The sequence below is a fragment of the Apodemus sylvaticus genome, chromosome 7 (assembly GCF_947179515.1).
Source record: "Apodemus sylvaticus chromosome 7, mApoSyl1.1, whole genome shotgun sequence".
NCBI classification, from domain to species: Eukaryota; Metazoa; Chordata; class Mammalia; order Rodentia; family Muridae; genus Apodemus; species Apodemus sylvaticus.
The window spans coordinates 97591499-97659483 of record NC_067478.1 but is presented as its reverse complement, the minus strand read 5'-3'; the positions used below and the strand labels follow the sequence as shown (position 1 = coordinate 97659483).

Sequence of the window (67985 nt, the reverse complement as noted above, 5' to 3'; positions counted from 1 at the left end):
CCCCATTCCTCAGAGGGTCCTCCTCCTTTCTTTTTATCGAGGTCTCCCGAGGTAGCCTGGACTGAATTAAAGCACGTGATCCTCCTGTCTCAGTATCCTGAGTGTTGGGATTACAAGTGTACGCCACCATACTCAATTTACTCAAACGTGTGTGTGTGTGTGTGTGTGTGTGTGTGTGTGTGTGCGTGCTGCTCCATGCATGTACATGTGTGCTAGTGTGTGCTCCTAGAAACTGAAGCTGACCTCATGCATGGCAGGCTCTACCACTGAGCTAATTTCTTTCTACCTTTCCCCTTCCCTTTGGGTCAAGGTCTACCTGCCTGGGTTGGCATTGAGCTTGTGCTCCTCCTGCCTCGAGCTCTTTAGTAGTTAGGATTATAGCTCCTCATGAATCGGTCCAGCACACCAGTTTTTAAAATCATGCTCTTGAAAGGCGTTGAGGCATCACTGGTCAGCTGGCTTAGCTGTTGCTTCTGTATTCAGGGTTTGTTGTTGTTGTTTTGGTGCTGGTGGGACAGCTTGTCGCATGTCAACCTCTGGGCTGATCATAGCCTTTTTTATTTTTTTGAGACAGGGTCTATGTCTGGCTATGAACTCACTGTGTAATCACTTTGACCTTGAATGTTAGAGAGCCTCCTGCCTCCTGAGTGCTGGAATTAAAGGCTAAAGGCTAATGCCACTATACCCAGCGGTGGTCATAGTCTCAATGCTTCATGTATATATGCTTTAATATAATTGTATAGGCTTTAAATACAGTTGTGACGAGTACAGTAGCCCCTTCTTCCTTTTGCAGTCTTACCTAGGCAAACATCATTCTGGAATTGTGTGGTCTCAGGATCATCAAGATCCTTGTTTTCACACCAAAGTCAGTGCTGCAAAATGCACTAGCCCACACTAACCTCTTCTGGACACAGAGGCTACCTGCTTTTCCCTTTTCCATTCCCTTCCCGTGTCTGGAGAACACATGTTGGGTACCCCGCACTGGTTAGAGTATTGGTCTCAAAGAGAAGGAAATACAGTAGACAAGGCTCTGTTGTCTGTAGACTGAGGGGCGAGCAGAGGCTGAAGCTGCTGGCTCAGTGGCATCACAGATGTCAAGGATTGCAGAGCTGGACAGGACCTGGAAGAAAGGCCACAGTAAAGGGCCTTCCTCCATCCAGCTGAGAGCTTGCTGTTGGAGCCCTAGCCAAGCATAACCCTCTAGGATGGGATCTGGTGCCCTCTACTGGCCTGCAGGCATACCTGTGGACAAAATGCTTTATACATAATAAATCTTAAAAAAACAAACAAAAAAGCTGATACACACACACACACACACACACACACACACACACCAAATTCATAGATCCCCAGAATCTTATGAGTTCAGGATATAGAAACCTATTATGAAAAAAGGAGATAGCCAAAGAAAATGCAAAACAGATTTCTTTTTGTTGTTGTTGGTTCCCCCAACCCTGCCCCAGACAGGGTTTCTCCGTGTAGCCCTGGCTGTCCTGGAACTCACTCTGTAGACCAGGCTAGCCTTGAACTCAGAAATCCTACCTGCCTCTGCCTCCCAAGTGTTGGGATTAAAGGCATGTGCCACCACTGCTGGGGTTAGAAGTATTAGAACTAAATCCTAACCCACCCCACCCTGCCCCGGTGTGCTGCAGGATATTGACTCGAGAGCAAGTTCTCTACTACGGAGCTACATCTGCAGCCTCATAGCTAACTGTATTTTAAGAGGAAACAGTAGAATCAGTTTGATATGCCTCCCACTGCAGTGTTTCAGATGGGCTGAAGTAAAGTCAAGGCACCGGCTGCCAGGCTGATAACCTTAGTTCAGTGCCTGGACCCCATATGGTTGAAGGAGAGAGCTGCATTCTGGAGATGTCCTCTGACCTCCACCCCATACCGTGTCATGAGAACACACAAACACTGAGTTAAATAAATGTAATAGTAAAATCACAAAATAACCTAGCATAAAGTTAAAATGTTTCTAGAGTAGTGTTAACATTTTAGAACAGACTAAGAAAAAAATCACAAGATTATGAGCATATTATAAGAATAAATAATTAAAATATTTTAAGTGTGTTTGTGAGGAGAGAGATAGAGAGAGAGAGAGAGAGAGAGAGAGAGAGAGAGAGAGAGAGAGAGAGAGAGAACTTGCATGAAAGTGCCAAGGTGGATCAGAGGAATTGAGACCCCCAGGAACTGAAATTATAGGTAGTTATAAGCTACCTGATGTGTGTGCTGAGAATCGAACCCAGGTCCTCTGCAAGAGCAGTGTTTTGTTCTTAACCTCTGGGCAATATCATTTTACATGGGACTGTAATCTAAAATTGAAAAGGCAGGCGTATAGAAAAACTATATACTCAATAAAAAGGTTAATATCTTTATTGTATCTGGGGGAAAAAAACCACACATGTTTTTCACAAAACTTGATAAGGATAACATTATGATCTTACAAGACAAATGATACTACAGATGGTTTTCAAATGACGAATCACATACAAAGAAATAATCTTGTTTGCATGGGAAAAATGTGACTCAAAACAAGTGAGCGTGCAGCCTGTGATGAAAATATCAGCTGACGGTAAGGACAGACAGACAGACGGCGATGGGATTGAGACAGACTGATGGAATAGTTTTGGTCTCAGGAAGAAGTTTGCTACTATCTACTGACAGTCATAGAAATGCTCCAGTTGTTGGATTCGGCACTCAAACTCAACATCTTTAATCCTAAGAAATAATTCAAAATATTGTGCAGCATTATTTATACTGTTGGAAAGCTTATACTGCATGACCATGGACGAAGATTTAGCGCATATTTACTGATGGGATAATCTAGTCAGTTAGTACTATTAGATGATAACCCCAAAGACTGAGAACAACAGGCAAAACACACTTGGCTATCCGCTATCAGACATGCACTATGATAAACTCTGTTCCTGTCAAGATGAAGAGGGTATATCAAGACAGTAGCTGCTGCGGCTGAGGAGAGCTTTCGATGACATCTTTGTCACTAGCACTTGCTGTTTTATTGCTTTTGTAATAGAAATACTAAACTAAAATAACCTATATTCTGCATAAGCTGATGGAGCAAGGTGTAAAGACGCGGTCGTGCAGGGACGAAGCCAGTGGGTCTGGAAGGGGGGCAGTGCGATTAGAAGCTAATCCCCCACCGTTCCTCTAACTTGTGAGCAGCAGTCTATATAAAGCCTCCGGGGCTTATATTTTTCATGTCTACTGCTTCTTTGTGGCATCCTGGAAACACGGTGTTTTAGAAGGCAGAGCCTCAGAGATCAGTTTATGCCAAATTTTCACTCATTCTACAACCCGGTACAAGCAACCATTGTTCTTTGACTATTCATTTTAGCTTAGGAAGTTAAGTTCAAAATAGGAAACCATCCCTATGCCTTGAAGATGTATTTCAAAACTGAAATAAATGCACAGTTATTCTGAGCAAGAACAACTGTATAGACCTTGGGTTGCCATTACGAGAGGCTGGCCAGAGCTCATTTTCCTTATAGTATTCTAGCTTTCTGCTTGTTTCTAACTCCCTGGAAGTGGAAGGCTGAACGCTGGTCCATGTTGGCTGTTGCAGAGCTGAGCCCTGAGGCCTCCTGTGGGGCGGCTAGACAGTTATTCCCACCAAGCTCCAGGACACTTCGGGTGCACTTCCTGTTAGTTTACTAGAAGTGTGTTAAATTCAGTCTGAAGCAGAAACTGTACATTAAAAATGGAGAATGGGCACATGCCTTAATCTAACTCAAGAGGCAGAGGCAGATGGATCTTTGTGTGTTTGGGGCTAGCCTTCTCTAAATAGCAAGTTCCAGACTGGCTAGGACTGTACAGTGAGAGCCAGGAAACATGGAGGGGGTGTGGTTATGATGAGGGGCCATTGAGGTGGCTCATTAACAAAGTCTCATGCCACCATGCCTGACAGCCTGAGTTCCATGTCAGAACCAACATGGTGGAAGGAGAGGACCAACAACTAAAGCTGCCCTCTGGCCTCCGCATGTACGCTGTGGCATGCACAGGGCCCATCCCACATCAGTGTGGAAAATGTAGCTGAAATTATAATGATGCTTCAGTCTCACTTACATCACAAACAATCATTTGCGAAGCAACAGGAGAAATTGGAACAGTGCCTAGCGATAACGGGCCAGGCAATACTATATGAATGGGCCAGAGCATGGCTCGACTGACCAGGGATGCCCACAGCAAATAAGGCAGAATCTGGATGAAAACATTATCCCAGGAAGTGAGGGGTAGGAGGAGAGGGGAAGCAGCCAGCAGATGGGCACGAGGGGGCGGAGCAAGATGTCATTCTCCCAGTGAGGATTTTAAAGGTTGGCATTCCACCAAGCATATAGGCAGGCTATATTTCACAGGTTGTGGAGCAAAATGACACAGGTCTTAGCTATTCCTGATTATTCCCTGGAAGTGACTGAGCGCTGGAGGGTTGGTCAGGATGGAAGAGAATAGAACCTTCTGTAGCTCCCTTGAAAGACTAATAGACTGGGTGCAGTGCTAGCTCTGTGAGGCCCACTGAGATTAGTATGAATGACTGACTGTTTAATGGTGCCAGGCAGAAGAAGGTCCAGGCCCCGCCTGAGAGGCCCTAGGTCGGGACTTGTATTTCTGTTTCCAGCCCAACAGCTTGGGTTCTTTTTCTACTCTAGGTACCTGCATGGACTAAGAAGCCCAAGAACCAAATGCAGGTTTGGTACAACCAGCACTTTCCCGGTGTCTTGTAAGGAACGGCTCACTTCCCCACTCCCAACCCACTCCCACAATCCTCTAAGACTTTGCATCATTGCACGTATGTGCAGGCTGCCAGTGGCTTTCACGGTGACCGAGCTCTACCGAGGAGGACCAACACTTTCTCTAACTACAATAACGTCCCCCGAGCTGTCAGACATCCTACCAGACCATGGGCAACTCTTTTTGCCTTTCCAATTATTAATAGCTGCCTTAGATCCTGCACCTAACATCACAGCAGCAGGCCTCAGGCTTGGTGATCACTCACGGCTCCGCTGCAAATCACGATCCTGCCACGAGTCATCACCGAGTTCTCTAGGCTAACAACAGTATTGAGCTGGCCAATATAAACCTCCTGGATTTGGGTTAGTCTCTGGTGCCAAGGAGTACACAGCTGATTAAGCCAGCTCACAGACGCTCTGAAACCATCTGGCTCTTTTTCGTGTCTCCGTTTATTCCTTTCTTCCAGCTAACACTCAGATGACCGTGGCCATGCCGGTGTGGAGATATGAAAACGGCTTACAGTTCTGAGCAAGGAGCTGCTCCTGCAAAAGTCTCTGGATTGTTGACTCACCAAAGCACGACAGCAGTTTAATACAGCTGTGCCCTTGTTACCTCCTAGGTGGTGAGACAAAGGGATGGGAGGAGAGGGACAGAGGGCAAGACACAAGACTGTCTAGTGTTTGCAGACCCTGTGGGGAGTGCTGCCAGGTGGAGCTTACCGAAGCTCTTGTGGTTATGGGAACCTGCTCAGGCCTTACCAGAGATCTACACTGGAAATAGTAATGCATGTGGGGTTTATACAGGAAACACCGAGGCTGAGCTGTGTAGGATGGAGAACTCCTTTCTCAAACCGTGAGACTAAAATACCTTGTTATGTCTCTCATGCTTCTCATATGTCTTACTACTGGGGTCCAAACTAGGAAAAATGCTACTGAATGAGAAGACAGTAAAAGAAGAAAAATATTTCCTTATTAGCAGAGTAAATCCTCATGCATTTGCTATCATGGGTACCGTCTTGCATGAAGTACTAAGTACACAGGAATGACAGTTTCTAATCCTAGAGAGGAAAGCTGACTCAGTGTAAACAGTGGAGCAGAGATTCCCCAATGACGGCTCCACTGGCAAACTGACTCCAACTCTGACTCCACATCTTGTTAGACAGAGGTCTTTCTACATGTCACTCTGCCAGCACTTTCTGCTCTCTACCTAAGAACTTCTGGATCCTATCCTCAGCATCTGGCTTTGTTTACTCAGGACAAGGGACTGGTAGGTTTTCCTAGGCTCTCTCCGTAATTCCCAGGAAGAGCTGGTCTAGAACATTGCCTACGGGGACCCATAGCAGGAGACCGCCATGTTGCTAAGTATGTCCCACCCCTCAATAGGAGGCCTGGTCTAGCCTATGGACAGCTGGCCTAGAGGCCATCAGTGTGATGTCAGATTCATGATCTTCCCACTCAACTTCTCTGATGCTTACACTGGTTCTCAGCCGTTACATTCCCCTTTCCATGCTGGTTAGCACAAGGGTGTATGACACATACCTAGTGCTGCGTGAGGAACCTGCAACGTAGGGATTAACTTGGGCACAGTGATATCCGAGCGGACCATCCCAGCAGGGTGGCAGTGACACTCGCTGGAGGTACCACTGGCAGCTCGGGGTACGGCAGAGCTGTAGGTTTCTGGCACGGGTGAACTAGCTTTGTGAGAATCTAGCCATTCAGCCCATGTTTTCAAGCACATGATTTCATTTCTAAGTAGCAAATGTAGAAACTAAGAACTTTTTTTTTCCTCATAGAAATATGTCCATGGAAGATCAAAAATCTTCCTTGAAACAAACTTTTTAAAAACATTTTGGGGACAGGTCTTGCTTTGCTGACCATGCTGGTCTCAAACTTGTGGAGCTCTGCCTGACTGGGCTAACTGAATGCTGGGATTACAGGTGTGCATCACCATGCCCTGCTACCGGGAGATTTTTATAAACAAACTTTTGACTCCCTGACATGTTACTTCTGGGCTTATTTTGGTTGTGCTTACTATTTTGGTGGATTTGTGTGATGCATGCATGTGTCTGGGTGTACATGTATGTGTGCCTGTGCATGCCTGCGAGTGGGTGATACATGCGTGTGCAGCTGTGCGGATGCTGTGGGAATGTGGAGGGCAGAGGCTGATGCCACCGCTCGATACCTTGTTTGCTGGGACAGTGTGTCCCACTGAACCTGGGCTGCCCTATGGGACACACTGACTTGGCCATGAGCCCCTGGATCTGTGTCTCTGGCTCCCAGATCCCTGCAGTCCTGTTTTCCACTAGGCCTGACCCTTCCATGCGTGCTGGGGATGTGACCTCAGACACATGCTCACAATATCTAGAATAAAGCCACATTTTTAAAGTCTAGAAGATAACATGACAGAATAGATCTTTGCTAATCTGAAGACAGTAACAGGTAGAAGAGGAAATTATTTAGAAGTTCTGGATGTCACCTGAAATATTAAAAAAAAAAAAATGTTCTCTCTCACTCCAGAAGTTTTGAGGCATGCTTTCATCTGACAGCATGGGGGTGGGAATGGGAAATGAATAAGCAGATAGGGCAGTCTGTGAGTGAGGCCTGGAAATGGATGGCTTTCTAGTCCGCCAGCTTAAGTTGGCGACATTCTACTGCCCCCTCGTGGCCAGGTTCATAAACAGGCAAGATCTACACAGTGTACAGACTTAAAACAGAAGAACCAGGGAACCTATAAACAGGTTAGAAGGAATCTTGCACTCTCATTTAAAAGGATCTCATGCTTCAAATCAATTTAGTTTCAAAGCCCTCAGGTCTCGGGTGAGGAGAGCCATGGCGTTTATTTGTTATCTGTGACAGTTTCACCTTGACAGAGCCTCAACATAGAAAATTATCTTCAAACTCTGCTGAAACATTCTCGTGTAAACTAGGACAGCCCACAAACAACAAAGGCCTCTCTCTCCTCAATATTCGATCTTCTCTATCTCATCCATGTCTTCTGGGTCGAGCTGCTTGATGTTGCTATCTGAAAGAACGAAAGAGAAAGAAACCAGTGTCATCCGAGGTCCTAAGCGGACGTTCATTCCGGCCAGTAATAAGTTTCTGAAGAGAGTGACACCTCTGAAGATACACATTCTTAAGCATGGTGCAGTGGTACATGTCTTTAATCCCAGCACTGAGGAGGCAGAGGCAGGTGGATCTCTGTGAGTTTAATCTCTGGTCTACACAGAGGGAGTTCCAGGACAGCCTGGGCTACACAGAGAAACCCCATCTAAGAAAAAAAAGGGGGGGGGCTCCTGTGAATTTTGTATAGAAAGCCCAAGATAAGTGAGAGACATTCACCAAATCATGCAGTCACATAAACAAAACCAGCATCAAGTGGACTGGGCCCAGCATTACGGATCTAGACACCTTGTACAAAGAGGCTCAGTGAAGTAACTGTCGCTACTTCCCAAAAGCTCAGCACAGCAGTAGTGGCTTCCATGGGTGCTTTTCACCTCGCTACCCAGGTAGCTTAAGATGGGGTGCCTAGGCAACTCTTTGAAGGGTCAGTGGGATACGCAGCAGTCAGCCTGAAAACCCTTACATATTCTGATCTAAATGTTCTGTGAGTCCACTTCCTGGGGAGCGTGTCCGCTGCTTCCTAGAGTTCCATTCGAGAAGATGGGACCTAATGCCTCTTTGCCATGGTCCCCGCCTACATCTGTGCTCCCTGGGGCTTGGGCTAATTTTTTTGTTTGTTTTCTTTCAATGCAGAATCTCACTTTGTAGCTCTGCCTGTCTTTGAACTCACAGCAATCCTCCTGCCTCTGCCTCTCGAGTGCTCTCACTTACAGCATGTGCCACTTAAACTTGGCTTTTGAAAGCACGCACAAGGGAGGAGGCAGAGCTATCGGGTGGTGAAAACCTTGAGGCTCCCATGTGTGCAGTCTGCCAGTTCGGGACCCCAGCAGGTTAACTGAGCCTGCTTGTTTAGGTGTGGGGCTGGAATAGGGTTGCAGAGCTCAGAAGTCAGGCCTGTCCTGTGTGAGAGAGTGAGACAAGAGGAGGCAAACTATAAACCAAAGAGGAGGTCGGGACCCAATCAATCCTACTTTGCGGTACTACTCACTCTATAGGAATAAAATCCTACAGACCGCACAATGAGCACTCATGTAAATAATTCTACTTGACACGTACCTGTACCTTCTATTTAACAAGCATAAAGGACTTACGTAATCACCTGGCCTGCGCTACAACTCTGATCCTAAGAATTAGAAGCTTTTCCCTAACGGCTTCTGCTTCACGCAACCCCTCCCTGTCCGCATGGCCTCTGAGCTCCTCCTATTGGCTACTTACTGAAGTGGTCTTGTATTTTCATGAGCAGGGGCAGCTTATCCACTTCAATCATGTTGAAGGCGAGACCTTTTTTCCCAAAGCGTCCCGTCCGCCCTATACGGTGGAGGTAGGTCTCATAGTCTGGCTCTTCTGACTGGTTTACGGGGAGGTCAAAGTTCACAACGATGGTGACCTGCTTCACATCAATTCCTGGAGAAGAAAGACACTGTAACGGCTTGCAATATTTTCTTCAGGACAAATCCACCAAGAACTGTATTTGCCAAAGGAATTCTTGCTTGTGGAAAAATATCGGAAATCAAAATTGGTTTTATTTAAACTGTCATAAAATGTCAGTTTGCTTACACACCGTGATGTCTATGGTCCTGGTGAGACTGGTAATGAAGGCTAAGCGTGTACAAGTACAGGTGAGTGGGGCGGGGAGAGGGGAACCTCACCAAGCCTACGGGGCCAAGCTCCTCCCTGCTTCTGTGGGGCGCAGCCATAGGTCCAGGGTCTTCTCACCCATTACAGGGTGCGGCTCCACTCTGTTCCATGGCTATCTTGTTATCAGGTCTTTTATTTACATTTTAAATCTGTTGCCTCAGCGGTCACAACTTCCAGAATGTTTGCCCTTCTCCCAGTCCTCTAAACGTCTCACAGGATGGTCGCCACAGCTAAGGCCAGGCCACTTGTGCTCAGAGTCTCGGTTACAGAGTTCCTCAAGCCCTCAGACTACTTCCGGGCTCACTTCTTCATGTTCAGTTCCAGTTACAAGAGCTGCCATGTTCCTACCAACGGAACTTTTCTCCTGGCTAGTCAAGTGGCTCAGTGGTCATGTGCCCACCTAGCAAGCACAAGGCCCTGGGTTCGATCCCCAGCATAAAACCAAACCAAACCAACCAAACAACAAAAACAATAAAATCCAACAAAACAACAATAACAAAACCCAAACAAAGAGACAAACAAACAAAAAACCCTAACTGTTTTCCTCCCTTTAATCCCTATCCACCTGGTGCTGCCTAGGAGACTTGTTTGCTCTCTGGGCCTTCCATCCCCGCGCTGACGGGCTGCCCACACAATGTTCTTGCCCTCTCTACTCTGAGCTTTCAGGTCCTTTTCCCCTAGGGCCTGAGATTGTTCTGTCCAGAAAGGAAACCGTAAAACTTTATACAGCCATTCACATTTAAATTAGCCAAATAAAAAGAATCCAGTTCCTCTGTCATACTACGGTTGCTGATACAGTTAATAGCCACCATCTGGACAGCACAAAGTCTCTTTAGAGAGCCCAGGCAAGAAGTCCAGAGGCAGGCTATGCTTCCAACAATCAAAGGCTGGACCTACTGTGAATACAGCAGCCCTTAGTTCTGCTTGCTAGACCCCCAATGACCTAGAGAACCTGGTTTGAGTACAGGGTCCAAGCAAGGATGTAGGAAGGATGAAGAAACAGCCAGCCCCCTTTCTTAACACTCCCCGTCCCCCAGGTGTTGATTTAAAACTTGAAACTTCGAGATACACCTGAGACACTCATCATGTTGATGTTATCAGTGAACTGCAAATTAAAGCCATGTGGAGATACTACAACATGTCTATTGAATGAATGACACGCTTAGGTAATGACAGGGACATGGGACAACTGCTATGGGAGAGCACAGCGGCTGGGACACAGTCAAGAGCTGTGTAGTTTCTTAGAAGGCCACCCCAGTGCTGGGTATTCACCCAAGAGAAAAGAAAGCGTGTGGACACAGGACCTGCACGTGAGTTTCTATTACACATGCATTCAGAGTTAGCGCCTAGCTGCAAGCAACTTCAAAAGCCAACTGGTAAATGACTGAACTATCAATGGAATACTGTTCTCAAGGAAAAGGAACACACGACTGTTCCATGTAGCAAACAAAGCTGGAGAAATTCAGCAGCATCACATTAGGTGAAGAAGTCAGATACAAAGGCTATACACCCTCTAGCCTTTGTACACCATCTGGTTCGACTTAGGTGCAGCTGGGAAGAGACACATGTACACCTGGAATCTCACCAGCAGTTGCCGGGGGGCTCTGCAGTGGGAGGAGGCTGACTGCAGAGAAAGGTAAGGCACGTTGGAGAGGCTACGGGGTGCTGATTGCAGCGGTGGTCACACGACTGTGCACGCCAGTCAACTCTTAGGGGCATCGTGCACACATTTCACAGCCAGCGACACCCAACTTTGACGTACCTCGAGCACAGACATTGGTTGTTATAAGAACCTTCTCTTTGCCATCTCGGAATCTCTGAATGATGGAAGCTCGCTGCTCCACTGTGAGTTCCCCACTTAGCAGGGACACCTGGTGGCCATCCTGCATCATCTCCACAGTCAGCCACTTGGCATTTCGCCGCGTCTATAAGAAGAGCAGTGATCAAAACCGACTGGCTGTCCCTGTTATGCTTATGGGTGCAGGGTGAAAGGAAGAATTTTACTTCCTTCCTCCCTCAGCCTTCTAAGAAGTCTTAGAACATGGCATGGGATTCTCTGACTGCGTTTCTAAGAGTCGCAGTCTCTTTGGCCTTCTCTTCCACAAGCTGATGACAAAACCGAGCCAGCAAACAGTGCAAAAGTTCTTTGCAGGAGCCATCTGACTGACATCTTTACATACATAATGAAACAGCTACTCAATTTCCTCCTCCTCCTCCTTCTTCTCCTCCTCCTCCTCCTCCTCATTTTTGTTAAATGGACAAAAAGAAAACAATTCTAAGCTAAGGATCTTGCCCAGTTTACATGGCTATCCTGGAGCAGAGTTGATCTTGCTTTTATTCTACATTCTGTGCACATGCCAGCAGATGACAGTCTAGTGACAGTCTAGTCTCAAGATCCCGCTCATTGTACTTAGCATGTTCACGTGGTAGGGACAAAAAAAAAAAAACCCACATCAGTATGAAACATGTTAGCATGAAACATGTCAGCAAAAAGCAAAGAACAGTGTGCTCCTCAAGCCCACATAAAATAAATATGGTGGGTGTCAGTATTTAGGAACAGCCAGGAGGCCTCATGATTGAAGCATGGGCTCTAAGAGGACCCTTACTCAACATCAACTTTAGGTCCTAGTCCACCCTCTCATTCCTAAGTTTTACCCCTAGGCTGGATTTCTATTCAGAGCTATCTGAGGATTAAAGCGCACACAGCACCTGGCTAGAAGGCCAGGATAGTCTCCCACCCCCACTTGCATGCACCTCCGTCTGTGGCAAGGACACAGGCAGCAGGCTCACCTGGCAGAAGATGATGGCTTGGCCAATGGTGATGCCACCGTAGATGTTACAGAGGGCTTGGTATTTGTCTTTCCTGTTCTCACACAATACGTAATACTGCCGGATGTTGTTCAGGGTCAGTTCCTCTTTTCGCAACTTGATAACGTTGGGGTCGGGAATGATTCGTTCAGCAAACTGCCACACAGAGTCCTCGAAGGTTGCTGAAAAGAGGAGCATCTGGCATTCAGAGGGTAAAGCTCTGAAAGAGAGAAAGGAAGATGGGTGTCACCCAGCTACCAGACAGTCGCTCTTTAGGCACTGCCACAAGCTGCTCTGTGCACACTGTGGGTCCGCAGGGCTGTCTGCTGCCATCAGCTCCACATTCATGCAAAACGCCAGACATCCAGCCAACCACCCTGAATGCGAACCTCAGAGCGTAGCTTAGGTAAACGTTCTGGAAGGTCAGCAGTCATTCATGTCAATCTCCTCCTACTATAAGATTCAGCAATCTCACACTGGATATACATCTAAACAGGATGAAATGAACCACTTATTTGTTCTAACCAAAAGAAAGGAAAATGGGATGGGGGGTATTGAGCAACTAACATAAATACTCTACTTATTATACACTATCCTCGTGGGTAGAACGTAAAAGAGACCTATTTATTCAGAAGTCCCCCTTGACGCTTAAAGCCTTTCACTCTAAGTCGGACCTCACTAACTTATTGGTTAGAAGACAGCAAGAGGGGAGCCCCCCCCTTGTCTGGCCATAAGGAAGTTGGATCCCTTACACCAGGCAGCTAAGCACACACTACCAGGAGACTAGTGCAGAAGTTCCAGAGTTGGTGCTCTGAGCCTTAAAGGTAGGTGGAGATAAATCATGCGGCTGAAGGGAAAACATGCCTACTTCCTGGCAGCCTCTTGTCACCCCAGACTGTCAGCAGCCAAGCTCTACCCCCTGGAAGGAAATCAGACATCACACAGTTCTACTGTTCCTTATGACAACCATCCCGGAGCAGAGCTTCCAAGTTAGGCATACACTGAGCAATCTACTGGAATTTTAGTCCCTCAGATTAGGAAAGAGTAGGCAAGTACTGCCTGATAGAGGAAAGGAACAACAGATGCAGCAAACAAACAACATAGGGAGCTGGCCAGTTCAGAGATGGTGTTGAAAATGGGGTCTGGGGGTTGGGTAGGCCAGATCAAAACAGCAACAACACTATGCTGCAAAATACTGAAATTAGTACCCTCAGAAGGAGAAGGTGGGTGTTGTATCTGTAACACAAGAAAGGGAAATAATGGGAAGAAACAACCAGAAAACACCCCCAAGCAGGATCCAGACAGGCTAAAGACTGCCATTTAACTCCAGACAGAAGGAAATGCACAACAGAACAGAGATTAACACAGGCCCTGGATGAAGAGTTCAGGACCAGGCACTCCAGACAGGGATGTAAGAGGCCAATGTAGAGACAGACTTTTAAGTTTAGGGAAAGAGAGGCAGTGCTTTCGGATTTTTAAATTGGGCTTCCTCAAGAGCCCAGTGCTGGGAAGAGTCGTCTCTCAGCACAGCACCCAAATGAGCATGCGCTGCTGTGCTGTCCCTGGGATCTACCTCCATGACATGGAGCAGCTAACTCAGGGTTTACAATACAGCTTCGTGAACTGTGGGCGGTGACCCCATCTGGGTGTGTGTGACTGAATGTGGGGGTTGTGACATAGTCGGCCATTTAGTAAAAGGTCTGAGTGATCAATGACCAACAATCAATTCAAAATCAAACATGTAATGAATGGAAGGTGTTTCTAGGGGAGCCCACCTGTGTTGAGTCGTGTGACCTCACTGTCCCACCTTGGTTCAAACTCTACATGGGATAGCTCCATCTTCTCAGAGATCAGGGAGCATTACAAAAGAGGATGCAGAAAGAGTATAAAGCCAAAGGGGATGGAGGACACCAGGAGAACAAGGCCCTCTTGAGCAAGGCTCACAAGAACTCGCAGAGACTGAAGCAGCAAGCCAGGGCTGGCAAGGGTCTGCGCGTGCTCTGCGCATATATTACAGCTTTGAGCTTAGCATTTTTATGGGAGTCCCGAGTATGAGAAGAAGTGTGTCTCTGCATCTTTTGCCTGCACTTGGGACTCTTCCCTCTGTTGGGTTGCCTCTTCTAGCCTTGGTGTGATGGGTTTTACTTTATCATATTACATTTTATTTTGCCCTGTTTGGTAGTTATCTCTTTTCTAATGAGACAGAAAGGGTGTAGACTGGGAGGGGAGGGGAGGGGAGGGGAGGGGAAGGGAAGGGAAGAGGAGCTGGGAGGAATCAGGATAGATTGCATGAGAAAAGAATCTATTTTTAATAAAAAGAAAAAAAAGAGACATGTCTTATCTAAGTAAAAAATCCTAGAAGTAAATAAATGCATAAGTGTTGGTAACAGATGACACAGGTCTTTCAGTGTGAAAGCAGACTCTTTCAAATTTATATTGATCAATTTAGACCACGCTTCAGACATGCATACTTCATGCATATTCCAGCAATAAACACATGCCCAGGTCAAGCATGTTGGTTCATGCCTGTAATCTTAGCCTTTAGGAGGCTGAGGTAGAACTGCCATGGGTCTGAGGACAAGCTGGACTATATAGTTAGTCCTGATCAGTCTGGGCTACAGAAAGAGTCTTTCTCAACACACACACACACACACACACACACACACACACACACACGAGAGAGAGAGAGAGAGAGAGAGAGAGAGAGAGAGATAGAGAGAGAGAGAGAGAGAGAGAGAGATAGATAGAGAGAGAGAGAGAGAGAGAGAGAGAATGTTCAACTTTAAAAATGGAGATGATATCTATGAAATTCTCATTTAAAGCAAAATAAAAAATTGATCTGCTTATATCTTATCCAAATATAAACTAACAGTAGAGTATAAATATAAAGTCTGGCCAATTCTATTTATCCCATAAACTACTTATCAAAACAAAACAAAAATGGTGCCAACAGCTACATGTCTTTCATACTTTGCAACTGACCTCTTACAAAGCAGATAATACTTTACCCACAGTACTGAGCCTTTCATTATTAAAGTCATTATTATTATTTGGCTACTGCTTAGTTTCAAGTTTGCTCTTTAAAAGATGTTTAGCTATGAAGACATGCACATGTATGGTGAGTATCATTGTTGGCGGCTCCGGAAAGATGTACAGTGAAGGAAAATGCATGTCCTCATCAAAACTGGAAACGCGGAGAGGGGGAGCCGTGAGTGGAGTGCCAGGAAACAGAATTGGCACCCTGCGTTCGTAACATGTGTATAATTATTTCCATTTTAAATACTTGTTTGTGATGACTATGCCCCACAGTTAGCTTTCTCAGCAGTTGGTCATTTTAGGAAAAGAGACAACTCAAAGAACTTCCAATACTTGCAGGCTCAAGTTTTGAAAATAAAAGGGTCGACAAACGCTAGTGAGAAATCACAGGACATGGAGGAAGCAGGGGACTCCAACAGTGGGCTAAAAAACTCAAATCTGGGAGAGCAGGGTGACATGAAACCTCTCAGTCACAGAAGTGGAAGCTAACAGTATTGCCTGCATATAAAGTAACTGAGGAAAAAGTTTGGTTTTCAACACTGCAGGGAGGAAATGAAAAGGGGCAATAGTGTAATTACATTATAATCTCAAAATAAAAGAAATTAAAAATTATAAACATAATAATCCATGAATCCACTACGTGAAGATACCACTTGATATGGTGAAATGGTTGGGGCAAAGCTAAAGATCCCTACACAGGGGCAATGCATGGGAAAAGGTAAGAGTCAACTCTAGAGGAAAAGTGTGTAATAAAAACAAAATGATAACTCTACACTGCTTGGCCCAGAAGTGAACAGTGTGTGTGTGTGTGTGTGTGTGTGTGTGTGTGTGCGTGCGTGAGAGAGAGAGAGGGGGGGTGAGGTGCGTGCGTATACGTGCGTGTGCACCCAGAATGATATGGCCAATGTCTGGCCAATCAAACTCTTATGATTTAACCACTGAGAGGAGACAGAGGGAATAGGCAAAGGCAGAGTTTAGAAGAACTCAGGCCTACTTTCTATACGGGGAAGTCAGGGGACAGTAATATGGGCATATTATTTGGGGCGTGAAGGTCAGCATCAGAAAAGACAGGCATGTCCTTGGGAATGGACAGGGCAGGGGATTACTGTTCTTTATTATAAGCCTTTCATTACTACTGAATTTAACGTTGAGTAACCACTATTTAGAAAAAAGAGCAACTCAGACTGCTAACTTCCCTCCCTAAATCCCATCAGTGAGTGGGAGGAGGGGCCCAGAAAGGTGTTATCTGAAGCCTTTCAGGTGATTTGAATAGAGAAACCTGGGAAACTGGTAAGATTTACTCACAAATTAGAAGTGGAGTCAGGCCTAGACCTGCCCCAGCAGCACTGTGTTTCTAGTCTGCCCCATTAGCCATCACCACCCCGGGGCAGCTGGGCTGGTTTGCATATGCTTGGCTCAGGGAGTGGCACTAATAGAAAGTGTGGCTCTGTTGGAGTAGGTGTGTCACTGTGAGTGTGGGCTTTGAGCTGCCCGGAAGTCAGTATTCTGCTAACAGCCTTCAGCTCCTCCTGTACCATGCCTGCCTGGATGCTGCCATGTTCCCGCCTTGGAGATAACAGACTGAACCTCTGAACATGTAAGCCAGCCCCAATTAAACGTAAATCCGTAACCAAGACAGCAGCCTTCAGCAGACACCTTCAGGATCCTGCCTAGGAAATAAACCATGATTGGCAAAGCTGGTGCGGGACTCAGGACAGACTTCACCTGGAAGCCTGCACTACAAAAGTGAAGCCAAGAGGCAGGAATCTCAGTAGTGCAAAGGGAATGAAATTAGGAAGAGTGGACACACACAATTTATCATTTGGACTGAACATCCCGGAGGAGAGGATGGATGTAAAGATTACCTTTGGATACGGATGCTCTGATCGGAGAATCCTTGGGTGTCAATCATCACATCTGCTTCATCCAGGACAAACACACGGATCTTTGTCAAATCAATCAGTTTTCGCTTGAAACACCAATCTAGGACAGTCCCAGGGGTACCAATGATAATCTGTTTGGTGACTTCAGTGCCCCTCGGAACTGTGGAGAAAAGGGTTTTAAGTCTCCTGTAGATATAAACAGACCTACTCACTGTAACGAGACACAAGCCAGGGTGACGTGATATATTTCTTGGTGACAAGAACACAGTACAGTATCATTTTTCAAGTGCAAACCCTGAGGGTCACGGGTGTGTTTAGATTCTGCAGAATTTTAGGATAGATCCCAGAATTCTACATTTATGGCAATAATATCCTTATATAAACTGGATATAGTGGCATCCTATGGCCCAGCTATTCACTCATATAAGTTCAAGACCAGACTGGGCAACACAGTGAGACACTGTCTAAACAAACAAACAAACAACCCCAAAACCAAACAAAGAAAGCAAACAAAATCACATCCGGCATTTCTAATGGCCTGCGGAAACAACGGCACAATTGTGGTGAGACTGGTTAGGGGTGGGGGCACAGGCAGGGAATGCTAGCAGAGACTGGCAGGAGGGGTGAAGCTCATGGCTGGTCTGCTACTGCATGAGCTGAGAGACCGGTCTCAGTGACAGGAGTGACGATACACTGAGTGGGATACGTGGGACATGGGAACACTCACCTACCAGGCACGAGGCCCTAGTGTTTGCCTCCCATTCCCCTGGCCTACCCCCCACCCCCAACCTCTGACACACAGAGCACAAAACCTTCCCAACTGCAAAGCTCTTTTAAATGGGAAACAACAGAAGGCACGGTAGCAAGCCAGTGAAGCTCCGCATGGGCAGCGTGGCATGTTTCTAGTTTGTGAGCTCTCGATCACGCATGCGCAGAGAAGCATCTGCGAGAGTTCAAAGAGCAAAGACTGGCCTTCTGTCCTTCTCTGGAAGGCAAAGGTCCCCTGTCCTAGTCTCCTGTCCTTTAAAGATTCACTTTTCCATGATAAGCACTAATACTCTAATAGAAGAAAAAAAAAAAACAGATAAAACTTGTGTGGCACAAAACTGCCAAGTCTCAAAAAGCAGAATATAAAAAAGACATAGTCTTACAAGATGTGGGAAAAATGTACCGTTTGCTGTGTCCTCATTATAACCTGTGCTGCGCCTGCTTAAGTCGGGATTACTTCATTTATTAGTATTTCCCCCATTTTAGAGACAAGGCAGAGGAGTTGCAACAGCCCTGTTAGGCGTGAAGCCAGGACTTAACAGAGAGCCAAGACAGGAGGACTGGTACATACTTCGGTTTCCTCGAATGGCGTACATTACTTCAACATCCACACAGAATTTCCCCATCCTTTCAACCACGCGGCCGGTCTGCAGAGCCAGTTCATAGGTAGGAGCCAGGCAGAGGCACTGAGATAGAAGAGGGGGAGGGGAGGAAGGTTCACGCAAGCGACTGTTCAAACTTGAAATCAATTAAAGGTTGTACAGGAGGAGGCATACAAACGGCGCTGAAGATTTTAGCTGAACGAAACATTTTAATTTGAATATAATTTGGCAGATGGAGAGGTGGGAGGTGCGGAAGGACTGAGAAACAGTTATTGTTTACATAGAAGCACAGGTTACTGCTGTCTTTTAATGGGAGCTGGGATACGAGGAGAGCAAGATAAATCACAGCTGGTACAATACCCATCCCATCTTGCTTGCCCTTAAGAGTCTGCCTGCTTCCAGCACACTCTGCTTAAACCGCATTATGAATATTATGATCCTGCTAGAATGATATCCTCCCCCCCCCAGACCCCCGGCCATCTCCCATAGAAGTAGTGATTGTTGAATGAAGACATTGATGGAAGAAACTTGTGATATTTAACGGGTCATGCGCAGGATCTGTGGTAGAAAAGGCCACTATGAAAGGGCTAAAAATAGTTTCCACACATTGTCAACACATGGGCTCAAGCATGGCTCTCTTGAATAGTTTTGAATGATACCACACTTTAAATATAAATTTCAGTAGCCTTATCTGGAAAGTACACTTTCTGTGCCAGGCCTCTGCCATATGCATCTACACTTTATGGGAGTCACTGGAAGCTGCTTTTTTTTTGTGTGGGGTGGGGTGGGGGTTGGGGGGTAGGGGGGTTGGGGGGGAACCTGTGGGAAATCAGCCTGTGAAAGAACTTGATGAGTGCCCTTTGGAGGAAACAGGGAACAGAACAAGATTGTCTCTGTGAAAAGAAATGAGGCCAGGAGAATGGTGAGCTGGGTGCCTTGACCAGCCACCCTGTGTGACCACTAGAAGACACTTTGCTCCCCAAGAGTGTTTGATAAAGGACTGGGGTGCACTGGACGCCCTTCTTGCCCCAGAACTAAGCAGCCATCATCACCATAATTATCCCAAACACAGTGCTGAACATGTATGTGGCTTCTCTGAGTCCACTTGTTGACCTTAGGAGACGAGCACTCGCTCACTCACTCATTCATCATTGACGCTTAATGAATCATCCCAACGATCCTGGCGCTCTGCTGGGTGTGAGGAGTCAAGTGTGACCAGAGCCATGTTGAGCCATGCCCTTGGAGTGCTGTCTTTACAGAGAGGAAACCAACTCAGGGGTTACTAACTTGCCCCTGACACTCAGCTAGGTGGGCATTGGTGGCAAGGCTGGGATTGGAGGCGGCTGGACCCTGGACAGTGCTGGGCGCCACTGTCCCATATCCCACCCAGTGCTCTAGGATTTTATGAAGAAGGCCTCGTCTACATTTCACTGCAGTAATTCTCTATTTGCACAAGGACCGGACACCGCTTAAACATGGCTGCCATTGCAGTTACAACAATTTCCACCACAGCCCTCCCTTACCTGTGGAAACAATTCCAAGGCATTCACTCTGCTTAGCATCGCTAGGACAAAGGCGGCAGTTTTTCCTGTGCCAGACTGGCTCTGTGCTATGAGGTTCTGGGGACTGTGACAAAAAGAGAAGGACAACTGGGCATAAACTGAACACAAGCTCCTGGGCATAAACAGAAGAAACCAAAACAACCAACGCGGAAGACCACTACCCTGTAAACTCACGGATGCGCGAGCATCATGGGGAGAGCCATCTCTTGGATTTTGGATGGTCGGTTAAATCCCATTGCATAAATTCCTTTTAGTAACTCTTCCTTTCTGTAAAATAGACAAAGAGACTTAATTCTCAGCCTTGCAAAGCCTCTGCTGGTCAGTAGCCTCATTAATATGCGTACAGAAATGCATACTTGAAAGACGCACTTCTGAGGTGCTACTTTGCAACTGAGCATCTTCAATTTCTCTGACAGTTAGGGATTTATTTTAGCTCATGGTTTAAGAATCCGTAAAGTCGCTGGGCAATGGTGGCTCATGCCTTTAATCTCAGCACTGGATTTCGGAGTTCGAGGCCAGTCTAGTCTACAGAGTGAGTTCCAGGATAGCCAGGGCTACACAGAGAAACCCTGTCTTGAAAAAAAACAAAAACCAAACAAACAGAAAAAAAGGGTGGTGGTGGTGGTGGTGGTTGAGAGATGGCTAGCGGTTAGGAGCATGCACTGACTGCTCTTCCAAAGGTCCTGAGTTCAAATCCCAGCAACCATATGGTGGCTCACAGCCATCAGCAATGAGATCTGATGACCTCTTCTGGGGTGTCTGAAGACAGCTACAGTGTACTCACATATAATAAGTAAATATTAAAAAAAAAAGAAAGGGTAAAGTCCATTACTGTGGGGAAAGTGTGTTGGTGAGCGTTCAAAGTTACTGGTCTCATTGTGCCTGTGGTCAGAAAACAGAGATCGACTCTGCGCATGCTCAGATGGCTTTCTCCTTTCCTGTGTTTCACTCAGACAGAGTCCCCAGGCCAGGACAGTGCCAGCCCCACGCAGGATGCTCTTTCCCCCTCCCCTAAACCTCACCACAGACACCTCAGACACACGCCACAGATGTGTGTGACCTGGATCACTCCAAATCCAGTGACGTTGGAAATCAAGATTAGAGCTCTACAAGCACTGAGAGTAATCCTTAGAAATACATTATTTACACATCAACCCTATCCCCAGCTATATACAGTCATGCAGCTAAGGTGGATTACTAAAATAATAAGTTAGGCTAGAAGCCTAGGTCAAGGGAAGGAGTAGTGGCCAGAAGCCAAACGTTCTATTAAGGAGATGGTTGGGGGATGAAAATTCATCTGATAAAAGGAACATATCCATTTACCACAAGTGTTATTTTTCCATAAAACTTGGAAACCCAGTGGCATTTATGGTTTAATTCCTTTTCATGAATGACAGACATTTTCATAAAAGAAAAAGATGATTGGGATGACTCTTTTATAGTTTCTTTTTGACTCCGGATCCTCTAATCCCATATTGCTGATGCAGGAATTTTAAAATGCATCTTTCCTGTACTCCTCTGCAAAACATCCGAATGAGAACAGCCTAAATGGGCTGGAACGTTTATACCTTTCATGAGTCACTTGTACATTTGGGTGTTCTTTTCTCATTATTATTATTTTTCTTTCTTTCAAGACAGGGTTTCTCGGTGTAGCCAGTCTGGCTGTCCTGAAACTGTCTCTGTAGACCAGGCTGGCCTGGAACCCACAAAAATCACCTACTTTTGCCTTTCAAGTGTTGGAATTAAAGGAATGCACCGTCATCTACCTGGCTACACTGGATGTTCTTAATTTGTTATGTTAATTGGAGAATGACTGGCAATCCCAGGCTTCTCTACCACTTAGAAAATGTCTGGGCATTGGGATGTTGGAGACTTTACTTTCTTAAAGTTCACATGTTACTATATCTTTCTTGTGGAAACCAAATATTGGGCATTCCTGATTGAGAACTTGGCAACAAAGGCCAATTGAGAACCTGGCAACAAAGGCCAAACAAGAATCAGAAATCCAGTCCTCCATAATCAATGATGACATCTTCCAGATCCATAAACCGTTTCTTGACTGCAAAGTAGAACTTGTGCTAAGTAATTTTAAGTAACAGTGAGTCGCGTCCAAGCCCTGGGATGGGTGCCCCAGCAGCTGTTCATTTTCACTCACCATCGGGCTCTTCATTCAAGCAATGGCCCCTGAGGCATGGGCAAAAGGCATATCTAGAGCTGCCTTTTGGGTAGTTGGCCTAGCTGCTACCTAACAAGGTATATTCTGCTGATATACTCGGCAGGCAACATCAGCCTGGTTTGATCTCACATATCTGTCGCCTTTTTTTTTTTTTTGTTAGAATATATTTTCTTTATGGCAGTTTTAACCCTAGGGCATGGAAACTCATTTGAGAAAGTCACTTCTTTTAATACCATTTGAAATAAAGTATGGCTAGAAAAGCAAATGCTTATTAACTTTTTAAGAAGTGCTAAGGGGACAGTGCCTGTGCCTGGATTCTGATACAGAGAGTGACAATATGACTATCATCGGCTGTGTATCCCCAACTCTTGCAAAATTAAAATATTTTCTACCAAAGAGTGCTCAGGTTGCTACCCAACTTAGGTATCCAAGGATTCCCTGAGATACGTTTTAATTGCATGTAAAATTATACAATCTATTTTAATATGGCATGCTAGGAAACGAAGGAGATGCTGATGGCTTTTAGTAAACTAGCACAGCAGGTCATTAATGCTTACTAACATAAGCATCCGTATACACTAAGAGTTAAGATACTCACAGCCTTAGTTCTTCAAACGTTTTCACCGAGTAGAGTGGAGAGCTGGGATCCTTCTGTAAGACTTCCACTCGGTGGCTGGATTCTACTAAGGACTGACGGATTAGCTTGTTTAAGAGTGAATTGGCTGCCAAATCCACTAAAAAAGCAAAACCAAAAGGGAGCATCAAACCTCCTGATTGACATCTATTTAACTGTTATCGCCTATTGAGTAGCAGTATATATATAAAACAACAGCAACTTATTCTCATCTTTCTGTCAAAAGTCCTAGAAGGAATGCCATAGCACTGAGAATTCCTTTTTTTTTAAAACAAACAAACAAACAAAACAACAACAACAACAACAAAAAAAAGGATCCAGTTTCTTATGCTCTTTTGTGCAAATCCTTGGCCTTGTGCAAACCAACATCTAATTGCAACATCTTCCTTGCCAAACTGAAAATTCTTATTCTACACCTTGCAGTTTTCATTTCAACGTTGTCTAAAGAAATGTACTCCCTCCTAATTTAATACTTTTTTCTGATAGTATTCATCCAAAAAGAAAACAAAGGTAGTGTTTTCCCAAGGAAATCCTATCAACACCATCAAAGCGATGATAAACCAAGCAAACAGAGATAGTAGGTACAATCGAACTAGTCTCCTACCTACATCGTCTTCATCATCATCTTCTTCCGTGTTAAGAGAGCCATCTAAGAGGGTAAAAGAGAAATAAGAAGCATAAAGAAAAATGTTGAGCAAAAATTTCAATGCATTCTTAGAATGTCCCACAGATTCTACAGTGTATGCAAACAGAGCCATCTCCTGGAAGAGTAAGGAGATGTGACCGAGGAGGTGGAGGATTTTCAATGGAGAGTAAGGAAGCCAATGCTATTTCAGCTGGCAGATACATGGGGAAAGCCAGTCTTGCTTTAGACAAATGACACTCACCTATGTTTGGGACTGTGGTACTCCTAATACCACGAAGGTTCTTCCTGGGGTGGACGAGATTTGAAAACTATTGAAAGGCACAAATTTCAACCAAGGTTAGGAAGCAGAACATCAAGCAGGAAGCATGGTGCTATCCTACAGCAGAGGCAGGGAAGACCATCTCAACCTGCTTCCTTTGCAACGTTAAGGGTTAATGATTTCATTTTAGGAATCCTTGTAATTGTATGAATTCTCATATAGTAGAATGGGAGTGTCCATGGGCTCTCTTTATAAGGGCTCCTAGTCTGAATATGGGCAGTATCTGGGTGATGGGTGGTTTACAACACCTACAAGGGGAAGATGGCTATAAAGATGCTAAATGGTCAATACCAGGATAGGAGAAAATTCCCTACAGCTAGGATTAGCTGCTGCGCGCTCTCTCTGGATTTCCTGGGGTCTCTGCTCTTTCAAATCAAAGGTCGGTCCTTTCTGGGAGTCTCCTTTTCTGTGGCCCTTCCAGCCCAGCCCCCCATCACTTGACACCCCACTCTATACGCCAGCGGGGCGCTCCCCTTCCCAGAGGACTTCCCTCAGGAGTCCCTGTTCTAGCCCCCGCCCCTGGGCCCTCCCCTGATCAGCGGCAGTTACGTGGCTGTTCAGCCGCTCGCTCTCCGCCGCCCCAGCGTCGCCTCCCCAAAGTAACGACGCCATAGCTGCGGTCTCCGCTCTCGCCCCCGGCACGTGCTGCCACCCCCGCGCGGGGCAGCGCCGGCTCGGCTCAGTGGCCAATGGTCAGGCTCCGGGACCGGCGTCCGCCTCGCGACCACCCGCGGCGCGGCGCAGTGCGCAGGCGCGGGCCCGGCGCGGGGCGGGCGGAGGGAGAGAGGTGCGGAGAGCTGCTGTGCGGGACACCCGCGAGCTTTCCGTTTGACCTGCCGGCCATCCTCACAGCAGAGAGAAAGTGGGCACGGAGGCGTACACGCACCTCGCTGCAGGCTCTCTCTCCCGACAGCCCCGCTTGGGCATCACAAGGTGTGAGATTGCACAATGGAGGGACAGATGGGCTTGACCGGAGGTTCGGAAAGAAAACAGAATTCAAGTGCGGACTTGTGGCTCAGCCCTGAATACCTGTGATGTGCCCACATACACGCATATTTTAATTTTTATTCTAAGGCGTGGTCCCCTTTTAAAGCGATCTGGACTACTACCTATGGCATATATTGCACAGCTCTGGGGTAGATACCTTATGCTAAGTTTGGACCAAAGAACCAGGATTTTCAGTTTTCTGACTGAAATTTTAAGAGTTGGGGCAACAACGATTTCTATAATCATCAAAAGCAGAAACTCAAAACTGTAGCCATGACCTCTCCGTGGTGCTGAAGCAGAATTCCTTGGCCCTGTTCAGTCGCAGTCTTTCAGCGTTTTCAGGTCATAGCATTTCCCTTTAACCCTTACATTTACATTCTAATAGTAAATGTTTCGACTCTCAAGGTTAAATTTCTGTTAAACGATGTGCAGAATTGGACAGGATCTTCAATCTCTTAGTTTTCGTATAAGATAGCCAGAATTTGAAAATCTTTTTTCTTTCATTTTAGCCCAGACTGTATTTCTATTTTGTCTTGCGGTAAAGAAGCCGCTTCAGAAAGCTGCGCAGGCGGTGGGCTTCGGCTTACGCTCACCATGCCTTCGGAACTACATTTCCCAGAACCGCAGGCGCACGTTTAGTGAAGCCGCGCATGCTTACTGAAGACGGAAAGCCACAGCTTCCGGCTAGCCGCATGGCCGCCTACTGAGGACCGGAAGGTAAGCGTGAACTCTGAGTTGGGAGTCTTTGAGTTCTAGAGAGGAATGAACAGAATTAGGCTGAACTGCTACCTCCTGTTCTGGTCCTTAAATGTTCAAGGCGGCCTTGGTGTATGAAGTGGGGCTGAGGACAGCTCATGTCGTGTCGTGCCTGGAACTTCTTGGAGCCGAGAAATCCCACAAGCGGGGCTTAGAGTCTGTAACTAGCTTATAGGGCTTCTACTACACCCAAATTGCTCAGATAGAAACAGGAGTCCATTAAAGATGCTATGGGAGGAAGGGGTGGCGGGAAACTGTTTGGATTTTGCTTTATACGATACTTTTCAGACTTAATGGTCGTAGCGCGTCTCGAACCCTTTATTACAAAGGAAAAGTGTACCCTCACTTTTTTTTTTTTTAAACAAAGAAGTTTCGTACATTTGGGGCTTGCTATTTTAAGGTGAAAGCTTAGTGCACACAGGAATTTCTTTTGTGGGTATCTGGTCACCGCCACACAGTATCTGCCAACCTTATGAATTTCACTGATAAACCTAGTGTGCTGGAGCAAACAATACTGGGCTAAGAGTCTTAGGGTCATGACTTAAAAAAAGTGTTTTGAAAAGCTGATATATGCCGGGCAGTGGTGGCACACGCCTTTAATCCCAGCTCTTGGGAGGCAGAGACAGGTGGACTTCTGAGTTCGGAGGCCAGCCTGGTCTACAGAGTGAGTTCCAGGACAGCCAGGGCTCCACACTGAAACCCTGTCTGGGAGGGTAGGAGGAGGGGAAGAAGGAAAAGCTGATATATTTTTAATCCTCCACCTAGAATTAGTCTTAACTTTTCTCTGTGCTCTACTTGAATGATAGATCTGTTTGATTTACAACGTATTTGTATCACTATGTATTCCTAGGCATTTTTGGCATAGTTCTAGCTCTGATATACTACTGAGTTTGCAGTTTTTCTTTCTTGGGAGTGAGTGTACTCAATAAGTAGCAGAGTCCTGATTATTGCTTTTCTTGTCTAGCAGTGGGTGGAACTGGGTAAATGTAGTCGATAGCATTAAATATTATTTAGAAAATGCTTTAGCAGCTAGTAATTGCCAGTGCTAATCATGTTTAGTGTTTTTCCTTCTTCAATAAACACTCTGCTTTCAGGCCTAAATTTAGTGTTTGAAATAGACAACTGATTTTTAGATAATTCTTACTGGACTATCAAGACCTATACTCAGTCTGGTTCATTTTTGTATCTGTCTTCATGTCAGGCTACATACAAAACCTTTTTGAGTATCAGCCTAGATCTAAGGTCCTCTTATATTAGGAAATACTTAAAACAAGGTTCAAACTTGTCATTTCCCACAATTCTTTAATAGATGAGCTTAATCCTAAAATAAAAAAAACCACCACAGTTTCAAGTCTTTCCAAAATGGCACTTAGTTTGACAAAATCCAAATTTTAGTAGTTTCCCAGACCCCCTCACAATTGCTGTATTTGAGAATTAGAAATTCAAGTGGTGTACGATACCTATGTGACATACCAACAATGCTAGGAAGAGCCAGTGAAGCCTTTACTCTGCTGTTCTGCCTGGCGATTATATTTAAAGGAGAGGAGAGATAAAGAACTAGGTTATCCTAAATCTTTTGGAGGGAGAGACAGACAGGTTTTTAAAAAAGACTTAAGAAGGAGAAAGAGGGAAGGGAAGCTTCTTGGGCATGACACCATTTGCAAGGTCACAACGGACACCCCAACGAAGGGCAGATCTTTTCTTCTCAGTTGGCACTAGGTAATTGTTTGGAACATACACATGTTGAGGCTTGGGCTGAGGTTCTGTTCGGGAAAGCATTTGCCCTCGGATACTCCAACGCAACTCCTTCCTGTGATCTTCACCAGGAAACCGCATTGAATCCCAGTCTCTTTTGTACTCAAAATATCTGGCTACTCGGTCTATCTTGCCCCGGTTTCGGCTTAACTGATCCAGTCTGGGGAGAATAAAGGACTTGGGTCTGCTGGCAACAATCAGGTCTTGCTCATACACAGGAGGGCCCATTTCTTCTCTTTGTAGATAGTAAATGAGCTGATCTTCTTGTGAAATTCCTTGGTACTCACATGGTAGGTTAAATTTTTGTGAAGTGTCAACTGGGGATTCTGTGCCTTCTTGGAACTGCAAGTTCATCAACCTGTGTCTCAAGTCCCAGAGATCCAAATCACTTTCTGTTCCAGATTCAGACTCACTGACGACAGACTCATCTGTCACTAGCACTTCCCCATCTGGCTTTCTGCGCAGCACCTTCCTCTTCATCACTGGTTTTCTGCATTTTTGGGAAGTCTCTGAAACTGTTGATGAAGTGACCCGGCTTCCTGTATCTGGGAAGTGCAGGTGCACAGGAAGGGCCGGTCTCTTTCCTGGAGTGACTGAGGCTTTACTGTAGGGGTCATACTGGCCAGCCTGGGCTTCTCGCCTCGAATCTCCTTCACCCTGCCCCGCACAGATATGTGTAAATGCTGTAGCCGCAGCTAACATTCGTTCTTCTGGATCCATTTTGGCCCATTTTTGTCCACCAGGTCCTATCAGTTGCTCCATTGCTTCCTGTACACTATAAGCTTGTCTGTAAGAGATAATATTGGTCAGTGTCTACCTAATTTCTCATTCTTCTCTTGATCTTACAGTTAAATGGGAAATAGCAAATAGCTGTGGCAGAAATATCTATTTCCTATATCCATTTCTTACATTTTCTATTGCCTTATCATATAGTGATTCCTATGATATGGGCTGAGTTCTGCATATGTAAAGCTTGAGACTACATATAATGAAGCATGATGCTTAGGGAACATTATATAACATGCTTAGAGAATGCTTTATATATATGGCCTTACCCTCAGGTGTTTTATTAATCTGTGTAATCCTTAGATTTTAGGCCTAGTTCCTTTTCACAGGAACCTCCAAGAAGTTAACTTTCTGAAAGGTATATAGCTAGTAAATAGAGCTGGAGTTGTAGCTCAGGCAGTCTGAATTCCACTTAATTCTTCCTTTTATTCCTAAGTGATATAACCTGAACATCAAAAGAGTAACATTATGGGGAATATACATGCATACAACAGACATCGAAATGCATATACTCCAAGATAAATCTGTTCTAATGAAAATAACTTAAATATACATTATCTTTTCAACACCCAGTGGTTGATTTCCTGACTAGATTTAAGGTAGGTAATCTATTACCTGCTACTTTGTTTAACTTTTCTCTTGAAATTGAAAAATCATGCATACTTTGAAGCATGGATTTCCCTTCTCTGGTGAAATTCCTCTAGAAAGCAGTTTCTTAGTAGTTTTCTCAAATTTTTCACATTCAGACTAATTTTTACCCCCACTATAAAGCAGCATGGTGTAAAGCCTCTCTGAACTTTTAAGAGTTGTGGTGATTCAGCTCTGTCAGTAGAGGAAAACTTACTTCACTGTTTAACGTTTTGCCAAATTCATCCAGTTCCTTATTGACATAATCTAGACTTGTTGAAAATTAATGTATCTTATAAACTCTTACACACTTGCACAAGCATGTAGCACAGGTTAGATTTCCAGCATGGAATTACCACTAAAGTTTTCTACCCCTTCCCCACAGTGGTAGATCATACTTTCTCATCCTTGTTGACTGTTCCATAGTTAACTGTTCTTATTTTTATAAGCTTTTTCTCCTTTTGCATGAAATAGATAATAGCTGTTCTTTTCTCATTTACCTCTCAGTTTGTTATTTTGTTGATCTTTATATTAAAACTGATGTGCTACATCCCCAAATTTTGTTTGCTGTTAACCTGTTAAAGTCTATTCTTGCTAGTCTAAGTGGTTTTTTTAAAATTTTTTTTAATTAATTAATTTATTTATTTTTAGTTTTTAGGTACTCACTTTTTTTTTCTATAGTTCTTGGGTTTTATTGTGCTTTACGTAGATATTCCGTTCCCCTAGGGACATAGCTTAGTGACAAGAGTGATTGACTGGCTGTAAGTCCAGTTCCTAGTATTGCTCTCCCTATAAGCTTTCTCATATGATTTAATAATATAAGAAAAGGTTGCCTTTAATCCCATTTGGGAGCTAGAGACAGGTGGATCTCTGAATTCAAGGTCAGCATGGTCTACAGATCTAGTTCTAGGCTAGCCAGGGCTACACAGAGAAACCCCTGTCTTGAAAAACCAAAGGGGCATTTTCCTGTTTTCTAGTAATTTTAGTTTGACTTACAAGATTTAAATGTTTAACCTTCTATCATAAAATGGACTTTAAGACATAGCCTTAGAACAGATGTAGAAATAACCACCAAGTAACCACAGTCAATTAGAACCACCTCAGTGTTGAGACTATCATCATTGCCCTTTGGTTACTGAAATGCATCAGAAATTTCCCATTTTAGATCCAGATTGTCAGAATAACTCAACTGTGATAGAAATATTTTATAAACACATGAAATTTGGTTGTAAAAAGTAATTACCTTTTTTCTGCCATTAAAACTGCTTAGAGGAAAATGTCTCCAGGCTCTACTCCCAATGGGAAATATAATCATGGATAGTATTTCTTCAATTAAGATAGCTTCTATTGTGCCACCTTTAGAACAAAACAGAACATTAGATAACAACGTATAGGCCACTTACTTGAAATATAAAACAATAGGAACAGTCATAAGTAGTCCACATAAATAATTCTTACCATTAAAAATACTGGACAAATGTACCAAGAAATCAAGAGGAAATGTTATAGGGAGAAAAGAGTCAACCTGAGTTCTCAGTCATCTTAGCTAGTGACAAAGAAATGAAATTGAGACATTAAATTTAAAAATGGGTGAATGTTTTTCCTTTTCCTTTTAGTAAGTGGCCAGATAGACGGAAAGAACAGTATCTGAGTGATGAATCCATAATAATTAAACTAGTAATTGTGGGCATGCTGGGCAAGCAAAACCATCAAATTAAATCTTAGCTATTCTTTTGATTTCTTGAGGTAGTATCTTATTCTGTAGCCCTGGCTGGCTTCTGGAACTTGTAGTCCTCCTGTTTGTCGCTCAAGTACTAGAACTCTAATTTTGCACTACCATGCTCAGTCTAGATATTTAATCATGTGACACTGATATTATCCCTAATGGAACCAGCACTGAAATTGATATATCACCTCACTATCTTTTCCACTATCTTTCCACAGGGTAGACCTGAATGATTTCTTCCTGGGCATGTCATGGCTGAAAACACAGATGGAAGCCAGATTGAGAAACTCCTAAACAGAGTAAAGGAACTGGAGCAGGAGGTGGAAAGACTTAAGAAAGAACAGATCAACAATATAAAAGACTCAAGCAGAGAAAATTCTTTAGGCTCTGGAAAAGCTAAGCGTGCTTTTGATTTCAGTGCTCATGGCCGTCGACATGTAGCTCTAAAAATAGCCTATCTAGGCTGGGGATACCAGGGCTTTGCCAGTCAGGAAAACACAAGCAATACCATTGAAGAGAAACTGTTTGAGGCTTTAACTAAGACTCGACTAGTAGAAAGCAGACAGACATCCAACTATCACCGATGTGGTCGAACAGACAAAGGTGTTAGTGCCTTTGGACAGGTAAGCGCCAATATTTGACAGAGCCAGTAATAACAGGGAAATCTGAGTGTACTACTGAGTTTTGATATCTCTGAAATGATTTTTCTCTATTTCCACAGGTGATTTCTTTGGACCTACGTTCTCAGTTTCCAAGGAGCAGGGAGTCAGAATATTCTAACTTAAAGCATGAAGCTGATGATGTTGCTAAAGAGATCCGTTATACTCACATTCTCAATCGGGTGCTCCCTGCAGACATCCGAGTATTGGCCTGGGCCCCTGTAGAACCTAGCTTCAGTGCTAGGTTTAGCTGTCTTGAGCGGACTTACCGCTATTTTTTCCCTCGTGCTGACTTAGATATTACAACCATGAATTATGCAGCCCAGAAATATGTTGGCACTCATGATTTCAGAAATTTGTGTAAAATGGACGTAGCCAATGGAGTGATTAATTTTCAGAGGACTATTCTGTCTGCACAAGTACAACTAGTGGCCCAGAGCCCATGTGAGGAGAGAACGCAAGAACCATTCCAGTTATGTCAATTTGAAGTGATTGGCCAGGCATTCTTGTATCATCAAGTTCGGTGTATGATGGCTATCCTCTTCCTGATTGGCCAAGGAATGGAAAAGCCAGAGATTATTGATGAATTGCTGAACATACAGAAAAATCCTCAGAAACCTCAGTATAGGTAAGTTAAATCAAACTAGTATATCCTTGTCTGTCCCATTATTGAAATTACTATGACTAATGGTTCTGCCCTCATTAAATTTTATATACTGTTAAAAGATTTTACTTTATGTATATGGATTTTTTGCCTTCATGTATGTCTGAGAACTACCCGTGTAGCTGGTAACCACATAGGCCAAAGAAGGTGTCATATATTTTGGAACTTGGGTTACAGAAGATTGTAGGTCACTATGTGGGTACTGAGAATTGAACCCAGGTCCTCTGGAAAAGCAGCTAATGCTTTTAACCACTGAGCCATCACCTCAACTTTCTCTATAAACTTGTAATTTGTAGAACATGTAAGAGGGGGTACAGTCTACTAGTCTTCTTGTTTTTTTTCCCCCCACTAGTAAGGAAATAGCTATTTGGACTGAGCTCCTAATTCCCAGCTTCTGAAATTATAGCGAAGGTAGAGGTTTTTATTTTGTGAATAGGCTGTTGCTAAATAGGTTGTGAGAATGTCACGAACAAATCTGGATAAGCTGTTTTAAGTTTTCTGGTATGATGGGGAACCCTCTCAGCCCATGTCTTGATTTGTTATCACTGACATTTACTCAGTACAGGTCAAATTGATCTTTTTTTTTTTTTTTTTTGCTCCAGACTAAGACAGTTACCATTGACATTAGTGGATCTTCCCTGTGCCCTTAATTTCAACTAAAGCTTAGTATTTTAAAAAAAGAACCATTGGCTAACTGCTGTGTATTCTTATACTTGTTTTTCTTTAGCATGGCCGTTGAATTTCCTCTAGTCTTGTATGACTGTAAATTTGAAAATACCAAGTGGATTTATGATCACGAGGTTCAGGAATTCAATGTTACCCACCTACAACAGCTATGGGCTAACCATGCTGTTAAAACTCACATGTTATATAGTATGCTGCAAGGACTAGACTCTGTTATGATAACAGGTGCATCAGGAACAACGACGGACGAAGCAACAGAATGGAGAAACATTCAACCCTCTGTCATAAAGCACACAAGTGCCTTTGTAGAAGGAGTGAAAATGCGCACATATAAGCCCCTCATGGATCGCCCCAAATGCCAAGGACTGGAATCCCGGATCCAGCATTTTGTACGAAGAGGACGAATTGAGCACCCACATTTACTCCAAAAGGAAGAAAAAGTAGCCAAAAGGGACTGTGCTGACAAAGAAAAAAATACTGCGCTAGAGAATCCAACCAAGAGGGTTTGCAGAATAGATGCAGAGATTAACAGCATTGTATAATCCATTGTAGGATCCAGGGAGCAACAACCAGTTAAAATTCTAGTGACTGGCAAAATGGCCTAACAAGTTCTTAAACAGAAAAGGGTGTATTCTCTAATCCCTGTCCAAAAGAATTACAAGAGGCACAAAGTACTTGTCAGTTACACGCACCTGGAACTCTGCGTCTTGCGTCCAAATCCATTAAAGCCTGCTCTACAAATATATTTGTTGTTCTTTTTCAAGGCAAATGTGATAACTACAAATCTGAAAGATTTTTGCCAAGTTGTCTTACATTCTAAGAATTCATCAACTAAAGATAGATGGATTGAATTCACCTAATGCAAGGCTGCACAGCATGTTTTAATGAGGCAGCTAAGTATAGAGGCTGGCAAACTTTTTACTAAGGGTAGGAGTAAATACTTTTACGTTCTGAAAAAAATGATATATTGAACTCATTTTAGGACCCTTTAGAATTGTAAAAACATTTTTGGTTCTTGTTTATCAAGTTCTGGAAGGTTCAACTTCGCAGAACTTGAGACAGAGGAAGGAAAAAAGTTTTGAGTCTTGAGGTACGGAGGCCCATACCTATACTCTCAGCCTTTGGGTGGAAACAGAATCTCTTCACACAGTGACTTCAAGGCTAGCCTGGGCCATTAGAAACCCTTTCTTAACCATGAAAAAGCTTTGAGTCTAAGGTGGAAAATAGAAGTTGTCTAAAGGGTTGGAAATTAGCAAAATACTTAGTATGGCTAGAAACTGGCAAAAAGTTAATTTGGGTAAGCAGTGTGTCACATTATTTTCTAGAACCACAGAGAAGTTTTAAAAGAAAATTATAGCTGGGCGGTGGTGGCGCATGCCTTTAATCCCAGCACTTGGGAGGCTGAGGCAGGTGTATTTCTGAGTTTGAGGCCAGCCTGGTCTACAGAGTGAGTTCCAGGACAGCCAGGGCTACACAGAGAAACCTTGTCTCGAAAAAAACACCAAAAAAAAAAAAAAAAAAAAAAGAGGGGAAAATTATATAGCAAATGATTGCTAATATTTATAAATGTTAATATGTATTGAAGCATACACATTCTTAACTCATTGTCTTTGAAACAATAAATACCATAGCAAAATAACAAGTTTCTAACTTAGTCACTTGTCGCTAGAATAGTGTTACGCAGATTTACTAGACAAAACCCAAGCACTTTTTATTTACCAGTCAACAAGTAACTACTTTGTTCATAAGTTCAATACCCAAAACATACCAGGTCCTGAAACTGCTAAATAAAGGAACATGTACGCACAAACAGTATTTACAGAATCCTGGTGTTGACTACGTGCTAGAGCTCCTAGGGGTAGAGGATAGTAGCGAAGACTTCAGGAAAGAATTCCACTTTAGATCAAAGAGCTTAAGAAGCGATAGTATCTTGCACAGAAGTGGCACAGTACTAGCTTTCACAGCTCAGCAGAGGAGCCAGGAGGGCAGTGACACATGTCACTTGTCATGTAACATTCTAAAAAATACTGCTTTGTCCCTTAATTTTTAAAATTCTGAAAAATGTGGTTGTTACACATGGGTGTCTACAGAGGTTAGGAGAGGGCATCTCTAGATTCCTTGGAGCTGGAATTAGAGGAATTTGTGAGCCATCCATTAGGCGCTGGGATCCCAACTCTGGTCCTCAGAGAAATTGCTTACCTTAATTTGGTTTGCATTGACTGGCTGTATTTGAGTTAACAAAAAGGAAATCTAGAAAAGAAAAACTGAGTTTAAGAAACATTCTTATTTAAAAAATCAACTCCAAAGCAACAGTACATGGGGTAGGAGGGATCCCTGACTGAAGGGTGTTACACCCCAGGAGTATAGAAGCAAGAGCTCAAGGCTGAGGTAAATCCTTTCAAGAGGTGACTGGGTATGGATATAAAAGAAAATGGATTCAGTTAGCTTATTGGTTGGCATCACAGAAGCAGCAAGTGAGAAACTCCTAAATGTATTTTTACAAAATTACTTCAGAGAGGTAATATTTATACAAACTTCCAAGGTAGGACTGAATGTTAGAAAAATGTAAAGTAGGGTATAAAGCTTCATTTAAAAAGTGGGATTATTTCAAAGGGTTTTGAAGTTTGAGACATGTATATATGTCTTCTGGAGTTGGCTTGGGGTGATTTTAGACTAAAGCCAAGATGATTTTTAATGAGCTGGAGAGATTGCTCAGTGGTTAAGAGCACCAACTGCTCTTCCAGAGGTCCTGAGTTCAATTCCCAGCAACCACATCGTGGCTCACAACCATCTGTAATGGGATCTGATGCTCTCTTCTGGTCTGAAGACAGCAATAGTGTAGTCATATTAAAAAAAAAAAAAAAAAGAGGCATCCTTACAGTGATAAAGTCCTGTTCCTTTGTGTTCAAATTATGTCCCCTTCATTTTTACACCTCAAATATGTAGATGCTTACAATGTGAAATGCAACTTTTCATGTCTACAGGTTATACCCAGTTCTTTTGCTATATAAATAAAACAACAAAGATCTCACAAGAAGCTAAACCATCTTATATTTTGAGGATAAATATGGGTGATATTGACTAAAATACCTCTTTTATTTTTCCCTTTTTTGTTGGTTAAAAAAACCCTCAAACAGTTTAATGCTCCAGGATTATCTAGTTACAGCTAAAAAGATTCAGGGGCAGGGGTGGGGTGGGGATTTTTAACCCTTTAAATTCATGTATTTGGCTGTAACTAAATTATGGTGCGATTTAACTTTTAAATCAAATGGCAAACTGCTCTCTAGAAAAACTGGTTATTACCTCGACACACGCGTTAGAATGCCTCTATTTTTTTTTCTCGCTTTCATCAGCACTGCACACTGAAAACCTAACCAATTTGAAAGGGCACTGTAATATTTTTGTACTGTTTAGCTTTTATACGGGTTTACTCTCTCTTCCTAGGGTAGGATCACCCAGAGGGGTTCCTTCAGGTTTTACCTGCTATCCTAAATCCTAAATTGTGCAGTCAGTACGCATGCATCCACGGAAGGTGTAGTAACCCAAACCTGAAGCTAGTTCCCTGCTCTTTCAACAATAACAACACCAGTCTCACCATCTGGCCCCGGGCGTGCCGGGAGCTGGTCTTCCCCAGGGACCCGTCCCCGTTTCCACGCAGGCAGAGAGGGCACTGTCCACTCGCTTGCCCGCCGCGCCAAAGTGCGCAGGTGTACATTACATTGTGACCTGCAGGGGCTTCGGCGGCCTGTGGCCCGGCAGCGAGTTAGACGTCCGGGACAGCGCACGCCGGGATTTACCTTGGACGCCAGAGCCTGGCAGGGAAGAAAACGCGAAGCCACGCGCAGAGGCCGAGGGAAGGATCGCGGGTCTCCGCTGCACCCTGTTCCAGGAAAGGTCCACCGCCCCGGCTCCGCGATTCTCACCAGCCTCAGTCGCCACTGCCGAGGATCTAGCGGTCGCCGCTCACTGCGGAGCACTGTTTCCCACCCGCGCAGGCGCACAACACTTCCACGCTCGGTCTAGTCGTTAACGGTCTGCTGTTCAAGTTTAAATCCCGGAGCGAGCCCAAGCTTTTGGCTCCGCCCACCAGCTCTCTCGTTGGTCCAGAGGCCAGACGTTCTCCACATCTACATAACTATTGGTGCTCATTTTCTTTAGGCCCGCCCCTACCCCTCGGTTCCGGAAGAGGGGTTGGAGCTGAAGTGGGAACCCGCCCGGCAGAGGCGCGGAAGCCGTTTCTTGGTTGTCTGTGTGTTAATCTGGCGGTTGGGTAACCGGCTGGCCCTCCTCGGTGCCGCAGCCGCGCTTGGCTGTGGCGGGCTTTGTCGGAGGGAAGCGGAGGGGAGGGTTCTGGGACGCGCCTGGCCCGGCTCGTGGGTCGGCCTCCTCTGCAACCCGCTGTCGGACCGCCTGACCAATGCCAGCTGCAGGCGTCCCCGCGGCACAGTATGTGTTCGTCCAGAATGCGCTATTATTACCCTCCTTTTCTGAGCGTACTCTTAACAAAAATAAAAATATTTTCAACTGGTCATATGGTCATACTTAAGTTAGCCAACCTTTTGTGATATCTTTGCTTACCTTACCCCTTTGTTGACATTTTAAATCCCTCCTACTACAGTTCTCAGATTCTATCCTGTCTCTTGGTATTTTCAGTTTAATTTCTTGATCTTCCCAGTATAGGGGAGTTACAGTAAAAACAAAGAATAGCAAAAGAAACAACTTCCTTTTGACACTGCTGCTGTGTTCTATCTACTTGTCTGTTCACCCTTTTCTTTTTACTGCTCTGCTTAGTTGCTCCTCAAGTTTCCACATTCTAAATTCTGTCTCATCTGTAAACTCATCCTACTTTCGAGGGTTGCCAGTGATCTTAAACAGTCATCAACTTCAATTGTTTATCTAATAAATATTTATTAGGCACTCATACAACTTCTGTATGTTTTGCTGATTTGATAATTGAATAAAAATTCCAGCAAGTGGGAGACAGAGAATTCAGGATCTTGAGTTTGAAGCAAGCCGGGGTTACATAACAAGACCGTGTCTCAAAACACAAGAAGCTGGTGATATAGTTCGCGGTAGAGCACTTGCCTGGCATGTACAAGTCTCGCTCTGAGGGTTTAATCCTCAGTACCAAAACCAAAAGACACACACTCAGCCCAAATGAAGCTTGTTGTTTAGGTGTAATTTTGGGTCAGTCAAAATTAAAATTATAGTCTGTCAGCACTCAGGGGAGGCAACTTGTTCAGAGAGAACTTCTTAAATAAGGAGACTCAGTGTTATGTCCTGGAGCCAAGAACTTAAAGGCGAAGTAAGCAAAAGAATGTGGAGGGTAGAGACGCGGTGAGAGGTATCTTATAGGTTGGTGGTTGTAAAGCATATGTGAAGATCTAGGCAGATGGCAGACTTAGATTTGAGAAACAAAGAAAAAGGTAAGTGGTAGAGATGAGTTTAAGAGGTAGGTCATGTGGGCCAATGGGAACAAATCTGACTTTATCCAAAGAACTATGGAACTGGGTATCTGAAGAAGAATTGGGGCATGCTTTGAAACACTCAGGTTTATTCTTGAAATTATTTTCTTTCCTTGAGAATAATGGATTAGAGGAATGAACGTTTTTATGTAAAATCTGAATGAGATATTAATTGCTTATTAGAGGCATAGGTTGTGGTACTTTAGGATGGTAATGGCCAGGATTTCAGGGAAAGAGAGATATATTTTGTATCTATGACCAGAACACATATTTTATGAGGTTGAGGGATGAGAGCGCCGTTTCCTCAGAGCCGTTTCAGGTTTCTGATTTGTGCAGTTGAATGCTCTTCTCTCAAACAGGAGATACTGGAAAAAGGCTATTTTTGGGCGAGGTAGACAAGTTTTGAGCACGTTGCATTTGAGGTGTGTGTTAGCATTCTGTTGCCGTGACTTAGCAGAGACACTGAAAGGGCAGATTTATTGTGGTTCGAAGTTTGAGCTCATGCTCCGTTAGCTCTTGGGTGATGGTCGGGCAGAATATCACACTGGGTACAGGCAGCAGAACACAGCTGCTCATCTTATGGCGGCTGGGAAAGAGAGAGGCAGAGAGGCCGATAAGAAGGGGTCAGGGCACCCTCGATGGCCTGCTTCCTCTAACTGGGACCCACCTCCTAATAATGCCACCAAATTATGAACCTTCACTGGGTTAGTCAACCAATGAGGGTGGAACTCTCTGATCTAATCACCTTCCAATGAGTGGATTCACCTCCTGGAGACCAGTCCTTCAAATCATCGAGCTCAAGGTGTGCTTAATATCCAGAAGATACCCTGAGATGCCCTGTGGACAGAAGAATACGTAGTTAGATTTAAAGGAAAAAATTGTGTTGATGGAGAGTTGATCAAGTGGTTAAGAGTTCTTGTTGCTCTTGCAAAGGACCCAGGTTTGATTTCTAGTGTCCGTGTTCAATCACCTTGTAACTCCAGTCCCAGGGGGTCCACACCTCCTGACCTTCAAGAGCATCAGCTTGCACTTGCTGAACAAACACACCAGGCAGAGCACCCATAGACATAAAGTAATAAAACAAGTAAATAAAAGTATGTTTAGTGATGTGTGGGAACTGAGGGAAAATTTTCTGTTTTACACACCATCTTCCTTTATAAGCTTGGGTAAACTTGGAGTGATCTGTAAGTGAGAAAATACACGTTAGCATAGTATCTACCAATTAACACATTATAAATATGTCGTGGTATTGTTATTTTTTGTTCTCATTAGATGATGGCTCCATGCCTTTTCTTATATTTCGAATGAATCAATCTATCCTTCACACCATTGCTACCTGAGGTTTCCTAAAATGATCACCAACTCACTCTTTTTACACACCTGCAGAGTAAACTGCATCTCTGGATCCTATATAATCTAAACCCTTGTAATGATTTCAATAGGAATGGCCCACATATTTGAGTGCTTGGTCACCAGAGAGTGGCACTATCTGAGAAGGATTAGAAGGTGTGGCCTTATTGGAGTAGATGTCACCTTATTGAAGGAAGTGTGTCTCTGGCGGTGGGGTTTGGTGTTTCAAAAGCCTATGCCAGGCCCAGTGTTTCTCTGCTTACAGATCAGGATGTGGCTCTCAGCTACTACTTCTCCAGAACTACGTCTGCCTGCGTGCCACTAGACTTCCTTCCATGACGTTAACAGACTAACCTCTGAAACTGTAGGCAAGACACAATTAAATGCTCTTTTAAAAAATGAGTTGCCTTGGTCACGGTGTCTCTTCACAGCTATAGATCGGTGACTCAGTGTAGAGGGCTTGAGGTCCACTGGCTTACAGATAGTAGTGAAGAAACATTGTTATAAGTAAAGAAAGATTGTTAAACACCTAGGTTTTTTTCTTCAGTGGATGAAATTGGCACCTGTTCACCCAGTAGGCCAGAGTGGATGTTATTTATTAGCATGGTGGTACTTTGCTGCTCTGTGGAACTAGCCTCCGCATGAATTCCTCAACTCCTGAGAGATTGCTTTTCAGTCAGTAGAACCCATCCTTATGAAAGAGATCTCATGCACTTTGCAAACGAGTGTTGATACCATACTTGTTATAAAGCCTTCCTCCCTTGACCTTTATCCTAAGCGTTGTTTCTCAGTCAATAGAACTCATACCTTTGGAAGGTGCTCTGCAAAAGACATTTGCAAGGGGGTTTCAATGTAACTATGCCTTAAGATTTGTTGTGATAATCATGAGGAAATTTGTTTCCAAAGTTGTATTGTATTTAGATATCTCAAAATAAAATGGCTCAGGATCAGACTCTGAATGTTTGAACCAGCCTGGCTATGTCCCTTCTTACCTCACATGGATCGTTTTCCTGCTAGCTGTGACTTGCCCTCATAACCAAGACAATCTACAATACATTTCAGCCTCATTTCCCAGTGTCCCCTTGTGCGAGCCTTCTACGTAGTCAGTTTTACTTGTTCAGTGTTCTCAAAGCTCTTAGAGTTCTGTGGAGACTTCCAGTTTACAGTGCCTTCTTGTCTCCTCCCACATCACATGCCTCTTTAGCCCATTTTTTTTTCTTTTTTCCACCATGCCCCTCTAACTGCCCATAAGTTGCTGAAATCTGACCCACTTTGAAATTCCTCAGCTTCCTACATCAAGGAGCTACACAGAGTACAGGGGTGTCTGAACTTTCGGTTTCTCTGGGCTACATGGATGAAGAATGGCCTCAGGCCTCTCATTACATATACAAACACTGATGCCCTTGTATGAGCTGATGAGAAAAAAAAAAGTTGGCATGGGATTTTCGTGATATTCCTCACCACAGGTGAACACTCACTCCTTAAATCTGAGTTATGGGACTTCAGGTTGGAGACTCATTTAAAATCATGGTGCAGGCTCTGAGTTTGTGATCATCAACAAAGAGAAATTAATGTATCCAAGAAATAAAACTCTACTGATTTTTAAGGATTTTTAAAGTTATTATATAAGTAGAATAGTTTAACGTAAAAGTAGGGGAATATTTGGCATTGTATTGAGAAATGTTCGCATCCACATCTGTGATGGGAGCACGACTGACCTCTGGATTCTCAAGTTGCACACCTGAGGTTTTGCTGCTCATTTCATTCTATGAGTGCTTCGTTCTTGAACACAGTTGCTTTCTTTCTTTCTTTTTTATGTTTTTTATTGGATATTTTCTTTGTTTATATTTCAAATGTTATCCCCTTTCCCGGTCCCCCCCCCCCCTCCTGGAAACCCCTATTCCATCCTCCCTCCCCCTGCTTCTATGAGGGTGTTCCTCCACCCACCCCACTCCCACCTCCCCACCCTAGATTTCCAAACACTGGGGCATCTATCGAGCCTTCATAGGACCAAGGATCTCTCCTCCCATTGATGCCTGACAAGGCTATCCTCTGCTACATATTCAGTGTACTCCTTGGATGATGGCTTAGTCCCTGGGAGCTCTGGAGGGTCTGGTTGGTTGATATTGCTGTTATTTCCATTAGGTTGCAAACCCTTTCAGCTCCTTCAGTCCTTTCTCTAACTCCTTCATTGGGGGACCCCATGCTCAGTCCAATGGTTGGCAGCTAGCATCTGCCTCTGTATTTGTCAGGCTCTGGCAGAGCCTCTCAGGAGACAGCCGTATCAGACTCCTTTCAGCAAGCAGTTCTTGGCATCCACAATAGTGTTGGGGTTTGGTGACTGTATATGAGATGAATCTCCAGGTGGGACAGTCTCTGGATGGCCTTTTCTTCAGTCTCTGCTACACACTTTATCTACATATTTGCTCCTGTAAGTATTTTGTTCCCCTTCTTAGAAGAACCGAAGCACTCAGACTTTGATCTTCCTTCTTGAGTTTCATGTGATCTGTGAATTGTATCTTGGGTATTCCTGAGCTTTTGGGCTAATATCCACTTATCAATGAGTGCATACCACGTGTACTCTTTTGTTATTGGGTTACCTCATTCAGGATGAGTGAGTATTTTCTAGTTCCATCTATTTGCCTAAGAATTTCATGAATTCATCATTTTTAATAGCTGAGTAGTACTCCACTGTGTATCCATTCCTCTGTTGAAGGACATCTGGGTTCTTTCTAGCTTCTGGCTATTATAAATAAGGCTGCTATGAACATAGTAGAACATGTGTCCTTATTACATGTTGGAGCATCTTCTGGGTGTATGCCCAGGAGTGGTATAGCTGGGTCCACAGGTATACTATGTCCAGTTTTCTGAAGAGCAGCCAAACTGATTTCCAGAGTAGTTGTACCAGGTTGCAATTCCACCAGCAACAGAGGAGTGTTCCTCTTTCTCCACATCCTTGCCAGCATATGCTGTCTCCTGAGTTTTTGATTTTAGCTATTCTGACTGGTGTGAGGTGGAATCTCAGGGTTGTTTTGATTTGCACTTCCCTGATAACTAAGGATGTTGAACATTTCTTTAGGTGCTTCTCGGCCATTCCATATTCCTCAGTTGAAAATTCTTTGTTTAGCTCTGTACCCCATTTTTAAACAGGGTTATTTGGTTCTTTGGAATCTAACTTTTTGAGTTCTTTGTATATATTGGATATTATCTCTCTATCGGATATAGGATTGGTAAAGATCTTTTCCCAATCTGTTGATTGCAATTTTGTCCTATTGACAATGCCCTTTGCCTTACAGAAGCTTTGCAATTTTATGAGGTTCCATTTGTCTATTTTTGATCTTAGAGCATAAGCCATTGGTGTTCTGTTCAGAAAAATTTCCCCCGTGTCCATGTGCTCCAGGCTCTTCCCCACTTTCTCCTCTATAAGTTTCACTGTATCTGGTTTTATGTAGAGGTCTTTGATCCACTTGGACTTGAGCTTTGTACAAGGAGTACAGTTGCTTTCAAATGCAGGTACTCCCAACAAGTGATGCCCGGAATATGGTGGGATTATGAAGCCAGGATGTCTGTCTCTGTGTCAGGACAGCTCACACATGAACGCAGTTTTTCTTTAAGTTGATTGTCAGGTAGAAGGTCTGTGAACTCTTTTTGAAAATGGGCAGACAGGGAATATATTTATTTGTATTGACTGAAAACATGGTTGCTGATATATCAAAATGTTGTTTATTTTTTAAGAAATCTTGAGATCCAGTCTCAGGTTCTTTTATCAAATTGAAAAATGCACTCTACACTTTTTACTGTTTCCAGGACTATGCTAAATCAGCTTAACAAAATGCATAAAATTGTTCATACAAGCTCGAACTTGTTAAATTTTCAGTTTTATTTGCAACACTATTATAATTTGAAAAATTATATGTTAGTTTTGCTTTGAAGACCAATGTTTTATTTTTAAATTTATCTATGTATCTATCTCTTTATTTGTTTGTTTGTCCAGACAGGGTTTCTCTACATAGCCTTGGCTGTCTTGGAATTCCCTCTGTAAACCAGACTGGGCTTGAATTTATAGAGATCTGCCTGCTTCTGCCTCCCAAGTACCGGAATTAAAGGTGTGTACCACTGTCGCCCAGCTAAGACTAATATTTTAAATGAATGGTTAAAGTCACTAGCAAAGTTAAATTTGTAAGCCAGTTCTAGTACAAGTTTTGTTTGTGATACAAAAAAAAAAAAAAAAGAGTTGACAACATGTCACAAATCATAAAATCTTTTTAACATGTGGCCTAAGCTTAGCCATCTTACTTTTGAAAAGTAGATGATGTTGCCTGATGATGCTATAGTGATCACCAATGGTTGGAAAGACTTCCTGGATTGGTGATGATTTAACCCATTGGCTTTATGAAATTCACAGTATTGTTGACGATTTGTGTAGAATTAACCACTTATAATGCTTTTGCGTGTAATTTTGTATTGTTATGCTATGCAGTGATACTTCAGTAAATATTAATCTTGGGTAGCAGTTGCATAATCTTTTAAATTTTGTGAATTTCTTTCTTTTATCTTCTGTCATTGGAGCACCATTGTTAACTATATCCCAGACATGTTGATATTGGACAAGGAAAGTCATTTAAAATATTTCTTATGATTTGTATAAATTTATTGATTTAGTTGTGTCTTTTATTGTTATTTTATGGCTTATTTTTTTTTTATTATGTGTGCATGTGAGTGCAGGCATTCACAGGGGTCAGTAGAAGGAAATAGATAACCTGGAGCAGAATTCCAAAAGTGCCTGTGTGCTGCTCAACATGGTTGCCAGGAACAGGACTCAAGTTCTCAAAAGAGTAGTGCTCTTGATCTTACTGTCATCTCTCCAGCATCTAGTTGTGTCTATTTTTTACATTTTAATTTAATTTTTTTACTTATTCACTTTACATCCTGCTCACTGCCCCCTCTTCCTGGTCACCACCTCCTGCAATCCTTCCATCTCCCCTCCCCTCCTCTGAGTAGGTGAAGGAGTTTCACCCCACTTTGGCACTTCAAGTCTCTGTGAGGCCAGGCACTTCCTCTCCCACTGAGACCAGACAAGGCAGCCCAGCTAGAAGAACATATCCCAGGTACATGGAACAGCTTTTGGGATAGCCCCCCAATCCAGTCGTTTGGGATCCACATGAAGACCAAGCTGTACATCTGTTACACATGAGAAGGGAGGCCTAGGTACAGCCCGTGTATGCTCTTTGGTTGGTAGTTCAGATTCTGAGAGCCCCAAGGATCCAAGAGGTTGGTTAGTTGATTCTGTTGGTCTTCCTGTGGAGTTCCTAACCCCTTTGGGGTCCACAATCCTTCCTCCTGTTCTTCCATGAGAGTTCCCAAACTCCATTGGCTGTTTGGCTATGGGTGTCTGTATCTGTCTGAGTCAGCTGCTGGGTGGTACCTCTCAGAGGACAACATGCTTCTGTCTGCAAGCATAACAAAATGACATTAAGAGAGTCAGAGACTGGTGCTTGCCAGTGTGATGGGCCTCAAGTTGGGCTGGTTATTGGTTGGCCATTCCCTCAGTCTCTGCTCAATTCCCTGTGCCTGTATTTCTTATAGACAGGAAACATTTTGGGCTGAAAGTTGTGTGTGTGTATGTGTGTGTGTGTGTGTGTGTGTGTGTGTGTGTGTGTGTGGTTGCTGTCTCTGTCACTATTCTGCCTAGTGACAAAAGGTGACCTCTTCAGGTTCCATATCCCCAATGTTATGAATCACAACTAAGGTCATCTCCATTGATTCTTGGTTGCCTCCCTTTTTTAGGGCTCTGTCTTATCCTGGAGATGCCCCTGCCTCCTCACCCCTGTCAGTTGCCGATTTCTATTAATTTTCATGGCCATCTAGCCATCTCTCCTGTCTTTCCCCACACATGATCCTGAACGCACCATTTCTCTTCCCCTTCCTCCCTCCCAGGTTCCTCTCTCCATCTGCCTCTTATGACTATTTTATTCCCCCTTCTAAGTAATATTCAAGCAGATTCAATTGGGCCTTCCTTCTTTTTTTTTAGTTTCTTTAGGTCTGTGGAGTGTAGCATGGTACCTGTGTTTTATGGTTAATATCCACTTATAAGTGAATACATACTGTGCGTGCCTTTTTGGGGCTGGGTTACCTCACTGTGATAATTTATATATGCTTGGTCCAGGAGTGGCACTATTAGGTGGTGTGGCCTTGTTGGAGTAGGTGTGTCACTGTGGGCATGGGCTTTAATCCTCTAATCCTAGCTGCCTGAAAGTCAGTCTTCTCTTAGAGGCCTGAAGATGAAGATGTAGACCTATCAGCTCCTCCTGTACCATATCTGCCTGGATGCTTCCCTGCTTCCACACTGATGTTACTGGACTGAATCTCTGAACCAGTAAGCCAGCCCTAATTAAATGATATCCTTATGAGAGTTGCCTTGGTCATGGTGTCTGTTCACAGCAGTAAAACCCTAACTAAGACACTCACTCAGGATGATATTTTCAAGTTCCTTCCATTTGCCTTCAAAATTCATGATGTCTTTGTTTTTAATACTGAATAGTATTCCATTGTGTAGATGTACCACATTCTCTTTGTCCATTCGTCAGATGAGGGACATTGTCTTAGTCAGGGTTTCTATTCCTGCACAAATATGACCAAGAAACAAGTTGCATAGTTTTACTTATTTTCTTCACCTGCTTAATTGTATTTTCTGGTATGTCTTTAAGGTATTTGTTTCCTCTTTAAAGATCTCTATTTGTTTGATTGTATTTTTCTGTATTTTAAAAAGGGATTTATTCATTTTTCTCTTTAAAGGCTTCTATCATCTTTATAAGATTAGAGTTAAGATCATTTTCTTGTGTTTTGGTTGTGTTAGGAAAGCCAGGGCTTGCTGTAGCCAGGTGACTGTGCTTTGGAGGTGTCATATTGCCTTGCCTTTTGCTGATTGTGTTCATTTGTGGGCCTTTAGCCATCTGGATGGTTTTGGTCTCTGGATATTCTTGTAGTAGGTATTGGGAGGGAGGTGAACCTCAATGGTCCTGGTTTGCCAGGCCTCTGATGGGTGTCCTTGGGTTGTATAGTTCTAGGCCTGCAGGTCTATACTGTTTAGGGCCTCAGGTGTGATGAAGGTGGGGGGGGGGGGGTGAAGAGATGGCAGGAGAATGGAAGTCTCCCTTGAAAAGCAAGCTGCTCAGGGACTAGTTGTATCTTTTACTGGTACTAATAAAGTCTTTTCTATTTTTGCTTTGTTTTTCAAATGCAAAAATCGACAGTTAATCAGTGATGCTATAAAATGGAAAGTAAGCTGCATTTATAGCCACAGTGCCATCCACTACCACAGCATAAATGGCAAATTTTCTTTGATAGACTTTTTAAATCTTCAATTCACCCAGCTAGTGCCTGATGAAACAAACTGCTTTTTATGAATATTGCTTCTTTTTAACTAGGCACATTGTCTTAGTCTGGGTTCTATTGCTGTGAAGAGACACCATAACTAAGGGAACTCTTATATAGCATATATAGGATAGGATATATAGGATAATAGGAACATCCCTATTAATTAGGGATGACTTATAGTTTCAGATATTTAGTTCATTATTTTCATGTTGGGAAGCATGGCAGCATACAGTCCAACATGGTCCTGGAGGCAAAGCAAAGAGTTCTACATCCTGATCCATAGGCAACAAGGAGAGACTGTGTTATTGAATATAGCTTGATATATATATATATATATATATATATATATATATATATATATATATATATATAATGTGTGTGTGTGTGTGTGTGTATGTGTGTGTGTGTGGTTAAGAGATGGCAGGTGTCTTAGTCAGGGTTTATATTCCTGCACAAACATTATGACCAATAAGCAAGTTGGGGAGGAAAAGGGTTATTGAGCTTACACTTCCACGTTGCAGTTCATCACTAAAGGAAGTCAGGACTGGAACTCAAGCAGGTCAGGAAGCAGGAGCTGATGCAGAGGCCATGGAAGGATGTTTCTTAACTGGCTTGCTTCCCTTGGCTTGCTCAGCCTGCTCTCTTATAGAACCCAAGAATACCAGGTCAAAGGTGGTAGAACCCACCAGGGGCCCTCCCCACTTGATCACTATTTGAGAAAATGCCCCACAGCTGGATCTCATGGAGGCACTTCCCCAACTGAAACTCCCATCTCTGTCATAACTCCAGACTGTGTCAAGTTGACACACAAAACCAGCCAGTACAGCAGGAGAATCAAAGACTGCCTCCACAGTGACACACTTCCTCCAAAAAGGCCATACCTACTCAAATAAGGCCATTCCTCCTAATAGTGTCCCTCCCTATGGTCCAAGCAGTCAAACACACGAGTCTGTGGGGGCCATTCCTATTCAAACTACCATACACATTATACGTTATACTCTTCATACATTGCTTAATAAACTCACCATCAGTATAATCTTTTTGTTATTAAATATGCTACTATGTAACTAGCTTTTATAATCCGATTTGAATAACTGACTTGATATAATTAGAATCTGACTTGTAACTTTTAAAAAGATTATTGTTGGTGAGAAGATAAATTTACTTTTCTGTTCTGCTACTTTATCTTCATGACACAGCCTTTGATACACCAAATCTGTCATCATGTTATTGAATACTGCACATTTTGAAACAATAGTCTTTGAAAGCATGAACAAATTCCTTCTATACTAGGCAGAGTGCTTTATAATCTGCCTTGTAAAACAGTAGTCACCTGCCTCTTTTTGTTGAATAACTTTTCTTCATCCATAACTTTCCTTTGAGTTCTGTTTTTTCTTTACACAAGTATATATATGGAAAAACAAATGAAATGATACGATTCTTAAAATATAAGTTCATTCAGTGATAATGTGCATTATATAATATAGTTTGCAGTGAAATTTACATTTGATGGTTTGATAGCGCTAAAACATGAAATCACATTATAGGGCTGTAGATGTGGGTCAGTGGTTAAGAGCACGTACTACTCTTGAAGAAGAGGACATGGACTTGGTTGCCAGCACCCACACTGGCAGCTCACAACCATATGTAATGCCAGTTCTAGGAGATCTAACACTCTTTTTTGGACTCCTCAGGTATATTCATTCTTGTGTGCATACACATACATAAAATTAAAAATAACAAATCTTTTTTTGAAAATGAATTATGTTTAGAAAATGAATCTAAGCTTCAAAGAAAATTCTTGGTTCACAAAAATCCATGCATTATTGTAGACCTGCTTCTTTGGGTTACTGTATTGGATTTTTATACCTGCTACCACTTCCAATGTGTATTCCACCGTAATCCCTTTCAACCCTCCAACACTAGGTGGGAGAAAAAGATTAGAGGGGTAGGGGGATGTAGACCTCTTTGAAGAGACTACTTTCTGATGATTATTGGCATTGAATTCCTTGAGGTAAATCTAATCTTTGTAGTCAGGATATCTCCAATTTCTTCTCATCTCTTTGCTCAAGACCACTTGCAAACCACAGTAACAGGAAACACCAGCAACAGAGGGAGCAGCAGCCCAGGAAGCAGCAGCCTCTGCAGAGTGTGCCCAGCCCTGAATTTCAAATGTCACCCAATCACAGAAACTATCTGAAGTTGGCAAAATCATGCTCCTGCTAGAGCACCAGGCAAATCATAATCACCTTCTGTGAAGCAGCCTCTTATTCCGTACCTAGGATTAGAACAAAAACATATTCATATAACATAACTGGGATTTTAAAGAAACCGAAATTCTTACTACAGATTGTGTTAACTGAGTAAGAACATCATCATACATTTCCTAAAGGCACAGAACAAAATTTACATGCTTGACATTCAGTGAGCCAAAAATTTGTACTGAGTTTACTGATACTTTGGTTAGTGAGATGTATTTGAATGAACTGATATTTTATCTTATAACCAAAATCTGTTGGTTTTATAATATATCTAGTAATATATATTATATTATATATATTATATAGCCATATTATTATTATATATAATATATGATATATTATATATATAATCATATTATTTTGTCCCTTTTACCCTACTCCTTTATCTCAAGAAAATAGCAGGCTCAAAATGAAGGAGCCTTTTTTTTTTGTTAGTTGTAATTCTTTTTTTGAATATATCCTTCATTTACATTTCAAATATTATACCCTTTCCCGGTTTCCTCCCTCCCTGAAAACCCCCAACCCATCCTCCCACCCCCTGACTCCAAGAATATGCCCCTTTATCCAACCCACTCCCACCCATATCTCCTCAATTTCTCCATGCTGGGGCATCTATTGAATGTGAAGAAGTCTTTTAACTCATCACTTACATATGATGGTCACATACCTGGTTATTTTGGAGACAATAGGAATACTGTATTGTGAGTGCTCCCTCCTATTTCCAGAGGAACCTGACTGATACAGCTTTTCCACAGACAGGCATTATTTCTGGAATGTGCTACATAGATCGTTCTGTTTGGGAGGAATATAACCAGCTCAGGCAACGAGCACCTTGTGATGGTTTGTATATGCTTGGCCCAGGGAGTGGCACTATTAGAAGATGTGGCCCTGTTGGAGTAGGTGTGGCTTTGTTGGAATAGGTTTGTCACTGTGGGTGTGGGCTTTAAGACCCTCATCCTAGCTGTATGGAAGCCAGTAGTCTCCTAGTAGCCTTCAGATGAAGATGTAAAACTCTCAGCTCCTCCTGCACCATGCCTACCTGGATGCTGTCATGTTCCCACCTTGTTGCTAATGGGCAGAACCTTTGAACCTGTAAGTCAACCTCAATTAAATACTGTTCTTATAAGAGTTGCCTTGGTCATGGTGTCTGTTCACAGCAGTAAAACCCTAACTAAGACACTCCTCTTTGTTCTCTAACCTTCCAGAAAGAGGATATGGATTATGCACGAAGCAGAAGAGTTTTAAAGAGAGACCATTCATATCCTATGGGACACAACAAAGGGATTGTGTCTTCTTAAGGACATAAAAGCAAGTTAGACTTCTTAATAAATGGAATGTAGTGGTAGGCACCAAAGGGGCCAATACCACATATCCCTGAGTGCCATCGAAATTCAAGTATCTTCTTTAGGCCTTTGATTTCAAACAAAGTGTGTGGGGGGAGCAGAGAATACAGTGTTTAATTTGTGTGAAAAGTCTGTAGTGAGGATTATTTCTAATGAATATGGGGACCTTGACAAACATTGCAGGAAAACGAGACCTTGACGAACATCACAGAGTGATAAGAAACACAGTGTCCAGTGTTATGAGCCAGGTATCTGCACAGTAAATCCGTGTAAGGGGGTAGAGAATAGAGAAATCTCCAAAAACTTGCCTCTGTAATAAAAACACTATTTCTCTTTTCTCACAGTCTAAAAGGCTCCCCCTTGCAGCCACAGGGGAAATATTCTTAGCACAGCCTATCTTAGGGGTCGGGTGGGGGAATCCATTTCTTTTTTCTTTTTCTTTTTTGCCTTTATATACTCAAAAGGATAAGCAGACTGAGAAAGAAATAAGGGAAATGACACCCTTCACAATAGCCACAAACAGCATAAAGTATCTTGGGGGTGACTCTAACCAAACAAGTGAAAGACCTATATGACAAGAGCTTCAGATCTCTAAAGAAGGAAATTGAAGAAGATCTCAGAAAATGGAAAAATCTTCCATGCTCATGGATTGGCAGGATTAATATAGTTAAAATGACCATCTTGCCAAAAGCGATCTACAGATTCAATGCAATCCCCATCAAAATCTCAGCCCAGTTCTTCAGCCCTAGTTCTAGAGCTAGAAAGAGCAATTCTCAAATTCAACTGGAATAGCAAAAACCCCAGGATAACTAAAATTATTCTCAACAGTAAAAGAACTTCAGGGGGATTCAGTATCCCAGACCTCAAACTTTACTACAGAGCAATAGTGATAAAAACTGCATGGTATTGGTACAATGTCAGGCAAGCGGATCAATGGAATAGGATTGAAGACCCAGAAATGAACCCACATACCTATGGTCACTTGATCTTCCACAAAGGAGCTGAAAGCATCCAGTGGAAAAAAGATAGCATTTTCAACAAATGGTGCTGGTTCAATTGGAGGTCAGCATGCAGAAGAATGTGAACCGATCCATTCTTATCTCCTTGTACTAAGCTCAACTCCAAATGGATCAAGGACCTCCACATAAAGCCAGACACTCTGAAGCTAATAGAAAAGAAACTGGGGAAGACCCTTGAGGACATGGGCACAGGGGAAAAGTTCTTGAATAGAACACCAACAGCTTATGCCCTAAGATCAAGAATTGACAAATGGGACCTCATAAAGAATCCATTTCTACCATACCCCAACTCAGACTGGCTGCCAGAGCATTGCTGGTTCTCAGAGTGCAGCCCATTTTGGCTGTTTTCATATAACCTTTACTTCTCTTTCTCTACCTACAATCTTGCCTCTGTTTCCCTTGAATGTCACAATCAGCTAGTCCAAAAGCATCAGAACAGGGCTGAAGGGTGCAGTAAAGTGCTTAGTGTTAGAAAAGGTGTGTGACAGGTCCTTGGTGTGACCCCCATGGCTGATAGAGAGGAGTGGGGAGGGGAGGGAGAGAGAGAGAGAGAGAGAGAGAGAGAGAGAGAGAGAGAGAGAGAATTAGATTATTACTTTCATCTGTAGCACAAAGTTCAGCAAGGCAGCCTCAGTCTCCAGATCTAGATGTGTCTTCTTTTTAAGTATTTTAAGGATATTTGTTGTTACATTAAAGATCCACCCAATTCACCACCTCTGCAAAAACACTGTTACCCCCTCAACCCAATAAACTACCTTTTGGCAAGATACAATAATAAATTTATCTCAACTCACTTTACCATATCCTCTCCTGTTTCTTAAGTTTTTGCTGGGCAGACTTGTAGTGAGAATAGTGTCCAGGAGATGGCTCTGTGCGTCTGCACAGTAAGGGTGAAAAACCAGAAAGAATATCAGTGAAGGTTCTGCAAACATGGTGGCTCAAGTTTGTTTTATGTCAAGGACTCATCATTATGTTAATTTTACATTAATTTCATGTTAATTTATGTTAATGACTCATTCTTTTCTTTTTTTTACTCTTTAAAAATATTTTAATATTACAAAAAACACAATTGAGAACTTTTAAATTTCTTTTAACAATTTGGAGGTTTACAACATGAAAAGGTTAAAAAAATCACAGTCTTAAAATATGTTTAACCTTGGTTTTGCTAATGTTTAAACATTATGCTAATATTTAGCTAAAAAAGCTATAGATTTTTAAAATTAATTAATATATTTTTACACTCCATATTTTATTCCCTGGAACCCCTGTCTACCCTCCGACTGTTCCACATCCTCCCCATTTCCCTGTCTCCACATGGATGTCCCCACCCCACCCCACCTGACCTTTAAACTTCCCGGGGCCTCCAGTCTCTCGAGGGTTAGGTGCATCATCTCTGGATGAACACAGACTCGGTAGTCCTCTACTGTATGTGTGCTGGGGGCCTCATATCAGCTGGTGTATGCTGTCTGTTTGGTGGTCCAGTGTTTGAGAGATCTCGGGGGGGGGGGTCCAGGTTAATTGAGATTGCTAGTCCTCCTCTAGGGTCATACTTCTCCTCAGCTTCTTTCAGCCTTCTCTAATTCAACAACAGGGGTCAGCTGCTTCTGTCCATTGGTTGGGTGCAAATATCTGCACCTGACTCTGCTGCTTGATGCGTCTCCTGAAGGGCAATTATGCCAGGTCCCTTTTTGTGAGCACTACATTGCCTCAGTAATAGTGATAGGCCTTAGGCCCTCCCCTTGAGCTGAATTCCCCTTTGGGCCTGTCACTGGACCTTCTTTTCCTCAGGCTCCTCTCCATTTCCATCCCTGTAATTCTTTCAGATAGGAACAATTCTGGGTCAGAGTTGTGACCGTGGGATGGCCCCTTCTCCCTCATTTGATGTACAGTCTCTCTGCTGGAGGTGGGCTCTATAAGTTCCCTCTCACTACTGTTGGACATCTCATCTAAGGTCCCTCCCTTTGAATCCTGAGAATCCCTCACCTCCCAGGTCTCTGGTGCATTCTGGAGGGTGCCCCCAACCTCCTATCTCCCAAGGTTGCATGCTTCTATTCTTTCTGCTGGCCCTCAGGGTTACAGTCCTTTTCCCCCACTCAATACTAGATCAGGTTCCCCTCCACTCCCCCTGTCCACTTCCCCTCCCAGGTCCCTCCATCACCACATGGGATTGCTTTCTTCTCGTTCCCAAGTGGGACTGAGCCATCCTCACTTGGGCACTTCAGCTTGTTGACATTTTTGAGTTCTGTGAACTGTATCTTGAGTACTCTGTAGTGTTTTTTTTTTTTTTTTTTTTTTTTTTTTTTTTTTTTTTTTTTTTTTTTTTTTTGGCTAACATCCACTTGCTAGTGAGTACATACCATGCATGTCCTTTTGGGTCTGAGTTCTGTCACTCAGGATGATATTTTCTAGTTCCATCCATTTGCCTGCAAAACTCCAGATGTCTTTGTTCTTAATAGTTGAATAATATTCCATTGTGTAAATAAACCACATTTTCTGTTTCCATTCTTCCGTTGTGGGACATCTGGGTAATTTCCATCTTCTGGTATGACAAATAAGGCCTCTATGAACACAGTGGAACATTGTGCCCCTGTGGCATGGTGGGGGCATTTTTGGGTATATTCTCAAGAGTGATATAGCTGGGTCTTTAGGTAGATCTAATTTCAATTTTCTGATGAATCTCCAGACTGATTTCCAGAGAAGTTGTACCAGTTTGCAATCCCACCAGCAATGGAGGAGTGTTTCTCTTTCTCCACATCCTCTCCAACATGCGTTGTCAATGGGAGGTTTTGATCTTAGCCATTTTGATTGGTGTAAGGTTGACTCTCAGGGTTGTTTTGATTTGCATTTCTCTGATCACTAAGGACTTAGAACATTTCTTTAGGTGCTTCTCAGCCATTCAAGATTCCTCAGTTGTGAAATCTCAGTTTAGTTCTATAGCCCATTTCTTGACTAGTTTGTTTGGTTTTTTTTTTATTCGATATATTCTTTATTTATATTTTCATTTCCTGGATTCCCCCCACCCCAAAAGTCCCATAAGCTCGCTTCCCTCCCTCTGTTCCCCTATCCACCCCGTCCCACTTCCCTGTACTGGTATTCCCCTACACTGCTGCACTGAGCTTTTCCAGGCCTGGGGGCCACTCCTTCCTTCTTGGGCATCATTTGATATGTGCATTGTCTTGGGTATTCTAAGCTACTAGGCTAATATCCATTTATCAATGAGGGCATACCATGAGTGTTCTTTTGAGACTGGGTTACCTCACTTAGGATGATATTCTCCAGTTCCATCCACTTGTCTAAGAATTTCATGAATTCATTGTTTCTAATGGCTGAATAGTACTCCATTGTGTATATATACCACATTTTCTGTATCCATTCCTCCATTGAGGGACATCTGTGTTCTTTTCAGCTTCTGGCTATTATAAATAGGGCTGCTATGAACATAGTGGAGCATGTATCCTTATTACATGCTGGGGAATCCTCTGGCTATATGCCCAGGCGTGGTATAGTGGGGTCCTCTGGAGGTATCATTCCCAGTTTTTTGAAGAACTGCCAGACTCACTTCCAGAGTGGTAGTACCAGCTTGCAACACCACCAGCAGTGGAGGAGTGTTCCTCTTTCTCCACATCCTCACCAGAACCTGTTTTCTCCTGACTTTTTGATCTTAGCCATTCTGACTGGTGTGAGGCGAAATCTCAGGGTTGTTTTGATTTTCATTTCCCTGATGACTAAGGATGTTGAACATTTCTTTAGGTGCTTCTCAGCCATTCAATATTCCCCAGGAGAAAATTCTTTGTTTAGCTCTGTACCCCATTTTTAATGGGGGATATTTGGCTCTCTGGAGTCTACCTTCTTAAATTCTTTGTATATCTTGGATTTAAGCCCTTTGTCAGATGTAGTGTTGGTAAGGATATATTCCCACTTTGTTGGTTGACGTTTTGTCCTTTTGTCCTTTTGTTTTTTGTTTTTTTTTTTTAAATTTCTCAGTTTTTGGCTGATTTTATTAATGATTCATAGTTCTTAATCATTCTTGCAAACAAATAAACATCACCATAAAGCTGTTGAAGGAAACTTGGGCTTTTTTCAAATTTTATAAAAATTCTACCTAGGTAACACTCTATAGATATTTGGGATCACTGATAGCTGTCTTTGCCTCAACACTGATTTTTTTTCTTTCAATATACACAAACCAGCTTATTTTATTTTTTCTTTTTTTTATTGATATATTTTTTATTTACATTTCAAATGATTTCCCCTTTTCTGGGTCCCCACTCCCCGCAAGTACCATAAGCCCTCTTCTGTCCCCCTCTTTTTCCATCCACTCGTTCCTACTTCCGTGTTCTGGAATTCCCCTATACTCTTGCACTGAGTCTTTCCAGAACCAGGGGCCACTCCTCCATTCTTTTTGGACATCATTTAATTTGTGAATTATGTCCTGGGTATTCAAAGTTTCTAGGCTAATATCCACTTACCAGTGAGTGCATACCATGATTGATCTTTTGAGACTGGGTTACCCCACTTAGTATGATGTTCTCCAGCTCCATCCATTTGTCTAAGAATTTCATGAATTCATTGTTTCTAATGGCTGAATAGTACTCCATTGTGTAAATATACCACATTTTTCTGTATCCATTCCTCCGTTGAAGGACACCTGGGTTCTTTCCAGCTTCTGGCTACTACAAATAGGGCTGCTATGAACTTAGTGGAGCATGTGTCCTTATTGCATGCTGAAGAATCCTCTGGATATATGCCCAGGAGTGGTATAACAGGGTCCTCAGGAAGTGTCATGCCCAGTTTTCTGAGGAACCGCCAGACTGATTTCCAAAGTGGTTGCACCATCTTGCAATCCCACCAGCAGTGGAGGAGTGTTCCTCTTTCTTCACATCCTCACCAACACCTGCTGTCTCCTGAGTTTTTGACCTTAGTCAAAACTTGACAGACCATTCTCACTGGTGTGAGGTGAAATCTCAGGGTTGTTTTGATTTGCATTTCCCTAATGATTAATGATGTTGAACATTTCTTAAGGTGTTTCTCAGCTCTCTTCATGCAAAAATTCTTTGTTTAGCTCCGTACCCCACTTTTTAATGGGGTTATTTGGTTCTCTGGGTTCTACTTTCTTGAGTTCTTTGTATATATATTAGATATTAGCCCTCTGTCGGATTTAGGGTTGGTGAAGATCCTTTCCTAGTCTGTTGGTTGACATTTTGTCCTTTTGACGTGTCCTTTGCCTTACAGAAACTTTGTAGTTTTATGAGGTCCCATTTGTCAATTCTTGATCTTAGAGCATAAGCTATTGGTGTTCTATTCAGGAACATTTCCCCTGTGCCCATGTCCTCCAGGGTCTTCCCCAGTTTCTTTTCGATTAGTTTCAATGTGTCAGGTTTTATGTGGAGGTCCTTGATCCATTTGGAGTTGAGCTTGGTACAAGGAGATAAGAATGTATCGATGTGCATTCTTCTGCATGCTGACCTCCAATTGAACCAGCACCATTTGTTGAAAGACTATCTTTTTTCCACTGGATGCTTTCAGCTCCTTTGTCGAAGACCAAGTGACCATAGGTGTCTTGGTTCATTTCTGGGTCTTCAATCCTATTCCATTGATCCGCTTGCCTGATATTGTACTAATACCATGCAGTTTTTATCACTATTGCTCTGTAGTAGAGTTTAAAGTCTGGGATACTGAATCCCCCTGAAGTTCTTTTACTGTTGAGAATAGTTTTAAGCTATCCTTGGTTTTTTGTTATTCCAGATGAATTTGAGAATTGCTCTTTCTAGCTCTATGAAGAACTGGGTTGGGTTTTTTATGGGGATAGCATTGAATCTGTAGATTGCCTTTGGCAAGATGGCTATTTGAACTATATTAATCCTGCCAATCCACAAGCATGGAAGGTTTTTCCTTTTTCTGAGATCTTCTTCGATTTCCTTCTCCAGAGATCTGAAGTTCTTGTCATATAGGTCTTTCACTTGTTTGGTTAGTGTCACCCCAAGATACTTTATGCTGTTTGTAGCTATTGTGAAGTGGGTCATTTCCCTAATTTCTTTCTCAGTCTTCTTATCCTTTGAATATATAAAGGCTATTGATTTGCTTGCGTTGATTTTGTAACCAGCCACTTTGCTGAAGTTGCTTATCAGCTGTAGGAGTTCTCTAGTAGAGTTTTTGGGGTCACTTAAGTATACGATCATATCATCAGCAAATAGTGATAGTTTGACTTCTTCTTTTCCAATTTGTATCCCTTTGACCTCTTTATGTTGTCTAATTGCTCTAGCTAGGACTTCAAGAACTATATTGAAAAGATATGGAGAGAGGGGGCAGCCTTGTCTAGTCCCTGATTTTAGTGGGATTGCTTCAAGTTTCTCTCCATTTAGTTTGATGTTGTCTACCGGTTTGCTGTATATTGCTTTTACTATGTTTAGATATGGGCCTTGAATTCCTGTCCTTTCCAAGACTTTTAGCATGAAAAGATGCTGAATTTTGTCAAATGCTTTTTCAGCATCTAATGAAATGATCATGTTGTTTTTTTCTTTGAGTTTGTTTATGTAGTGGATACCATTGATGGATTTCTGTATATTGAACCATCCCTGCATCCCTAGGATGAAGCCTACTTGATCATGGTGTATGATCGTTTTTATGTATTCTTGGATTTGGTGGGCAAGAATTTTATTTAGTATTTTTGCATCGATATTCATAAGGGAAATTGGCCTGAAATTCTCTTTCTTAGTTGGATCTTTCTGTGGTTTTGGTATCAGCGTAATTGTGGCTTCATAGGAGGAGTTGGGTAGTGTTCCTTCTGTTTCTATTTGGTGGAATAGTTTGAAGAGTATTGGTGTTAAGTCTTCTTTGAAGGTCTGATAGAATTCTGCACTGAAACCAGCTGGTCCTGTGCTTTTTTTGGTTGGAAGCCTATCTATGACCCCTTCTATTTATTTAGGGGTTATGGGTCTGTTTAGATGATCTATTTGATCCTGATTTAATTTTGGTATTTGGTATCTGTCTAAGAAAATGTCCATTTACTCCAGATTCTCCAGTTGTGTTGAGTACAGGTTTTTGTAGTAGGATCTGAAGATTTTTTGAATTTCCTCGGTTTCTGTTGTAATATCTCTGTTTTCATTTCTAATTTTGTTAATTTGGATACTTTCTCTGTTCCCTTTGGTTAGTCTGGCTAAGGGTTTATCTATCTTGTTGATTTTTTCAAAGAACCAGCTTTTGGTCTTGTTGATTCTTTGTATGGTTCTCTTAGTTTCTACTTGATTGATTTCAGCCGCAAGTTTGATGATTTCCTGTCTTCTTCTCCTCCTGGGTGAATTAGCTTCTTCTTGTTCCAGAGCTTTCAGTTGTTCCGTTAATCTTCTAGTGTATGCTCTCTCGAATTTCTTTTTGGAGGCACTCAAAGCTATGAGTTTTCCTCTTAGCACTGCTTTCATTGTGGCCCACAGATTTGTGTATGTTGTGCCTTCATTTTCATTAAATTCTAAGAAATCTTTGATTTCTTTCTTTATTTCTTCCTTGACCAAGGTATCGTTGAGTATTGTTCAGTTTTCATGTGTATGTGGGCTTTCTGTTGTTTTTACTGTTACTAAAGACCACTTTTACTCCATAGTGATCTGATAGGAGGCATGGGATTATTTCAATCTTCTTATATCTGTCTTGTGACCAAATATATGATCTATTTTGGAGAAGGTACCATGAGGTGCTGAGAAAAAGGTATATTCTTTTGCTTTGGGATGAAAAGTTCTATATATATCTGTTAACTCCAATTGGTTGAAAGCTTCAATTAGTTTCATTGTCTCCCTGTTTAGTTTCTGTTTTCCTGATTGGTCCATTGGTGAGAGTGGAGTGTTGAAGTCACCCACAATTATTGTGTTAGGTGCAATGTGTACTTTGAGCTTTAGTAACGTTTCTTTTATAAATGAGGGTGTCCTTATATTTGGGGCATAGATGTTCAGGATTGAGAGTTATTCTCGTTTGGATTTTTTTTTTTTTTTTTTTTTTGACCAGCAAGTAGTGACCTTCCATGTCTCTTTTGATGACATTAGGTTGAAAGTCAATTTTATCTGAAATTAGAATGGCAACTCTGGCTTGTTTCCTGTGACCATTTGCTTGTAGAATTGTCTTCCAGCCTTTTACTCTAAGGTAGTTTTTGTCTTTGACACTGAGGTGTGTTTCCTGTATGCAGCAAAATGTAGGGTCCTGTTTATGTAACCAGTCTTTTAGTTTATGTCTTTTTATTGGTGAATTGAGTACATTGATATTAAGAGATATGAAGGAGTAGTGGTTTTTGCTTCCTATCATTTTTGCTTTTAATTTTATACATGTGTGGTTATCTTCTTTGGGTTTGATGAAAGAAGCTTAATATACTGCTCTTTTCAGGGTATAGTTTCCATCATTGTAATGGTGTTTCCCCCCTATTATCCTTTGTAGGGCTGGGTTTGTAGAAAGATATTGTGTAAATTTGGTTTTGTCATGGAATATCTTGGTTTCTCCATCTATAGTAATTGAGAGTTTCGCTGGGTATAGTAGTCTCGACTGGTATTTGTGTTCTCTTAGAATCTGCATGAGCTCTGCCCAGGATCTTCTAGCTTTCATGGTCTCTGGTGAGAAATCTGGTGTAATTCTGATAGGTCTTCCTTTATATGTTACTTGCCCTTTTTCTCTTACTGCCCTAAGTATTCTTTCTTTGTTTAGTACATTTGGGGTTTTGATTATTATGTGATGGGAGGTATTTCTGTTCTGGTCCAGTCTGTCTGGAGTTCTGTAGGCTTCTTGTATATTCATGGGCATCTCTCTCTTTAGGTTAGGGAAGTTTTCTTCCATAATTTTGTTGAAGATATTTGCTGGCCCTTTAAGTTGTAAATCTTCACTCTCATCAATACCTATAATCCTTAGATTTGGCTTTTTCATTGTGTCCTGGATTTCCTGGATATTTTGGGTTACAAGCTTTTTGTATTTTGCATTTTCTTTGACTGTTGAGTCCATGGTTTCTATGGTATGTTCGGCATCTGAGATTCTTTCTTCTATCTCTTGTATTCTGTTGTTGATATTTGCATCTATGGTCCCTGATTTCTTCCCAAGGTTTTCTATCTCCAAAGTTGTCTCCCTTTGTGCTTTCTTAGTTGTTTCTACTTCTGTTTTTAGATCCTGGAAGTTTTTTCTCATTTCTGTCATTTGCTTGTTTGTGTTTTCCTCTAATTCTTTAAGAGATTTTTGTGTTTCTTCTTTCATGACTTCTGCCTGTTGATCAAAGTTCTCCTGTATTTCTTTAAGTGATTTTTGCGTTTCCTCCTTATTGGCTTTTGCATTCTCCTGAATTTCTTTCAATGATTTTTGTGTTTCCCTTGTAAGGGCTTCTAATTTTTGATCCATTTTCTTCTGAATTTCTTTAAGTATGTTCTTCATGTGTTCCTGTACCAGCATCATGACCAGTGATTTTAAATCCAAATCTTGTTTTTCTGGAGTGTTGGGGTATCCAGGACTTGCTAATGTTGGAGAATTGGGTTCAGATGCTGCATAATGCCTTGGTTTCTGTTAGTAATGTTCCTACATTTGCCTTTAGCGATCTAGTTCTCCCAGGTGTTAGATGGTCTTATTGTCTCTGGCTGGTGCTTCAACCTACTGTGGATCTTTAAGGTTATATCTGCAACACTGGATAACTGGGTTTCTTCTGGCACAGATTACTGATATGCTGCCTTCCTCTTTTGTACCTTTGGAGCCCTTCTCAGTCTTGCCTCAAGCAATGTTATACTTCGGTTGTCAAGGTCAACTAGGTGTTCTCTGTCTGCTCAATTATGGAGCGAAGATGTTGTGGTAGGGGTCACTCCCTCTGTTGATTCTCACATAGGACACAGGTCCTGCGATGGATTGGCTTGCAGATGAACCGCCTATGTGCTCAGTTCCTGAGTGCAGGCAGACCCCTGGCGGTTTGCATCACCAGAAATCTAAAGCTCAGGGTGATACAGTACTTAGTGACCCTTTTCTGTCCTGGCAGGCAGCGAGTATGGCTGTGGGGCTTCTCTCCTTCCGCAGCTCACTGGGCAGCACATGGGCCCGAGCTCGGTGGGCTGGCCCCGTTTTGTCCTTTTGACAATGTCCTTTGCCTTACAGAAACTTTGTAGGTTTATGAGGTCCCATTTGTCAATTCTTGACCTTAGATCATAAGCTATTGGTGTTCTGTTGAGGAAATTTCCCCTTGTGCCAATGTCCTCAGGGGTCTTCCCCAGTTTCTTTTCTATTAGTTTTAGTTTGTTTGGTTTTATGTGGAGGTTCTTGATCTACTTGGACTTGAGCTTAGTACAAGGAGATGAGAATGGATCAATTTGCATTCTTTTGCATTCTGACTTCCAGTTGAACCAGCACCATTTGTTGAAGAGCCTTTTTTTCCACTGGATGGTTGTAGCTCCTTTATCAAAGATCAAGTGAGCATAGGTGTGTGGGTTCATTTCTGGGTCTTCAATTCTATTCCATTGTTCTACTTGCCTGTCACTGTACCAATACCATGCAGTTTTCAACACAATTGCTCTGTAGTATTGCTTGAGGTCGGGGATACTGATTCCCTCAGAAGTTCTTTTACTGTTGAGAATAGTTTTAGCTATCCTGGGTTGTTTGTTATTCCAGATGAATTTGAAAATTGCTCTTTCTAGGTCTATGAAGAATTGGGTTGGGATTTTGATGGGGATTGCATTGAATCTGTAGGTTGCTTTTGGCAAGATGGCCATTTTTACTATATTAATTCTGCCAATCCAAGAGCAAGGAAGATTTTTCCATCTTCTGAGGTCTTCTTAGATTTCTTTCTCCAAAGTTTTGAAGTTCCTGTCATACAGATCTTTCACTTGTTTGGTTAGAGTCACACCAAGATACTTTATATTGTTTGTGGCTATTGTGAAAGGTGTCATTTCCCTAATTTCTTTCTAAGCCTGTTTATCCTTTGAGTATAGGAAGGCTACTTATTTGCTTGAGTTAATTTTATAACCAGCTACCTTGCTGAAGTTGTTTATTAGCTGTAGGAGTCCTCTGGTGGAGTTTTTGGGTCACTTAAGGATACTATCATATCATCTGCAAATAGTGATAGTGTGACTTTTTCTTTTCCAATTTGTATCCCTTTTACCTCCTTGTGTTTTCTAATTGCTCTAGCTAGAACTTCAAGTACTATATTGAATAAATATATATAGAGAGGGCAGACTTGTCTAGTCCCTGATTTTAGTGGGATTGCTTCAAGTTTCTCTCCATTTAGTTTGATGTTGGCTACTGGTTTGCTTTATATTGCTTTTACTATGTTTAGGTATGGGCCTTGAATTCCTGTTCTCTCCAAGACCTTTAACATGAAAGGATGCTGAATTTTGTGAAATGCTTTTTCAACATCTAATGAAATGACCATGTGGTTTTTTCTTTGAGTTTGTTTATGTAGTGAATTACATTGATGGATTTCCATATATTGAACCATCCCTGCATCCCTGGGATAAAGCCTACTTGATCGTGGTGAATGATTGTTTTGATGTGTTCTTGGATTCAGTTGGTAAGAATTTTATTGAGTATTTTTGCATTGATATTCTTAAGGGAAATTGGTCTACGGTTCTCTTTTTTTTGTGTTGGATCTTTATGTGGTTTTGGTATCAGCGAAATTGTGGCTTCATAGAATGAGTTGGGTAATGTTCCTTCTGTTTCTATTTTGTGTAATAGTTTGACGAGTATTGGCATTAGGTCTCCTTTGAATGTCTGATAGAATTCTGCACTAAAGCCATCTGGTCCTGTGCTTTTTTTTTTTTTTTTTTTTGGTTGGGAGACTGTCAATGACCACTTCTATTTCTTTGGGGGTTATGGGTCTCTTTAGATGGTCTATCTGATCCTGATTAAATTTTGGTAATTGGTATCTGTCTAGGAAATTGTCCGTTTCCTCCAGATTTTCTAGTTTTGTTGTGTACAGACTTTTGTAGTAGGATATGATAATTTTTTTTGATTTCCTCAGTTTCTGTTGTTATATCACCCTTTTCATTTCTGATTTGGTTAATTTGGGTACTGTCTCTGTGCCCTCTGGTTAGTCTGGCTAAAGGTTTATCTATCTTGTTGATTTTCTTAAAGAACCAGCTTCTGCTTTTGTTGATTCTTTTTATAGTTCTTTTTGTTTCAACTTGGATGATTTCAGCCCTGAGTTTCATGATTTCCTGCCTTCTACTCCCCTTGGGTATATTAGCTTCTTTTTGTTCTAAAGCTTTCAGGTGTTCTGTTAAACTGCTAGTGTGTGCTCACTCCAGTTTCATTTTGTAGGCACTCAGAACTATGAATTTTCCTCTTAGCACTGCTTTCATTGTGTCCCGTAAATTTGGGTATGTTGTGCCTACATTTTCATTAAATTCTAAAAAGTCTTTGCCCTCTTTCCTTATTTCTTCTTTGACCAACGTATCATTGATAGAGACTTGTTCAGCTTCCACGTGTATGTGGGCTTTTTGTTGTTTTTGTTGCTATTGAAGATGACCCTTATTCCATAGTGATCTTATAGGAGACATGGAATTAGTTCGATTGTCTTATATCTGTTGAGGTCTGTTTTGTGACCAATTATATGATCAATTTTGGAGAAGATACCATGAGGTGCTGAGAAGAAGGTATATCCTTTTGATTTAGGATAAAATGTTCTATAGATATCTCTTAAGCCCACGTGGTCCAAAACTTCTGTTAGTTTCACTGTGACTCTGTTTAATTTGTATTTCCCTGATCTGTCCATTGAAGAGAGTGGGGTGTTTAAGTCCCCCACAATTATTGTGTGGGGTGTAATGTATGCTTTAAGCTTTAGTAAGGTTTTCTTTACGAATGCAGGTGCCCTTGTACTTGGGGCATAGATGTTCAAAATTGAGAGTTCTGGTAGATATTTCCTGTGATGAGTACAAAGTGGCCTTGTGTATCTTTTTTGATGACTTTTGGTTGAATGTCTATTTTATCTGATATTAGAATGACTACTCCGGCTTGTTTCCTGGGACCATTTGCTTGGAGGACTGTTTTCCAGCCTTTTACTCTTAGGTAGTGTTTGTCTTTGACACTGAGATGCGTTTCCTGTATGCAGCAAAATGTTGGGTCTTATTTACGAATCCAGTTTGTTAGTCTATGTCTTTTTATTGGGGAATTGAGTCCATTGATGTTAATGTTACATTAATTTCATGTAAATTTATGTTAATGACTCATTATTTTCTTTTTTTGAAAAGTATGTTCTTTAATTGTAAAAAAGTAAAAGCATTTTATGATAAAATTGAAGATTTACATGGAAAATATTTCTTTTTTTTATTGAATATAATCTTTATTTACATTTCTTTTTTTCAATGTTTATAAATATAGATTCTTTTTTAAAATATTTTTATTTTCTATATTCTTTGCTTACATTCCAAATGATTTCCCCTTTCCTGGATCCCTCCTCCCCATATGTCCCATAAACCTTCTTCTCTCCATCCATTCTCCAATCACCTCCCTCCTTTTTCTCTGTCCTTATATTCCCCTCCAATGCTAGATCAATCCTTTCCAGGATCAGAACCCTATCCATACTTCTTCATGGGAGTCACTTGTTATTCGATTTGTGCCCTGGGTATTCAGGGCTTCTGGGCTAATTAATATCCACTTATCAGAGATTGCATTCTATGTGTATTCTTTTGTGATTGCGTTACCTCACTTGGGATGATATTTTCCAGATCAAACCATTTGCCTAAAACTTTTGTGAATTCATTGTTTCTAATTGCTGAGTAGTATTCCATCTTGCACCTCTTAGCACTGCTTTCATTGTGTCCCATAGATTTGGGTATGTTGTGCCTTCATTTTCATTACATTCTAAAAAATCTTTGATTTCTTTATTTCTTCCTTGACCAAAGTATCATTGAGTAGAGTATTGTTCAGTTTCCATGTGTATGTGGGCTTTCTGTTGTTTTTATTGTTATTAAAGACCACTTTTACTGCATAGTGATCTGATAGGTGGCATGGGATTATTTCGATCTTCTTATATTTGTTAAGGTCTGTCTTGTGACCAACTATATGATCGATTTTGGAAAAGGTACCATGGGGGTGCTGAGAAAAAGTTATATTCTTTTGCTTTGGGATGAAAAGTTCTATATATATATATATCTGTTAAATCCAATTGGTCCAAAGCTTCAATTAGTTTCACTGTCTCCCTGTTTAGTTTATGTTTTCCTGATCGGTCCATTGAGGATAGTTGAGTGTAGAAGTCACCCACAATTATTGTGTTAGGTGCAATATGTGCTTTGAAGTTTAGTAAAGTTTCTTTTATGAATGAAGGCGCCCTTGTATTTGGAGCATAGATGTTCAGGATTGAGAGTTCTTCTTGTTGGATTTTTCCTTTGACCAGAAAGAAATGTCCTTCCATGTCTCTTTTGATGACATTAGGTTGAAAGTCAATTTTATCTAAAATTAGAATGGCAACTCTGGCTTGTTTCCTGTGACCATTTGCTTGTAGAATTGTCTTCCAGCCTTTTACTCTAAGGTAGTTTTTGTCTTTGACATTGAAGTGTGTTTCCTGTATGCAGCAAAATGTAGGGTCCTGTTTATGTAACTAGTCTGTTAGTTTATGTCTTTTTATTGGGGAATTGAGTCCATTGATGTTAAGAGATATTAAGGAGTAGTGGTTATTGCTTCCTATAATTTTTGATGTTAATTTTATACTTGTGTGGTTATCTTCTTTTGGGTTTGATAGTTTCCCTCGTTGTAATGGTGTTTTCCCCCTATTATCCTTTGTATGCCTGGGTTTGTGGAAAGATATTGTGTAAATTTGGTTTTGTCATGGAATATCTTGGTTTCTCCATCTATAGTGATTGAGAGTTTCACTGGGTATAGTAGTCTTGGCTGGCATTTGTGTTCTCTTAGAGTCTGCATGAGGTCCACCCAGGATCTTCTAGTTTTCATGTTCTCTGGTGAGAAGTCTGGTGTAATTCTGATAGGTCGTCCTTTATATGTTACTTGGCCTTTTTCTCTTTCTCTCTTTAATATTCTTTCTTTGTTTAGTACATTTGGGGTTTTGATTATTATGTGACGGGAGTTTATTTATGTTCTGGTCCAGTCTGTTTGGAGTTCTGTAGGCTTCTTTTATATTCACGGGCTTCTCTCTCTTTAGGTTAGGAACGTTTTCTTCCATAATTTTGTTGAAGATATTTGCTGGCCCTTTAAGTTGTAAATATTCACTCTCATCAATGCCTATGATCCTTAGGTTTGGCTTTCTCATTGTGTCCTGGATTTCATGGATGTTTGGCTTTCAAGCTTTTTTCATTTTACATTTTCTTTGACTGTTGAGTCCATGGTTTCTATAGTATCTTTGGCATCTGAGATTCTTTCTTCTATCTCTTGTATTCTGTTGTTGATATTTGCAATCTATGGCCACTGATTTCTTCCCAAGGTTTTCTATCTCCAAAGTTGTCTCCCTTTGTGCTTTCTTAGTTGTTTCTACTTCTGTTTTTAGATCCTGGAAGTTTTTGCTCAGTTCCTTCACTTGCTTGTTTGTGTTTTCCTGTAATTCTTTGAGAGTTTTTGTGTTTCCTCTTTCATGACTTCTGCCTGTTGATCAGCATTCTCCTATATTTCTTTAAGTGATTTTTGCATTTCCTCCTTATTGGCTACTAACTTCTGACCCATATTCTCCTGAATTTCTTTAAGTCATTTTTGCGTTTCCCTTGTAAGGGCTTCTAGCTTTTGATCATTTTCCTCCTGAATTTCTTTAAGAGATTTATTTATGTCCTTCATGTGTTCCTCTAACAGCATCCTTACCAGTGATTTTAAATCCAACTCTTGTTTTTCTGGTGTGTTGGGCTATCCAGGACTTGCTGTTGTTGGAGAATTGGGTTCAGATGCTACCATAATGCCTTGGTTTCTGTTAGTAATGTTCCTACGTTTGCCTTTACCCATCTAGTTCTCACTGGTGTTAGATGGTCTTATTGTCACAGGCTGGTGCTTCAACCTACTGTGGATCTTTAAGGCTGTTTCTACGACACTGGATGACTGGGTTTCCTCTGGCACAGATTGCTGATATGCTGCCTTCCTCTTTTTTGCCTTTGGAGCCCTGCTCAGTCTTGCCTCAAGCAATGTTATACTTGATTTGTTATGGTGAACCAGGTGTTCCCAGACTGCTGTGTCATGCAGTGAAGATGGTGGTTGGGGTTTCACTCCCTCTGTTGATTCTCATGTAGGACACAGGCCCCACTACAGAACAGCTGGCAGATGAACCGCCTATGTGCTCAGGCCCTGGGCGCAGGCAGACCCCTGGCAGTTTGCACCCCCAGAGATCTTAAGCTCTGGATAATACAGTACCTAGTGATGCTTTTCTGCCCCGGCAGGAAGGAAATATGGCTGTGGGAGTCTCTCCCTCTGCTGTTCTCCACGCAGGACACAGGCCCCAAGACCAGCGGGCTGGCAGATGAAGCACCTATGTGCTCAGGTCCTGGGTGCAGGCAGATCCCTGGTGGTTTGCACCCCAAGAGATCTTAAGCTCAAGATAATACAGTACCTAGTGATACTTTTCTGCCCTGGTGGGCAGCAAAGATCCCTTATCTTTTTTGATGACTTTAGTTTGAAAGTCCATTTTATTCGACATTAGAATGACTACTCCAGCTTGTTCATTG

At 42.3% G+C, this 67985-nt stretch overlaps 3 protein-coding genes across 6 annotated transcripts; 1 reads left to right on the top strand and 2 right to left on the bottom strand.

Moving 5' to 3' along the window:
- Positions 1-7538: 7538 nt before the first annotated feature.
- On the bottom strand, positions 7539-25444 carry Ddx25 (DEAD-box helicase 25). The gene is made up of 12 exons (XM_052188712.1): positions 24490-25444; positions 23863-23929; positions 23580-23624; positions 22940-23075; positions 20340-20432; positions 20127-20229; positions 18573-18687; positions 17216-17393; positions 12297-12534; positions 11269-11431; positions 9084-9272; positions 7539-7770 (listed from the first exon to the last, which is right to left on the bottom strand). Exons 1-12 carry the CDS (start codon positions 24550-24552, stop codon positions 7709-7711), a joined length of 1452 nt encoding a protein of 483 aa, XP_052044672.1. The 5' UTR covers positions 24553-25444; the 3' UTR covers positions 7539-7708.
- A 117-nt stretch (positions 25445-25561) lies between these two features.
- On the top strand, positions 25562-33327 carry Pus3 (pseudouridine synthase 3). 2 transcript variants are annotated; one of them, XM_052188714.1, is made up of 5 exons: positions 25605-25644; positions 28661-28823; positions 30796-31200; positions 31299-31864; positions 32628-33327. In XM_052188714.1, exons 3-5 carry the CDS (start codon positions 30829-30831, stop codon positions 33124-33126), a joined length of 1437 nt encoding a protein of 478 aa, XP_052044674.1. In that variant the 5' UTR covers positions 25605-25644; positions 28661-28823; positions 30796-30828; the 3' UTR covers positions 33127-33327. The 2 variants fall into 2 exon arrangements, with proteins under 2 accessions (XP_052044673.1, XP_052044674.1); XM_052188713.1 differs by lacking the exon at positions 28661-28823 and having other exon boundaries at positions 25562-25644.
- On the bottom strand, positions 26966-36632 carry Hyls1 (HYLS1 centriolar and ciliogenesis associated). 3 transcript variants are annotated; one of them, XM_052188715.1, is made up of 4 exons: positions 36382-36632; positions 34784-34834; positions 30095-30207; positions 26966-28225 (listed from the first exon to the last, which is right to left on the bottom strand). In XM_052188715.1, exons 3-4 carry the CDS (start codon positions 30106-30108, stop codon positions 27295-27297), a joined length of 945 nt encoding a protein of 314 aa, XP_052044675.1. In that variant the 5' UTR covers positions 30109-30207; positions 34784-34834; positions 36382-36632; the 3' UTR covers positions 26966-27294. The 3 variants fall into 3 exon arrangements, with proteins under 3 accessions (XP_052044675.1, XP_052044676.1, XP_052044677.1); XM_052188716.1 differs by having other exon boundaries at positions 36508-36632; XM_052188717.1 differs by lacking the exon at positions 36382-36632 and adding an exon at positions 36180-36357.
- Between the last annotated feature and the right edge of the window lie 31353 nt (positions 36633-67985).

Excerpts from the sequence above, each read along its gene's own strand:
- Ddx25 (XM_052188712.1), bottom strand. The coding sequence starts at position 24,552 with ATGGCGTCGTTACTTTGGGGAGGCGACGCTGGGGCGGCGGAGAGCGAG. Across the intron at positions 20,433-22,939 it reads ACGTTTGAAGAACTAAGGCT|AAAGGAAGAGTTACTAAAAG; the intron begins GTGAGTATCTTA and ends TCTATTTTACAG. Across the intron at positions 20,230-20,339 it reads CCCATGATGCTCGCGCATCC|TCCCCAGAACCTCATAGCAC; the intron begins GTGAGTTTACAG and ends TTTTTGTCACAG.
- Pus3 (XM_052188713.1), top strand. The coding sequence starts at position 30,829 with ATGGCTGAAAACACAGATGGAAGCCAGATTGAGAAACTCCTAAACAGA. Across the intron at positions 31,201-31,298 it reads GTGTTAGTGCCTTTGGACAG|GTGATTTCTTTGGACCTACG; the intron begins GTAAGCGCCAAT and ends CTATTTCCACAG. Across the intron at positions 31,865-32,627 it reads CCTCAGAAACCTCAGTATAG|CATGGCCGTTGAATTTCCTC; the intron begins GTAAGTTAAATC and ends GTTTTTCTTTAG.